The sequence below is a fragment of the Chenopodium quinoa genome, unplaced genomic scaffold, assembly GCF_001683475.1.
Source record: "Chenopodium quinoa cultivar QQ74 unplaced genomic scaffold, ASM168347v1, whole genome shotgun sequence".
Taxonomy (NCBI): domain Eukaryota; kingdom Viridiplantae; phylum Streptophyta; class Magnoliopsida; order Caryophyllales; family Amaranthaceae; genus Chenopodium; species Chenopodium quinoa.
Window position 1 is genome coordinate 583,669 of NW_018744878.1, and position 65,805 is coordinate 649,473.

At 33.5% G+C, this 65,805-nt stretch overlaps 5 protein-coding genes and 1 long non-coding RNA gene across 7 annotated transcripts; 4 read left to right on the forward strand and 2 right to left on the reverse strand.

Annotated features, from left to right (window-relative positions):
• Positions 1-6,624: 6,624 nt before the first annotated feature.
• LOC110705286 (probable S-adenosylmethionine-dependent methyltransferase At5g38100) lies at positions 6,625-10,222 on the reverse strand. The gene is made up of 3 exons (XM_021883124.1): positions 9,971-10,222; positions 7,291-7,944; positions 6,625-7,000 (listed from the first exon to the last, which is right to left on the reverse strand). Exons 1-3 carry the CDS (start codon positions 10,043-10,045, stop codon positions 6,638-6,640), a joined length of 1,092 nt encoding a protein of 363 aa, XP_021738816.1. The 5' UTR covers positions 10,046-10,222; the 3' UTR covers positions 6,625-6,637.
• A 706-nt stretch (positions 10,223-10,928) lies between these two features.
• On the forward strand, positions 10,929-11,946 carry LOC110705287. Its single transcript, XR_002508058.1, has 2 exons — positions 10,929-11,208; positions 11,742-11,946. It is a non-coding gene; the product is annotated as an uncharacterized LOC110705287 (long non-coding RNA).
• Positions 11,947-17,161: 5,215 nt separating this feature from the next.
• Positions 17,162-21,249, forward strand: LOC110705288 (cytochrome P450 CYP72A219-like). The gene is made up of 5 exons (XM_021883125.1): positions 17,162-17,546; positions 18,688-18,908; positions 19,235-19,479; positions 19,618-19,993; positions 20,680-21,249. Exons 1-5 carry the CDS (start codon positions 17,273-17,275, stop codon positions 21,109-21,111), a joined length of 1,548 nt encoding a protein of 515 aa, XP_021738817.1. The 5' UTR covers positions 17,162-17,272; the 3' UTR covers positions 21,112-21,249.
• A 3,825-nt stretch (positions 21,250-25,074) lies between these two features.
• LOC110705379 (probable S-adenosylmethionine-dependent methyltransferase At5g38780) lies at positions 25,075-28,151 on the reverse strand. The gene is made up of 3 exons (XM_021883228.1): positions 27,933-28,151; positions 26,555-27,238; positions 25,075-26,078 (listed from the first exon to the last, which is right to left on the reverse strand). Exons 1-3 carry the CDS (start codon positions 28,005-28,007, stop codon positions 25,716-25,718), a joined length of 1,122 nt encoding a protein of 373 aa, XP_021738920.1. The 5' UTR covers positions 28,008-28,151; the 3' UTR covers positions 25,075-25,715.
• A 5,735-nt stretch (positions 28,152-33,886) lies between these two features.
• On the forward strand, positions 33,887-41,152 carry LOC110705380 (cytochrome P450 CYP72A219-like). The gene is made up of 5 exons (XM_021883229.1): positions 33,887-34,228; positions 37,329-37,549; positions 37,819-38,063; positions 39,959-40,334; positions 40,547-41,152. The coding sequence occupies exons 1-5, from the start codon at positions 33,916-33,918 to the stop codon at positions 40,976-40,978; spliced, it is 1,587 nt and encodes a 528-aa protein (XP_021738921.1). The 5' UTR covers positions 33,887-33,915; the 3' UTR covers positions 40,979-41,152.
• Positions 41,153-43,665: 2,513 nt separating this feature from the next.
• Positions 43,666-57,163, forward strand: LOC110705381 (E3 ubiquitin ligase PQT3-like). 2 transcript variants are annotated; one of them, XM_021883230.1, is made up of 15 exons: positions 43,666-43,979; positions 44,107-44,188; positions 46,825-46,909; positions 47,686-47,810; positions 49,710-49,780; positions 49,859-49,931; positions 50,029-50,159; positions 52,088-52,258; positions 52,389-52,613; positions 52,729-52,818; positions 52,921-52,961; positions 53,989-54,079; positions 54,188-54,389; positions 55,749-55,877; positions 56,347-57,163. In XM_021883230.1, exons 1-15 carry the CDS (start codon positions 43,808-43,810, stop codon positions 56,978-56,980), a joined length of 2,322 nt encoding a protein of 773 aa, XP_021738922.1. In that variant the 5' UTR covers positions 43,666-43,807; the 3' UTR covers positions 56,981-57,163. The 2 variants fall into 2 exon arrangements, with proteins under 2 accessions (XP_021738922.1, XP_021738923.1); XM_021883231.1 differs by having other exon boundaries at positions 43,667-43,979; positions 52,774-52,818.
• Positions 57,164-65,805: the final 8,642 nt, after the last annotated feature.

A 65,805-nucleotide genomic window follows, 5' to 3' on the forward strand; every position in this document is an offset into this window, starting at 1 on the left:
TCATTTATGTTGAGACTTCAATGTATATGTACTTGCTGGCAGCATTTTACAAGTTTTAAGTTAAAACAGCCATTGCTCAGTGATGATACGATAAACGTAAATCTGAGAGCAATTTTGAAAAACAAAAATAAGTTCCTGCTGAGTCCCTTCTGCTTATATTATTCCTTGCTTCGGATAAGTTGCTGATCTGTTATTGCGTGTGCTGGTTCCTGCTTGTTGCTGCTATTTCCTCTGCTCTTGGGTGCTGGGCTGCTGCTTCAAGATTCTGCTTCAAGATTCTGCTCCCAAATCACTCACATTCTCACTCCTCCCTTCATCTTATCATGTATCATTTTTTGCAACCCTAAACTTGATGATGTTTCAGTTGATAAATCTGAAATCTAATCTGGGTAGTAGTGATAGTAGTTTCATTATGTATTGGTATATGTATTGTGAATTTTAATCAATGAAAATGGTGACTTTTTTTAATTGCTTGTTGATATTACTCTAATTTTAATGTTATTTATCTCCAATCTTATGTTATCTTATTGGATGATCATGAATATCAAGGAACAATGAAGATAATTTGGGTGGACTTTATTACTGGAATGAAAAGATACAAATGATATATCTTGTAATTAAAATAAATAAGTAATCTAAAACGATATTAATAATGTCGTTGGCCTAGATCTAGGTGATATAAACCTTTGTATAAACCTAAGCCGTTTGATTAGATCTACATTTATTAACATTAATTATTTAATTGTATTTACTATTTAGCCATTTAGGTTGTAAATAATTCAATTTGAATTAAGCAGTTTGTAATTGGATAAGTTTAAACAGGTTGCGATTCGAAAACAGTTCGATTTTAACGGTTTAACGGGTTATGGCAGTTCTGTTTAGTTGGTTAGCGGATTATAACGGTTCGGTTTATACGTGCGGTTTAAATGGTTTCGGTTCATAAACGGGTCGGTTTAAACGGTTAGCGGGTTACAAATGGTTCGGTTTAAACGGTTTTTTTTTCGGTTTAAACGGTTTCGGTTTATAAACGGTTCGGGTCATTAACGGGTTTATAAACCATTCGGTTCGGTTTCGTTTCGGTTCGGATTTGCGCAGTTTGGTTTGTTATCGGTTTACGGTCCGTAACGGGTTGACATTGAGCGGTTCAATTCGGTTTCGGTTTGATATTGAACGGTTCAGTTCGGTTTTCGGTTTACATTTATCGGTTTATAAACGGATCAGTCCGTGATGGTTCGGTTCGGTAACGGGCGGTTTCACGGTTCGGTTTGAAAAGTCCCACCCCTAGAACCACTACATGTCTACATACACATTTAAATAAAACTCTTCTTGATTAGTAAACTAAATAAGGTAGTAAGAGAAAAAAGATAATCGACAAGAATAAAATTCTAATTTGTAAATTAAAATAAAGAATTTATACTTAGGCTTTATTATCTCTTCACCTAATTTTATATATATATAAAAAAATATTATATGTTTATTCACAACTGCATTTGTTGTACAAATTAATCATTCTTCCTAATTATTAAGACAAAGTCTTATAGATTATTGATGATTATCTCAATGTTATTTTTTTTATTAGTTTTTGGGTTATACATTTTTTAAATTTGAAATAAATTAAAGAACATGGTTTTACATAAATCAAATGAAAAGTTCATCACCTTACAAATTTGTTCAATAATTACTACAACTTAACGTAGGTGATATTAGAATCAAGTTTGAGCTCATGTCAAAAAAAAAAAATAAAAAAAAATGAAGAATGAAGTGATTAAAACCAAGAAGTTATGCTAAATATATGTACACTTATTCAAGCACCACATGCATGAAATCCAAATTTCTAATTCCTACCTCAATAATTTCAATAATATTTCTATATTTAAAGCATTTTTAAAAATCACCAATTTTTTTTTTGGTGTTCATCACCATATTTATTTTGAGTATACCATCACAACCATCCACGCTATCTTTATAATCACAGTACGCGACTAAAATGATACCGCACTCATCTCCCGGCCCCCCTAGCCACCTACCTACTCGTGCTCGTAGCTCGATCGGAGGTCAAGAGTGTGGTCCGGCGGAAAAACAGGGAGCTAGAGGAAATGTGTCTCAGGTACATCAATTAGTAGGTATGAGTAATATGCCAACATAACAATGAGATTGAGTCGTTTACTTAATCCCAAAGATCAACAATGAGCTCTTGCCCCTTGCTTCCACTACTCAAATAGCTATCAATAATTTGCCCCCAAAAAATTGAAAAAAAATCTTCTTCAATAATATGCTTTAGCCACAAGTAATTCTTTTGATAACCTCCACATGTAAAATTCATACGTGAACGTACTAAATTTAGTGACACAAAGACGCGAAATATGCAAAAAAAGAAGTTGTAATAGTGTTACACTGCACAATTTGAGTGCTTTTCTTTGCTGGGTTTTTGCCTTCCCTCCTTGTTGGGCTTTTTTAGGCCAAAAAAATGTCCTACAAAATTAAATCACTTTGGACTAAAAAAGAAGTAGAAAGTGACCCAAAATTTAAAAGTACATAATGATATTTTTTCGAGGAAAAAGTAGTGAAAAACTGCACGAATTGAACGAATCATGATTATTTTTTTTTTTTGGGTAAATAAATTGAATCATGATATTATAACTTCATGTTACTTTCAAATATTTTATTTTACATACATTTAACTAAATTATACAGTAATAATTTGATCATTTGATGTAATAAAATTGAATATTTGTTTCATCAATCAAGCTATGTACGTAGGCATGTAGCAATGAACTAATCAAGTGAGCTTAAATATGTAGGATTAGTAGGAAATAATACAGAGTAATATAATCTTAAGGTTATATATATATATATATATATATATATATATATATAATAATAATAATAATAATAATAATAATATTTAAATGAACAATTTTGTAACATATACTGTATTATTTGTGAAAATTTAAATAATAATAATCATTTCACTCATTTGTATTTGAATTTTTTTTTTATATTATTAAATTATAATACTTTGACATTAATTCATGACTACATTTTTATTATATGTATCTTTGGTATGTGATTAATTATTCCATCTATTATCAATTTAAATTTTTATGTAGTTAAAACCCTCTTTACATACGGCCTTGTGCTTAGTCCGATGAAAACTTATCATTCATAGACGTTTAATTAATTTTCTTTTTCTAAACATGTTATAGATTTAAGAAATGTAGACTTCTTTTTTAAAGCCTTTGATGGGAATTTTCATGGAATGCAACTTATTAATTGGGTGTTGTAATTTTTATTTTTATTATTTATATAATTGTGATAGTGATACTACTGAATGCTAATAATTCATAATTAATCTTCTCCTTATAAGTCAACTATTACTTTTTTTTTTTAATCTAAATTACTTAGAAAATGGTCTAGTCCCCCTATATCAATTACTCAAACCTATTCGAATAAAAATTAAAAGTCAAAATCAATATTGTATTTTAATTAAATCATGATTATTGATCAAATTATCTTTTGTTTACTTTTTTTAAGCTAAATTATCCATAATTTATATACTTAATTGCTTTTACTTTACTTCCGGGATTGCGGATTCATTCTCTTAATCTTAGGGTAAAGGTATAATTTTCTTTTTTAAAAATTTGATGACTCCAAAAGCTCACTCAACATAGCACATAAAATAATGCTTAGTACAATTGTAAACTAATAAACCATGATCAAGTTCATGTACTAATGACTTTTTTCAATTAATTAAACAAAAATAATCCATGATTATTTTAAACTTATTATTTATGTTAAACATAATTAAGCTTATAAGTGAGAAGCGGTCATTTTTTTGTTTTTCAAGCGTCGCAGGCCTTCTGAGATTTGCACTCCACTCTTTTGTTTCCCTAGGAATTATTTTCATATGTCAAATAGTTGACTTCCTATATGGTTGACATTTCAAATAATAAACTTAAAATAGTATTGCATGAAATAAACAATAATTATTCTTTTAGAAGGATATAAAAATAAATTGTCAAAGCTGATCAGTTGATTTAAAAGAATTTCTTATGAAGTCAATTTCATTTATTAACAAATTTATTTATTATCTTGGAATTTTATTTAATCAGGAAAAAAAAAATTCAATGTTGACATATGGGCTCTCTTGTAATTAGAAATTTTGTTTTAATTAATTTATTTATTTTTATGAAATTTTTTTTTTCAACAGTGTTTCCATATAAAAGATAGATTAGCTTAGGGGGCCGGGATCATGCGGTGATGTAGCCGGAGGCTACTCGATTAGTCATGGGTTACTTGGTGAGGTTTTTTATGCGGTTAGGGGTTACTTAGTCGGTCAGAGATTTTCGATTACTGGTTTTTATTGTGTGTCATCTTGTCGTATACATATATTGTGGCGGGCAAAAAAAGCACTTTAAAACAAATATAAATGTGTTACAAAAACAAAAAAATTGGACGTCAAAAAATAAATTAAAGTACGTTAGAGTAAACGGCCGGATGTACTATTGGTATAAGTCACTACTCACTAGATTAAAAAATTTATTTTTGTGAATCTATTTTATCATCTCCATTATTTAGTCTTCGTATCAAATCAGGGTTTCCATTATTACATGTTAGTCACTAATGAAGTTTATAATACTACTTTGCTAGTCTCAACTTCCAAGTCCCAACTGAGGCAGAAGGGACATTTATTTTACTCATTCAAACTTAACATGAGATTATTATTCAGTAGTTGTCTATTTATTATATATAGTCAATTAGTCATGCTGCTCATTACATTTTCCATCCCGCATTTTATATGGAGTATTTAATTATATTTTCTATATAATTGAGTTTTACACTGAATTATATATTGTATCAGTTTTTGCAACAAAGGAATATTTTATGTCTCACCAATAATACTGTTTTATTGCAATAAAAAAGAAACGGAGGTGACATTTCATATCACAACTAATACAAACAGCATGACTTTGAAGTGGATAACCATGCCGACTAATCAAACAAATTTAAAAGGGAAGATTTTTTTTTTTAACCATATAAGACAAAACTACACCTCCAATTGATACTAGACATTTTAATTTTTTTTTTCTTTTAAATAAAACAACTAATTTTTTATTTATTCAAACTATACTAAGGGTCTTTTCTAATTGACTGAACTGAAATAAATTGAACTAAATTGAACTGAATATTTTATAAGAGAAGGAAATTAGGAGCTGAATTTAACTGAACTGAAAATAATCGTATCAGAACAGGTCCTAATCATGCTTATCTACAAAGTATTTTGTTTAGAACATAATGTTAGTTTACTTTAACTATGATTTCATTGTAAATGGAAGTTATACCATCAAATAGGGAGATTGGTTTTGACAAATCTAATACTAATTTTGGCACACCTTCTTGAAAGAAGACTAGTTTAGAATTAAAATTGGAGGATCAAACTATAATTTTAATCAGTGAAACACGGTGATTGGCAAATGGAAGGTAAAACATTATTCTTTGATTTGTAATGTTTTTATTTCCATGGTTGTCATTTGTTAACAATTAATTCGTTTGTTGTTGTTGTGGTTATTTTTTTCCCCTCCCAAAATCATTCAACAGATGGACTTTCTTGAAGATGAACAAAGCCCAAAGGGCCCAAAATAAAAATGTTTAAACACTAAGACAATTACTACAACTAGCTTAATCAATTCCTATCTCTTTTGGTATTCCGGCCCAATAATATAGCCCATTATAACAAGAGACAGACTTCTAAATTCTTGAAATTTGTGGCCCAAAAAAAATGTTTAAACTTCAATTTCTGAAAAACAATAGAAGGAAATGATTATAAAAGGAGCTTAATTCTTTTTGACAAGGACAATGAACAACTGAGTTCCTTGCTTAAGGCTTGACTTGAACTTATCTGAAAACTCAATGGTCTTCTCAGAAAACCTTTCAATCAGTTCATCCATTTTCTCAATGTCAAAATGTTTGGACAAAATTCCTTCCATTCCCGTTCTTCTTTACTAAGGATTCCATCTCCATTGGTGAAACGCTGTGAATTGGCAAGTTGAAGGAGTCTACTCGCTCTTGGCCTATTACTCCCTAAAATCATCCGGGAAGAGAAAAAAAAAAGTTTACTTAGAAAAATCTTGAACTAGTTTTGTTAGTATTATCACAAACACATTGGAAACTTCTACTTGAGGATGTCCCAGCTTCTCATGGTGAGAACCATTTTGAGAAACAAATGTTTCTCACATGGCATTTTCGTAAATAAACCAACAACTTTATTCAACTGTGGAGCCCGCAATAATGAAAAAGTTGTTGATTTATTCACGAAAATGCCCCCATGAGAAACAGGGAATTTTTCCTTCTACTTTTGAATGTAAATTAGAAGCAAAATGTAATCAACAACACATTGTAATATTCCATTTCACATGAAAGCAAATAAGTTATGCCGAGGTCTTATTAGCCATCAAATAATCTAATCAATTAAATCAAGCATGGCTCGGGCATCACCTAATAAAAAGTCAAACAACCAAAAAAAAAGTCAATACAAATAGCCAGTCAAATCATTCGACAGCCAACAGCCAGCAGCCAATTGCCAAACAAGGCCTATAATTTCTGAAAAACAATGGAACGAAATGATTATAAAAGGAGCTTAATTCTTTTTGACAAGGACAATGAACAACTGAGTTCCTTGCTTAAGGCTTGACTTGAACTTATCAGAAAACTCAATGGTCTTCTTAGAGAACCTTTCAAACAGTTCATCCGTTTTCTCAACGCCAAAATGTTTAGACAAAATTCCTTCCATTCCAGCTCTCAAGTGATTCGCTATTGCGTTGCCATCACCCGAAGTCTTAGAACCACCCTCATTATTCTTTCTTCCTGAAGTTGGATCAGTTAACTCCATTTTCTCAATGCTAAATCGCCCATTCTTCTTTACTAAGGATTCCATCTCCATTGGTGAAACGCTGTAGATTGGCAAGTTGAAGGAGTCTACTTGCTCTTGGCTTATGACTCCCTAAAATCATTAGGGAAGAGAAAGAAAGACAAAAAAAAACAAGTTTACTTAGAAAAATCTTGAACCAGTTTTGTTAGTACTATCACAAACACATTGGAAACTAATACTTTTGAATGTAAACTAGAAGCAAAATTTAATCATGAACACATTGTAATATTTCATTTCACCTGAAAGCAAATAAGTTATGCCGAGGTCTTATTAGCCATCAAACAATCTAATCAATTAAATCAAGCATAGCTCGGGCATTACCTAGTTGATTCATTAAAACAAAAAGAAAGAAAGGTACTTACAGCTTGAGCCATATCCACTAGGGAAGCACCTAAGAGGTCAAACATGATCCCAGCAGGAACCTGAGAATGAGCCACAGTTTCATCTGGAATACAAGGCATAATGAGCACCATCATCCCACCAACAACGAGCTCTTTCGCTCTTTCACCCAAGAACAACTCCATGTCTTCAGAAAACTGCCTAGCATAAGCATCCACAACACCTCGCGGAGCACTAGTGTAATGGATCCTCCCACCATTCCACGCTTCAGATTCCTTGTTAACCAACTCCTTAGGCTCCTTAGACAACCATTGTAGAGAATACGACGAGTGGATGAAGTGGAGCGATGAGTCAGGGAAGAGACGGCCATAGAAGGAACCGGGCACACCAGCTGAGAAGTAGGCACGATCAGAGGGAATGGAGGTAAAGAGGGTGTTGAAATCATTTCCTACATGATCATTGAAGAAGACTTGATATTGCGGGTTTTGGCAAGACAAGGATTTGGCTTTGGTGTTGATTGTGTCTATCACATTTTGCATTGCAGTGAACGTATTTGGTCCTACTGAGCAGCCAAGGTCAGCTAAACGGATCGTCGTCGGGGTTGCTGATGGTTTGACATCAAATTTCTCAGTGATTGCTGAGGATATTAGCCCTTGTACTACACTTGAAGCAGATTTCTGTGTTGGTTTCAAAATCATTAGTACTTGACTACTTATATTACTACTAGAGAAGTGAACACTAATATTATGCAATTTCTTGCATCATTAATAAATCATGAATTCATGATGGATTGTAATAAGATAAGCAACATTTTACACAATTAACAACTCGTCAAATTAAACCACTCAAATTCTTCTCATGTACATTGTGGAGAATAAAGTTTTAACTTTATTTTTTTAAAATCAAGCAGTATATATATGCATATAGATCTACTACAAACTACAGGGTACTTGATTGTACTTCATATCCCTAATTTTTTTACCCCATTTGACTTTTTATGCTCTTCAACACATGTTTTAAAACACATATGACTTCATTTTTGCATGCGTAAAAATTATAAAAACTTGAAATTAAAAAAAAGGAAATTTTGACAATTACCGCCTACTATTATGTCTATTTTAGCAATTATCCCCCCCCCTTTTTTTTTGAAAATTACCCCCTTTTATTTCCAAAAACATCAAAAGTTACCACCTTCTTGCCTCTCAACTACCACATGACGTTATTTTGGGCCCATTCTTTCCCTTCCCTCCCTATTTCCCTCAAATTTCTCATTCCTAACTCGATTCTCATCCCCCCTTTCACTTTTGATGTTTTTGAAAATAGAAGGTGGTAATTTTTTTTTTTTTTTTAAAATAAAGAGGTGGTAATTGCTAAAATGGACATAATAAAAGGTGGTAATTGTCAAAATTTCCTTAATAAAATATACAATGACTATATTATCACTTATTGATAATTTATGATCATATTTCTTGAAGATTGACCCATTCATTTTCCATGGGGCAAAAGAGGGACAGGAGGAGTAGTAAAATTCATTTAAATTCAAGATACTCCCTCCGTCCCTAAATATAAAGACTCATTTCTTATTTGGGTAAATCAAATTACAATGTCTCTTTCTATTTAAATGTTGTATTTTTTGACACTATTAACCTCTTCTTATGAATTTATTCCTTTACTTTTTTTTATTTTTAATATTATTTCCCAACACTTTCTCTTTCTATCTTTTTAATTATTCTTAACTACTTTTTCTTTCTCTCTATCTCTCTCTAACCCCACATGCACATTTATACTTTTAATCATTAGTTTTAAAGAATTTACAACTTTTTTAATTTCCGCACAAAAACCAAAAGAGGTCTTGAAGGGACAGAGAGATTAATTATTAACATTAACGTCACCGTGACTTAGCATGTGCAATTGTGCATAATATGTTAGTCAAACAAACTAATCTGTACCTAGAGATAGAGTGGTTGTCGTAGATAATGCTAGAATCAAAACTTATTTCTTACAGGAGATTTAAATAATGAAACGCTAATAATATTAGTGGCTCATTATTTAAAATCTCTAATGGTATTAGCAGGTTAGTATATGAGACCATTAGACTAAATTTTCCAACGACCTACCATTCAAAAAAGGATCACTTTTTTGACACAATTCTTAGTTTCTTACTAACATGCACCAATCCTAATCCGACTTGCCAATATACTCCATATATAACAAGACTAGAAATATATTGAATCTCAATACACAAAGTATAGAAGACTTATGTTACTTAAGGTCTGTTCTCATTAACTAAAATGAGCAGAGCTGAACTGAACTTATTAGAACTGAATTGAATATTTATAAGAGAAGGAAATTAAGAGATGAAATGAACTGAATTTAACTTATTAGAGCTGAACAGAACTGAACTTAGAGCTGAACTGAACTGAAAATAATCGTATGAGAACATGCCCTTACTATACTATAACCCCGAAAAAAAAGGTACGAGCTGAGTTAACTTGGCTATTTAGTTATAATGTTCAAACAAATTATCAAGTTTTTTTTTTTCTTTCTCTCGAAACCAATAAACAAGTTCTCGTATGTATTTTCTCATAAAAATCGATAAATAATTACAGTAAAAAGGAATCAAAACAAAAAGGAATGAAGGGACTTTAATTTAAAAGAGTGATAATGTGATATAACTAGTTGATGATTAAATATGTATTGTACCTGAAAGCTGGAGTTCTTGACGTAGCTGAAGGTGCCATCTCCTCCCTTCATCGGATATGATTCTACTGCTGCCATCTCTACTTTTAGTGAAGGTATTTCTCTATCTAGAAGATTAAATTAGTGTTGATGTTTTTTTCCCTTTTACTTGAGTTGCCAAGCTCTTCAATTTTAATAATAAAACTACTTCTATAAAAAGTAAATTATATCTCCATTCTCAATTAATGCAATACTCCTTGTCATGTTATGCACGACTAATACAGTCTTTTTTTTAAGAAAAATTTAACAACAATAAATAAATCTTTGCCTCATTCTCCCAAAATGGACTAACCTTTAAATTTTCCCAAAATAGACAAAAGTTTGCATTTTTTCTTCCAAAATGAACCCAATAACTAACAACCTGTACAACCGGTCATTTTTTTTTAATTAAAAACCTTTAATTATTTTTTAAATTCAACAAAATAATTATATATATATAATAAAAATATCAGACATCTCTTCCCTTACCCCAGTGCTAAGACGACCAACCACCCCATCCTCCACCTTTCTGGCCACCACATCCCCTCCCCCTTCACGGCTTCACCTCCCATTTTCGACCATCCCCTTTCCAACCACCACTCCCCCTCCCCTTTCCACTGCATTTTCCGACCATACCTTGCTCCCCATTAAACCCCCAAACCGACAATCCTTAAATCGAAAAACAGTGAGAAATTAACACTAGTAGAAAAATACAAAAAGGCAACCCCCAATTGGCACCGGTTCAGGCCAAACCGGTGCCAAAAACCAGCCTACAGTTGGGCGGGGATTTAGACCAAGAACAATGGCACCGGTTCAGCTCAAACCGGTACCAAAAATAAAAAGGCCACCGGTTTGAACCGGTGCCACTGAACCGTTGCTCCAAAAAAAAAACCGGCCTTTCCTTTATATATATATACCCTAATATAACCTAACCTACCTCCTTCTCTCTCCTCATTCTCTATCCTCGGCGCTTCTCCTTCTCTCTCCTCTAATCTCGATCCGCTTCACCTTCTTTCTCCTCTGATCTAGATCGCGCAGCGCCGACGTTCCTCTCCTCCCCTCCTTCTCTCTCCGACCTCTCTTCTTTGTCCTCTCTCCCTTCTCTGTCCTCTCTGTCCTCTTATGTCTCGATCTCCGACCTCTCTTCTGTCTTCTGCCCACCACCACCGACGCCACTAACCACCGCCGCCACCAAGTCCACTTATTTTCTGGTCAAATTTGAGGTTAGTGCATGTTTCTGGGTTTAATTGGTAAGGGTTTCTGGGTTTAATTATTTATGTTATATGCCTTAAATTTTTGGGTTTGATTGTTGTAATATTGTTCAAAATTGATTGGTGTAATTATAATTCATTGCCTTAATTTTTTTGGGTTTGATTGTTGTAAATTTGCACTTAATTGATTTTTTGAAATTTCTGGGATTAATTGATTTTCGAAAGTTTTGGGGTTAATTGTTTTTCTTGGTTAATTGATTTTCGAAAGTTTCTGGATTAATTGATTTTCGAAAGTTTTGGGGTTAATTGATGTTCGAAAGTTTTGGCCTGAACATTGAAAATCTGGGTTAATTGATTTTCGAAAGTTTTGGGGTTAATTGATTTTCGAAAACCCAGATTTTCGAAATTATTAATTCAATATTTGTGCGGTTTTCTGGGTTTTCTATATTGATTTTCTCTTTCTCTTGCATGCATGAGTTTTCTGGGTTATTGTTTCTCGTTTTTTTTTTTGAGTTTTAATAATTTCTGGGTTATTATTGATGCAGGTGTTAATTCATGCAACAATTCAAGGATTCAAGACTTTTTTTTTTGGAATATTGTTTTGATGTTGTAATTTTTTTTTTTTTTTATTGTTTTACAATTTCAATTTCTGAGTTGAATTTCATTATAATTCATTGTAACTTTTTAATTTTTTTTTGTATTGTACAATAACAATTTACTTGAATATAATGTGATTTACAATTGTTTTGATGTTGAATATAACAATTTCGATCAAAGACTCCGTATTTTACCATTTTGTTTGGTTCGTATTTCTGATGTTTGTTAACTTTTTTGTATATTATTTTTATTATTATTGCAAGAAAAAAGTAAAAAAAAAAAAAAGAAAAAAAAATATATTTCGCGGAACTATTTAAGGCACCGGTTAACCGGTGCCAAAACCGGTTTATGGCACCGGTTTTGAACCGGTGCCAAAAAGGGGGGTATTTGGCACCCCCCACATAGGCACGGGTTCAAACTGGTGCCTTAGGCCGGGTTTGAACCGGTGCCAAATGCGTTTTTTCACGTAGTGTAATGTAAAAAGAAAGAAGAATCGAAAGATTGAAAAATTAAGGGTTACGGTAGGTGGGTTTCGGATCTTGGTGGTGGTGATAGGATGGTTATGGAAGGTTTTGGGTAGTGGGTTTTCGGATCTTGGTATTAGTGGGGTGGGTTGGTATGGTGGTTGGTATGGTGGTTTCAGTGTTTTGGTGGGTTGGTATGGTGGTTTTGGTATTTTTGATGGGTTGGTAGGTGATTTCGGTGTTTTCGGATGGGTTGGTATGGTAATTTCGTTGGTTGGTATGGTGATTTCGGTAGTTTGGTGGTTGGTATGTTGGTTTCTATGGTGGTTGTTGCTGGTAGTGTACATAGGTAGTGGTGTAGTGGGTGGAAGTGATGGTGGTGAAGGTTGAGAGGGTGGCTGGAAATGGTGGGAAAGGTTTTTTTTTTTTTTTTTCCATTTTTTTTTAAAAAAATTATCAAAATAAAATATTAAAAATTAAAAAAACCTTTGACCAATGATTTAATGACAAGTGGTTTTTTACCTACTTAACAGGTAGGGTGACCTGGCCTGCTTGGTCCATTTTGGGAGAAAAATGCAAACTTCTGTCTATTTTGGGAAGATTTAAAGGTTGGTCCATTTTGGGAGAATGAGACAAAGGTTGGTTTGTTGTTGTTAAATTTTCCTTTTTTTTAACAAAACCTTATATGTACATGTACATGGAGGTAGATGCAACCAAACTTGGTCTAGTGACAAAGTTTATATCTCACAATCTTTAGTAGTAGGATAAAAATCTACTAGTGACACTTTGAGGTGGGGATTTTCTTACCCCCTCCCCCCTACACATACATTTTAAAGTGCCTACGCCGTTTATCTATGCCGTAAGGATTTGTGAGAAGTTCAGACTTAGTAGGACTTTTCTCCTTACCAACCAAAAATAGATATTGGTGGATCCAAATATGTTTTTTTTAATTAATTTGACTTAATTAATTGACTTAGGGCATGTTCTCTCATTGACTGAACTCAGCTGAACTGAACTGAGCTGAGTTGAAATGAATTTTTTTATAAGAGAAGGAAATTAGAAGCTGAACTGAACTGAACTGAATTAAACTGAGCTGAACTGAACTGAACTGAGTTTTAACGTATGAGAACAGACCCTTAATAAAGACTACTTTTCTATAATGAACATGATAGTCATTAAGCATATTAGCCTTGATAGTTTGACTTAATTAACTAGCGGAACATGATAATCCTATGTTGAACATGATTATATATATAATAACAACCAACTAAGGGTCTGTTCTCATTGACTGAACTGAATTGAGCTGAACTGAACTGAAATGAATTGAGCTGAACTGAACTGAACTGAGCTGAACTGAACTGAACTGAAATGAACTGAATATTTTATAAGAGAAGGAAATTTGAAACCGAACTGAACTGAACTGAATTTCAATGTAAGAGAACAAGCCCTAAGAGTAATGGAGGTAGTGTATAATGTTTTTAAAAGACCTTTATATGAAAAATGTTTTAAAAGTAAATAATGATATTTATTAAAACTTTACATAGTAATTTACGTAGGATAGGGGTAGATACAAGAAAATTGGATAGAAACAAAAAATTGGGGGATATGTTGGGTGGTTTATCTGAGAAAGGTAAATATATTGAATAATACAATTGTTTGTTATTAAAGCCACATATTATGATATAATCCTACAGTTGTTAGCTTTCTACACCGTACTATTTAACCTTGAGATTAAGAGTTTGTATTGTGTACTTTGTATAAATCATATACACCATATCTATTTTTTGAAATGTATAATGATATTGAGTAATAACTAATAAAGATGATCGGAAAAAATCCACGTAAAATATTGACTTGACTTAAAACGTCTTTTAATGTATAGTATAAATAATACTCCAAAGTAAAAGCAAACGTCTTTGTACAATTTTCTATTTCTTTTCCAAAGTAAAAGCAAACGTTGGGGGGTTTACTTTTCCCTAATTCCTTCTTATTCTTCTTAGGGGCCGTTTGGTTGGGGTATTTATAAAAGGAAAAGGGAATCAACCACCCTGATTCCCTCTGTTGCTGTTTGTTAATCGTTTTTTCCTATTCCCTTTACCCCCTCCATTCCCCCAAATCCTTCTAAGTTCATTCCCCACCCCCTAGGTATTTTCATTTTCATTCCCTATCCACCCCAACACCACCATACCACCATCCTACTACCCACACAAACCACCGCAAAACCTAGCTACCGCACCGTCGCTCGTCCCCCGCCCTTCGCCGCACCTCCTCCGGCCCTCGCCGCCGCTCCTTGCGCTTGCCCCGATCTCCCCTCCCCCGAAAAAACCACCCCTAGTTCCGCAAACCCTAGAAAACGATCCCCCTCTCCCCCAAAAACCGCCGCCTGACCTCCCACCACCCTCGAAACCCTAGCGTATATTAAAAATTATTACAATAAAATATACGAGTAGTCCATATATATTTTCTTTTACAAGTATCATAAAATATCTTTGCAAATTAATTTTCAATGTACACGCTATACGCCTATACAGTATACACGAGGATGGCTTACTACCGTATTAAATTCATGGTAGAGTCGGTGACGGTGAGTCAGTGATTTAATCCTATGCAGTCTGCATGAGTGCATGACTGCAAATTGTTCATTTTTAGACATTTTGATCACAATTCATAATCATTTGCAGTCTGCATGAGTTCATGACGGTGAGTGGCATTTTGATCACAATTCATAAGTGACATATTTTTCCAACCCCCTTAGTGTTTTCCAAAGTCTTGCAGTGTATATTTGATGCATAATTTTAGATAAATTAAGGGTATATTTACGTTTATTGAACTGAATTGAACTAATTGGAGCTTAAATGAATATTTTATTAGAAAAGGAAATTATGAGCTGAATGAGCTGAACTGAACTGAGCTGAATTGAACTGAATTGAAATTAAGCTGAAGTAAACAGGTCTTAACTAATTAAGATAAGAGCTGAATTGAAATTAAGCTGAAGTAAACAGGTCTTAACTAATTAAGATAAGAGCTAATACTACCTCCGTTACAGGTTATGTGCAACGATTATACATTTTCCCTCTTTGTTTTATGTCAAATCGTTGCACATATAACCTGTAACGGAGTTACTATTAAAAAATTTATAAAAGATAGATAGTTTGTTAATATTTAAAATTTTTTACATGTATATTTTTATTGATAAACAATATAGTCAGTTGTAGCAGTGTAGCACAATAGTTATGTTAATTTCTTCACCCCTTTCCCTTTTATTAATTTGTGTGCCAACGTTGATTACGGATTCATCAATTGAAAAATAAAGAACGTATATAAATTTCAAGCTTATAATCGGGAAAGTATAAAAACTTATCAATAATGCACGGGAAAAATGTTTTTAATTATTCAATTAGCTAACAAAACTTGTTTAGTAATAGAATTTTACTGTTAAATAAGCTGATAGATTAAATGTAGATGCAATATGAGTTCACTTAAAAGAAGGGATTAGATTTGAACCCGGATCCTCATCGATTTATATATCTTATCATTTATTATTATGTATTTTTTGTAATAGTGGCTTTGGTGAGGTTGAACTGTGATACCAAATCTCAACCTAAAAAATAATTAAATAATAATCACAAAGTTAACACTTAAAAAAAGCATACATATTAAAAAAAAATGGTACTTCGTGATTAAAAAAAAAAATACTTTGTATTAATTAGGAAAATTTTCGAGGAAGGTTCTTTTAAGTAAACCTTTTTGTAACAAAGGCCCTTTTATAAAAAAAGGAAAGGTGGCACAAAAGGTCCTTATATCATGTTTGAGTTGTGAGGAAGGTCCTTTGACAATTTTCCGGTAAAAAAAAGCTACGTGTAAAGCACGTGACTTATTAAGTTCCCTTTTTTTTTCTCTGTTTTCTCTCATTGTGGGGAGGATTAGCCTTGAATTACTTTGAATATCCTTCAATTTTAATTTATGGGATTACAATTGAAGTTTTAATTTGGTGTTAATTGCTTTAAGAAATTAGGGTTTGATAGGGAAAAAAAGGGGGAAAACGAGGTAAAAGAGGATCGGATGGAGAAAAAAGGGAACTTAGAGGTGACTTTTTTTTGTCAGGAAATAAAAAAAGTCAACGCCGGAAAATGGTCATAGGACCCTTCTCACAACCTAAATATGATATAAAGACCTTAATTTTGTGCCACTTTTTTTTATAAAAGGACCCTTATCACAAAAAGGTCTACTTAAAAGGACCTTCCTCACAAATTTTCCTATTAATTAATAAGTAATTAGAGTTGGACAAGCACATAAATAGACATCAATCAGGTTTAATAACACTAAAATAGTGAGTAATGGAGAAAATAAAAGAGAGATCGAACACTAACAACAATTTTACAATGGTTGAAATTATTGGTATACCCTCTTGTTGAGGCCGTTTAATGAAGAAATAATATGCATGGTAAGATTCAACTTATTGTTTGTTTGTGGAATATACAATATATATATTGTAGCATATTTACTTCCTCCGTGGAATCGTCCATTGCCAGGGGGACATTGACATAACTTTGCTGTTTGCACTACTAATGGTAAGCTCAGGGATCGGAAGAACCATGCATGGTGCATGCGGTACACGAGGTGATCAAGCTAGGGTTGTCGAACTGGTCGTGTCATATCGGGTTCGTGTTCGTGTTGATGTTAAACGAGTTAAAAGACTTGACCCAAACCTAAACCGTGTTGATGTTAAACTTGTTGGGAACTACATATATTATGGGGCTACAAGAGTAATTAAGGGCATCAACTGATTTACTGAACTAAACTGATGAATATTTTATGAGAGAAGGAAATTAGAAACTGAACAGATTTGAACTGATTGGAGCCGAACTGAACTTAAAATAAGCTTAAGAAAGCAGGCCCTAAGTAGAGTTGGACAAAAACTTGCATATATAAATAGACAACCTACTACTGTGGCTTTAAACACAAAAATAGTAATCGAGAAAATAGAAGGGAACACTAACAACAATTGTACAATAATGGTTGTTGTAATGGGCATGGGAGTAATTTTAGGATTGTTTGTAGTAGCTTTTATAGTGCAAATGGTAAATGCTTTAGTATTGAAGCCAAAATGGCAAGAAAAATGGTTAAGGAAGCAAGGAATTGATGGAACTACTTACCAATTATGGGGTGGTGAACAAGATAAGCTAAAGCAATTGAAGATTAAAGGCATTACTTCCATGCCTAAAACTCCAACTCATGATATTATATCATGTTCCAATCCTATTGAGTCCCATTTAATGAAGATTTATGGTAAGTTTTATTGTATTAAACAAATGTTGCATATTTCCTTGGCATTGTCTCATAATTAATTAACCACTATTAGCCAAATTCCCGCATCATTGTGTCATTGTGGCAACTTCGCTTAAAAAATTATTAACCCTCGAAGCTAAGCTTAAGAAGTGCTTTATTATAATAATCATATAAATAGTTTTCATATATAACAATCTTATTGTGCATTTGATTAAAGCTAAGCTTAAGAAGTGCTTTATTATAATAATCATATAAATAGTTTTCATATATAACAATCTTATTGTGCATTTGATTAAAGCTAAGCTTAAGAAGTGCTTTATTATAATAATCATATAAATAGTTTTCATATATAACAATCTTATTGTGCATTTGATTAAACTCGTGGAACTATGCATATAATGCATTAATACAATAATTTATCACTCGTTGTTATCAATACTATATATTAAAAAGCGTTACTAAATAAGTTTAGGTGACACGTGACACTCTCCTCATTTAATCGAGTTTTTCATTCCATATGTTAAAAATATGGATCTTACAAGATTTGAACACAAAGTCTTTGCTTAAATTCTATTATGTTACCACTAAGCTATTACCATATTACTTCCCATTTCATCAAAATTAAATATTAATAAGGATTTTTTATCATGAAAATAATACAGTGACTCGGGCATCACCTGAAGTTCTTAATTATGTCACAAGCTTTGTTAGAGGAAAGGAGAGAGAGAGGAAGCAGGCAAGAAGGCAAGAAACTAAGGCCACCTGAATTTAGGCATTAAGACATGAAGTAATTAAATGTGGCGTTTTAGAACCACTATGTTTTGTGAAAAAGGTATAGTAGTCGTGTGGGATAGGGCTGGCAAACCCTGACCCGACACGAAAACCCGACCCGAACCCGACCCGAAGTTACTGAGAGAGACTTGAACCCGACCTGAACCGAACCCGAACAACCCGAATTCAACCCGATTTGACCCAAATTTCATATTTCGTAATAATATTAAGTTTTACACTATTTTTAATAGTTTCTAAGCATAACCCGAAATCGACCCGACATCTGACCCGAACCCGACCTGCTGACCCGAATTGCCACCCCTAGTGTGGGATCTTGTTATTATTGTTTTAATATATGTACGTGAAATAGGTAAAATGTTCTTTTATTGGACGGGGACAGTGCCAAGAATAGTGCTGATGGAACCAAAATTGATCAGAGAAATGTTAACGAATAAGTCCGGAGAATTTCGTAAACCAGAAATCAATGGCTTCACCAGACTCTTTGTTGCTGGTGTATCATCTTTGAATGGAGATAAATGGGTCATGCATAGAAAGTTGCTCAGTCCAGCCTTCCATATGACAAAGTTACAGGTTTTTACGCTATGCTCTTTCGTTTTGTCTTTGTGATTTACTGTAGAGTAGGAAATTTGAATAACAATAGTTATACAAATTGTCAATTATAGAGACAATATAAATTCTTGATTAAGGCGGACTTTACTCTATTTGAACGTGATTATTATAAAATTACCACTTGTGTAAAATTATAAAATAATTATCGTGATTATTTGTCCCACTGCACACTATTGATTTAGGGGTGTTTATTTGCAACTAAATTTTATATTACTCTAGCTATACGGTATGAATTATATATGTACATTTTCATGTATGTAATAACTTGTCTCGCAATTTTCTGCCAGGGAATGGTGCCATCGATACAAAAATGCACACTAGGAATGATTTCGATATGGGAGGGAGTTCTAGGAGCAAATAATTCATGTGAAATTAATGTTTTCTCAGAATTTAAAAAATTAACAGCAGATGTCATATCAAATGTGGCATTTGGCAGCAATTATGAAGAAGGAAGTAGTGTATTTCAACTCATGAATGAGCAATCAAAGTTACTTGCAAAAATGTACTATATGGCGACATTTCCATTCTTAAGGTAACCACTTTTAATTACCTTTAATTTAGAGGGAAAGTCAATAGGTCAATTGAACCCACTTATTATAATAGATGTATTCTTTGTTACGTGGAGTCGAGCAATATTATTTTACTAACGTACAAATGAACCTCAATGTAGGCATTTGCCTACGAAAACAAATGCAAGGATGAAACAAATCCAAAAAGAAGTGACAATTGCATTGAAAGGAATCATTCAAAAGCGCACGAGAGTCATGGAAAAGGATGGAATTGTGAAGGATGATTTGTTAGGATTGATGCTACAATCAAATCTTAACAGCCAGCTAGAGGGTAAAGGATTGACATTACAAGAGCTTATCGAAGAATGTAAGCTATTCTACTTTGCTGGGCACGAGACGACTGCGAATTCGCTCACTTGGGCTATTGTAGCTTTAAGCATGCATCAAGATTGGCAAGAAAAGACAAGAGAAGAAGTACTTAAACTTCTTGGCCGTGAACAAGCACCTTCCTTTGATGACTTAAGTCGTCTCAAAACGGTAAGTTATTATTATTAATTTTCTTTTTTACAAGTATTATTGTTATAATTAATATTATTGCTTCTAATTTTTTAAATGTATACATACTCTGATACACAAATCAAAATTAAAATGATGGTATGAATAAGCTAAATAATGAAAGGTACATGCATGTAAGAAACAATTAAACTTGTAAATGATCTGTTTATAAAGATAGAAACTCAATAATTATTGGACATTTTGTGAAAAACTACCTTATAAAGCACTTTTTTGCGAGAAATTACTTAATAAAAAAAATATTGTCAGAAATTACTTAATAAAAGGATAAATGTTGTAAGAGACTACCTTGGGTCGAATAGTCATTGTTGACTTTTATTTTTCGGGGTTGATCATGTCACGTGCCAATTAAGAAAAAAAGGAGGGGAAGGGTGAATCAAAATCACGTGATGTGGTTAACGCCGAAAAATGAAAGTCAACGGTGACTTTCCAACTAATGGTAGACATTTGCTATATTATAAGGTACTTTGTTACAACATTTTTTTATTAGGTAGTTTCTCGCAAAAAAAAAAAGTGTTTTATATGGTAGTTTTTCACAAAATGTCCATAATTATTTTAGGCCCAATAATTGTTTTTTTGTATTTTGTACAAATAGGCTGGTGATGACCTTGATAGTTTGTAAAATTGTAATTGTTGTGTGTTGTATGTAGGTAACCATGGTTTTGCAAGAAACATTAAGGCTATATCCGCCATCGAGCATAATCCGAACCACGGGTCAGAAAGGGGCAAAATTGGGAGATAAACAACTCCCTGGTGGTGCCCATGTTTTCATCCCAACACCATGCCTTCATCGAGATGAACAAGTGTGGGGAAAAGACGTACTTGAGTTCAACCCTAGTAGATTCTCCGAGGGGGTTTCAAAGGCATCCGATAAAGATCCGGCTCCATATTTCCCTTTCGGGTGGGGCCCAAGGGTTTGCATTGGGCAAAACCTATCCATGCTTGAAGCTAAGATGGCTTTGTCTATGTTGCTTCAACGCTTTTCCTTCGAGCTTTCACCTTCTTATAATCATATGCCTTATTTTATGATGACCCTTCAACCTTTACGTGGTGCACAAGTCATTATTCGTAAGCTAGCTTAGTTCAATTGGTGATGGTCTTTCTAAGCAATGAGAACATAAAATATAGTATATCACTAGGCTGTCTTTAATTGTTTGCTCACAAAAATTGCAATATTCCTCAAATAATGTATGTAATGTATTGCTGTTAATTTTCCTTAATTCTCATCTTTCACCCGCCTCTTCAATTTTTCCTCGTCAAAGGTTTGTATATACACATAAAAGGGATGGAATATATCTAGCAATTATAATGTAAAATTTTCATTATTTGACTGAAAATTTCAAAAAAATATAAAGTCAAGTGGATTATCGTCGCACACACTTACTAGTAATAATGGTGTAGACATGAAAAATTTATATAAGTTCCACATCAGATTTGATATAGGTCAAAAGTCAAAATATTGACTTAGGCTTATTTGACTACTCTCTCTGTCCCAATTTATTTGCAACATTTTAAGCTCATGTTTGACCATTGATAACTTTTATTATATATTTATATAAGTTATAAAAAGTTTATATTAAAAAACTATATATTAAAATAGATCCAACAACATCTTACATAATACATTAACTTTCATATAATAGTTAAAAAACATAATCAAAGGGAGATATGTGAATTGTGCAAAAAGTCAAACCATTGTGAGTAAATTGGGACGGAGGAGTATTAATTAAATTTAATTATTTTGGATGATATATATTAAATTAGCCAATTTTAATTATATTTAATCCAGACTTATGTCTTTACATTTGGTAGAATGATTCTATTCTTTGAGCTGCAACTTAATCAACCATTGAATTGAAATTGGTACTCTGGTTTCAGTAATCACGCCTAATTTTGACTGTGGTGTTCTTTGACCAAGTATGATAGATGTGAATGCGAAGGAGGACAACACTTGATTGGTATTTTTCGAAGTGAAAGTATTCAGATATTTTGGTATTTTTCAGTATTTCACATGCACTAGTGTTTGCAGGGATTCTGATACTTCACCTGGAGTTAATTAATTAAGGATGGAAAATGTGTAGGTGTCATTGATCCCCCTTCTGTGGTATGTTGTTATTCATTATTGTGTTCTTTTACTTCATACCTGTTCTTATGCTGTTCAAGTTAGCTGTGGGACTTTATCAGACTGTTATTCATCATGAAACAGGTGTTAGGCAAATTTGATTCCATTGTAAAACAGTTAGATAAAATTAGCATAACTATATTATATCTTGTTAGTATGTATAACATTCTAATTTATAATTATTAGGGTTGTGGTTTCGATCTTAAGATGGCATGATTTTGTGGTCCAACATTTTTATATATGATATTTTTGTTTACAGAAGATGGGAAATTAGAGAGAGAAAAGTAAGGAGCGAGAAAGTAGAGAGAAAAATGAAATTGAAATTTTCATTATTTTAGGTTTATATTCATTTATATACTCTCACAATTTTTATACTCTTTTATTTTATAGATATGTTATTTCACTTAATATGTTGGAATACCATAAACAAATGGTACTCCAGGTCTCCAGTAATACCTAATACTAATTGGTTAATCATGTTGAACATCTATAGGAACTAGGAAGTGTAACTTCCTATCTTATTTTCAATGGATTCCTAAGGTGAAAAACATGTGCTATGGCCCACAGTTAATTTTATAATCTTGAAAGTGTGATTTTAAAATGTTGTTAGTGGATTTGTGGCTCAAAATAAAAAAATATTTAAACTACGGGTCTATTTGATAAATGGCTTTTCATTGGGTTTCTGATTGGTTTTTGTCTTTTGGTTTTTTCATTGGGTCAAACATCTAAAATTTGTGTTTGATTAATGATTTTTTCAATCAGTTAAAAAGCTGGCTTTTAAGTCAAAATGAAAAAGCTAATTGGAGTAGCTTTTGGCTACCTATGTTACTAATAACATCCAACAACCAATTTTACCAAACATGTTTTTAGACTAATAAAACGACAAACAGCCAACAAAAAAGTCAATACAAATAGCCGATCAAACCAGCCAATCAAACCAGTCGACAACCAATAGCCAGCAGCCAATTGCCAAACAAGGCCTACAAATTCTGAAAAAACAATGGAAGGAAATGATTATAAAAGGAGCTTAATTATTTTTGACAAGGACAATGAACAAATGAGTTCCTTGCTTAAGGCTTGACTTGAACTTATCAGAAAACTCAACGGTTTTCTTAGAGAACCTTTCAAACAGTTCATCCATTTTCTCAACGCCAAAATGTTTAGACAAAATTCCTTCCATTCCAGCTCTCAAGTGATTCGCTATTGCGTTGCCATCACCCGAAGTCTTAGAACCACCCTCATTATTCTTTCTTCCTGAAGTTGGATCAGTTAACTCCATTTTTTCAATGCTAAATCGCCCGTTCTTCTTTACTAAGGATTCCATCTCCATTGGTGAAACGTTGTAGATTGGCAAGTTGAACTACTTGCTCTTGGTTTATGACTCCCTAAAATCATTAGGGAAGAAAAAGAAAGACAAAAAAAACCAGTTTACTTAGAAAAATCTTGAACTAGTTTTGTTAAAGAGACTAAACAATAATACAATTCAATATGATGAAAGAAGAGGGATGACATATTGGTCTATTGGATGACATATAGTGCATATGTGGCATATGAGTGACACATGTCGTTAGCTTGTTGTCCCCATGAGTTTTAATAATAACATAGATGGAAGTTATACCATCAAATAGGGAGATTGATTTTGACGTATCAAATACTAATTTTGGCACACCTTGTAAAAAGACTAGTGTAGAATTGAAATTGGAGGACCCAACTATAATTTAGTAATTTACTGTATAGGGCTTTGGTGTTGGTTTTAATTTGGCCTTTTAGGAGATCAAAACCATCCTCATCAGTGAAACACGATGATTGGCAAATGGAAGGTATAGCATTATTCTTTGATTTGTAATGTTTTTATTTCCATGGTTGTTATTTGTCAACAAGTAATTTTAACAACCAATATTTACATTTATCAATAAGTAAAAATTATAAGAAAAAAGATGATATAATAAAAATTTAATAAATCTCATTTGAAAAAAGAAAACAAAAATGTGCATTATATGAAATTAATTTGTTTTTAAACAAGATTAAATTTAGTACAAGTCATTCCTTAATTTTGGATTTTTGGTAAAGCAAAACCTTTATTTGTTTGTTTGTTTGTCTTTTTTCTTTCCAAAATCATTCAACATATGGACTTTCATGAAGATGAACAAAGCCCAAAGGGCCCAAAATAAAAATGTTTAAACACTAAGACAATTATACAAATTTTTATATAGACCCTACTCCATCTAAAATAGCTAGACCCCTATTAAAATACAACCTTGTATAAATGAAACAAACTTCATTCTCTTCTTCTTCCCACCATCTTTACAAAATTTTGTTTCCTTTTTTTTTTACAGAAACTCACTCTCTCTCTCTTTTTTTAATCTAATATCTTTTTATTTCTTTATTGAATTACTTCATTCTTTTTTTTTTTTTTCAAATTCTTATTTTCTCTCTCCTCTGTTCTTTGTTTTTTTGTTTTTTTTTTTCCATTAAATTTCTACATTTAACGTGATGGAACAATTTTAAATTTTCAAATATATCAATCTAGGTTTTTTTATTATGAACTCATTGTGATCAATGTTAATTTATTTTTTGATTTTGAGGTGAACTTGTGGATGAAATAATTGTTTTAATATCAATTGGATTTGTGAAAGCTAATTTGATTGATTACAATTCGTATTAATTGATTGTTTTTACTGTTCTCATTAAGTTGTACGTATTTTTTTGATTTTGAGATGAAATTATAGATGAAATGATTGTTCTAATATCAATTGAATTTGTTGAAATTAATTCGATCGATCAATTCGTATCTGTTATATTATGATCGATTACCTGATACTTTTGAACATTTAGTAAACAAAATCTGAACAATTGTAAATTTTGAATATTTTTTTAAAATTAAAAAAAAAAATCTAAACATCAAAATTTTTGAACATTTAGTGAAAATATCTGAACAATCGTAATGTACCACACATATACTTTTGAACATTCTGTAAAAAGATCTGTACAATTGCAAATTTTGAACATTTAGTAAAAAATTCCGAACATCGTAAATTTGAACAATAAGTAAAAATATTTGAACAATCACAATGACCACGCCTACACTTTTGAACATTTAGTAAAAAAAAATCTGGACAATTGCAAAATTTGAACATTAAGTAAAAAAATCTGAACCTCGCAAATTTTGAACATTTAGTAAAAATATCTGAACAATCTCAATGTATGCCTATACTTTTAAACATTTCGTAAATAAATCTGAACAATTGCAAATTTTGAACATTTTGTAAAAAAAAATCCGAACACTGCACCACGTCCATACTTTTGAACATTTGGTAATAAAATCTGAACAATCGCCTGGGTCCAGCTATCCTAGGTGGACCAGGGTGCACAATAGACTTATTGAAGACAATTACCACAACTAGCTTAATCAATTCCTATCTTTTTCGGTATTTCGGCCCAATAATATGGAACATTATAACAAGTAAGAGACAGACTTCTAAATTCTTGAAATTTGTGGCCCAAAAAAAAAAATTAAACTGCAATTTATGAAAAACAATAGAAGGAAATGATTATAAAAGGAGCTTAATTCTTTTTGACAAGGACGATGAACAACTGAGTTCCTTGCTTAAGGCTTGACTTGAACTTATCAGAAAACTCAATGGTCTTCTTAGAGAACCTTTTAAACAGTTCATCCATTTTCTCAACACCAAAATGTTTGGACAAAATTCCTTCCATTCCAGCTCTCAGGTGATTCGCTATTGCGTTGCCATCGCCCGAAGTCTTAGAACCACCCTCATTATTCTTTCTTCCCGAAGTTGGATCAGTTAACTCCATTTTCTCAATGCTAAATCGCCCGTTCTTCTTTACTAAGGATTCCATCTCCATTGGTGAAACGCTGTAGATTGGCAAGTTGAAGGAGTCTACTCGCTCTTGGCTTATGACTCCCTAAAATCATCAGTTAAGAGAACAAAAAAAAAGACAAGTTTACTTAGAAAAACCTTGAACTAGTTTTGTTAGTATTATCACAAACACATTGGAAACTTCTACTTGAGGATGCCCCAGTTTCTCATGGTGAGAAACAAATGTTTCTCACATGGCATTTTTCTAAATAAACCAACAATTTTGTTCAACCGTGGAACCCACAATAATGAAAAAGTTGTTGATTTATTCACGAAAATACCCCTATGAGAAACAAATTTCGTTTCTGATCATGAGAAACATGAAAATTCCCCTTCTATTTTTGAATGTAAATTAGAAGCAAAATGTAGTCAACAATACATTGTAATATTCCATTTCACCTGAAAGCAAATAAGTTATGCCGAGGTCTTATTAGCCATCAAACAATTTAATCAATTGAATCAAGCATTGCTCTGGCATTACCTAGTTGATTCATTAAAACAAAAAGAACGAAAGGCACTTACAGCTTGAGCCATATCCACCAGGGAAGCACCCAAAAGGTCGAACATGATCCCAGTAGGAACCTGAGAATGAGCCACACTTTCATCTGGAATACAAGGCATGATGAGCACCATCATCCCACCAACAACGAGCTCTTTCGCTCTTTCACCCAAGAACAACCCCATGTCTTCAGAAAACTGCCTAGCATAAGCATCCACAACACCTCGCGGAGCACCAGTGTAATGGATCCTCCCACCATTCCACGCCTCAGATTCCTTGTTAAGCAACTCCTTAGGCTCCTTAGACAACCATTGTAGAGAATACGACGAGTGGATGAAATGGAGCGATGAGTCAGGGAAGAGACGGCCATAGAAGGAACCGGGCACACCAGCTGAGAAGTAGGCACGATCAGAGGGAATGGAGGTAAAGAGGGTGTTGAAATCATTTCCTACATGATCATTGAAGAAGACTTGATATTGCGGGTTTTGGCAAGACAAGGATTTGGCTTTGGTTGTGACTGTGTCTATCACATTTTGCATTGCAGTGAACGTATTTGGACCTACTGAGCACCCAAGGTCAGCTAAACGGATCGTCGTCGGGGTTGCTGATGGTGTTGTGGCGGTAATGGTCAAGAAGATGTTCATGGGATCAAATTTCTCAGTGATTGCTGAGCAAATTAGCCCTTGTACTACACTTGAAGCTAATTTCTGTTTTGGTTTCAAGAAATTCATCATTAGTACTTATCTAGTTACCACTAGAGACATGGATATGCAACCTCCTCCGCTTCGCATTACTCGAAACAAAGGGTATTATTTATGAGATATAAAGTATTCTTTTGTTGCAAGTAATGCGAAGCGGAGGGGAGGATGCCCCAGTTTCTCATGGTGAGAAACAAATTCTCACATATTTTCGTAAATAAGTCAACAATTTTATTCAACTTTATTCAACCGTGGAGCCCACAATAATGAAAAAGTTGTTAATTTATTCACGAAAATGCCACAATGAGAAATAAATTCCCATGAGAAAGTGGAATTTTCCCAGTGGAGGTAGTATATTACAAATATTATGCAATTTCTTACATCAATATATATAATCATAAATTCATTATGGATTATAAGATAAGCAACCTTCGGCACATTTAGCAACTCGTTAAATTAAACCATCCCACTCACAATTCTTCTTATGTAAATTGTGGAGATCAGAATAAAGTCCAACTATTGGAATTTGATAGGGTGATTTAACTAAGCTAGTTGGTAATTAATTATGTTCAAACAAATAATTTCACACATAAATCCATAGTAAAAGAGAATCAAAACAAGACAAACAAAAAGGAACGGAGGGAGTTTAATTTGAAAGAGTGTTATTAAATATAACTAGTCGATGATTAAATATGTAGTGTACCTGAAAGCTGGAGTTCTTGATGTAGCTGAAAGTGCCATCTCCTCCTTTCATCGGATATGCTTCTACTGCTGCCATCTCTCACTCTCTCTAGAGATAAAATTTACTTGTGTCGATGTTGCTTTTTCCTTTTACTTGGTTATTGCCAAACTCTTCACGTTTAAATAAACTAGGAGAGTTTCTTAATTAATTACTACGTGTCATATTATGCGTAACTATCATACTATATTATTTTCTTATGTATAAATCATATATATAAGTAAAAGTAAGTTGGTCAAGTAATTAATGCGAAAAGGCTAATGGAGCACTTGTTAAAATACTATGAGAGTATTATCTTTTCTAAAACTTTCTACCTAAGAGAGAATTAGAAGTTGGGAACACTTACTAAAATACAAAGGGAGTAGATATAGAGAGTAGTATTTATTTTACCCCTTTCATTTTTGATTTTTTCTACATTTTAAGCCTCTAACTTTTCGTTTTCTACGATGTGCCCCTTTTAAGAAATTTATATTGTAACCCAAAATACACTTAGTTTCTAAACGGTTACTTTATCGTTATCCTACCGTTAACAAATTTGGTTAGTGGAATACACTCTCCGCTTAATAATTATCATCGTGTGCCCTCATGATCTTTTACTTTTCTTTTTCCCTTTTTCTTTTGTTTTTTTTTTTTAAAAAAAAACCACGAGGGCACACGAGGTGAGCAAATTTCAGAACACTATCTTTTTAAATTCTTAAATTTGCCCTCATGATCTTTTACTTTTCTTTTTCCCTTTTTCTTTTGTTTTTTTTTTAAAAAAAACCACGAGGGCACACGACGTGAGCAAATTTCAGAACACTATCTTTTTAAATTCTGAAATTCATGCCTAACATTTATTAAGTACGTACACGTGGAACTTTTACTTTATAGTTCCAACTATATGGTAGTACTGTAGTAGGGTGGATAAGTCATTGAGTCAGTAATCTAATAATTTGCATCATTGCAAATAGTTCATTCTAAGACTGGTGGTATTTTATCACAACTGACATAATTTTCATTTAAATTAAAAATCTTATGACATTTTTTTACTACTTCTCTGTTTTTAAATAATTGACCAATTTGACTTTTTTTAAATAGTTATAAGCGAGTACTAATTTTGACCATCATTAAATACAATGTTATTGACTTAGTGTGAGGGGTATATTAAGGGCATTTAACGTAGACTAATGGACTATGACCTTGTTTGGTAAATAGGTTTTCAATAAACTTTTAGCTTATTGAACACTATTAGATGTTTAACAATATTATTAAGGAAAAATACACTTTAATAATCCCAACAATTGCCGATTTACTTCTAATAATTCCAACTAAGGTTTATTATTTGAAAATCCTAACTGTGCCCTGAGTTTGCCTCCAATAGCCCAAAAAACCGATTACCAAATGGAAGGGTATTTATTTATTTATTTATTTATTTGTTTTTTAAACGTCACATGTCAGCAAATGATTGCCTAATTTTATTCTTGTAAAAAAAAAAAAAAAAAAAAAGATTCAATCGTGAGAGCCAACCCACAACCAACCGGAAAATGGCCAGCCACCTTCCTAATCCCCGAAAATGGTTGGCTGGCCCTACCAACCCCCAACAAATTTCAGTCGACCTACCCAAGCCCTTAAACCACTCTCCTCCCTTCCCCCCCCCCCCTTCGCTAGAATTCTCCCACACCCTCGAAACCGCCCAGGGGGTCGAATTCGGGGGTTGGGAAGGGAGGAGGGTCGGTTTCATTTGTGTAGAGGTAGTTCTCGAGGGAGGTTTAGGTGGTTTGGCGAGAGGTTTAGGTGGTTATCTGGAATAAAGAGGTACGCCCTAATTTACCTCATGTATTTATTTTCTAATCTTGTGAAGAATAAATAAATTAAATAACCTCTAATTTGAAAGAAATATATAATGTTAACTATGTGAAATTTAAAACACTAATAAAAGTTTGTTGAGATGGTAAATGTATAACCGTTAGGTTATTTGTTGGAGGTTGCGGGTTTGAGTCTAGATCAAACCATAATTTATTTATTTTGTTAAGTGAAGTTGCAAACTTATGTATCCCATGTACTTTGAATAGTGATGTGGTATAGTGATATGGTGTCATATACGTTGAAGAGTGTCGCGTGACGCCGTTACTTTAAAATGAACGTCATTCAATATATAGGATCTTTTACCAAAACGGCTAATTTGACAAAATTATTTACCAAAACGACTAATTATAAATTTTAATTCCCAAACTAGCTAATTTATTAACTTGAAAGGAATTTATCTATTTCTTATTTCCTTTGATCCGGTTTAGTTCACTTTTTTTTGTTTTATTTTTATTTAGTTAAAGATTTTTTTAAGTTGGAAATTTAAGCAATATACAAAACTACGAAAAACGTAAACAATCGCAGACTCGTAGATCCTAATTTCGATAAAAAAAAACAATTAAAAGAACTAATTTTTCATCTTGATCATACAATCACAAAAATTTGGAATTTCAAGTAGTATTGTTCTATCAAGTCTACCGTAAATTTATACAACGATAAGAGATTTTAAGATATTGTTCATCTTTTTCATGTCTATTAATTGTATACTCTTTGTTAATGTCGGCTAGTAGGAATATTTTTTTTTTAATGTGTATGATAAATCAAACTTACATATATTTCTATTTTTATGTGTTTAAAAAAATAGTTTTTTTTTTTTTTTTTTTATTGGAAGTTGATCATTTTTCTGAGTGGTTGTTTATGTTGTGTAACTTTTTTAAAAATTGAGAATTGTTGCATATATATTATGTTGGTTGTTATTGTTCTGTGTTCAAGTTAATGGGATATTTTAAACTATGGCATTAGAATTTAAATAAACAAAATTTTTTTTAAAAAAATTCTTTTTAAATAAAACCAAAAAAAAAACATAAAGTGAACTGAACGGGTTCAAAGGAATATAAAAAAATAAATAATATCATTTCAAATCAATAAATTTAGCTAGTTTGGGAATTAAATTTTATAATTAGCCGTTTTGGTAAATACTTTTGTCAAATTAGCCATTTTGGTAAAAGATCCCAATATATACTACCTCCGTTAAATGTTATGTGCAACTTTGGAATATTTTTATATCTCACATATAATACTCTAAAGTTGCACATAATATTTAACGGAGATAGTAGTATAGATATAGATTGTACTTACTTATTCCTCCATTCAAGAATTTTCAATTGAAAAAAAAATATAATTTGTAGGCATTGTAGCCAAATTCAAACTTTTATTCTTCCATAACAATGGTAAGGAGTAATTAAATTTGATTTTCAATTATTCTTATCAAATGGCATACTAACCCATATAATTATTTTTTATTGCCCATCTTATTATTTTTTTTTATTATTTTTACAAAATATATGGGTTAACGTTCTTTCATCATTCTTCAATCATCTAATTCCTAATTGATACACAATCAAACAAAAATGAATTGAGACTTAGTAAATTACCCATTTGACTCATTTGAGTTATTCCTTATTTGCCTATCCTTTGTTTGATTGTACGTAATTTTTATTGTTTTTTTTCTAGTTTTGATTATGTCAATTAGTTTCTTTAATTGAAGCATATTATATATTTTCTTTAATTGAAGCATATATATATATATATATATATATATATGCGAAGGTTAAAATCTTCTAAAATTAGAGAGGCAAGTACGAGTATTAGAATAAGTCGATAAAATTGATTTAAGCTAATAAGCTGATATATATTAGTTTTGAATTGTATTTAGTTGCTATTATCAACTTGAATATAATATCCGAACTTGATTTTGTGTTATTAAATACTCCGTATTTGTTATAGGAACCCATTTTCTTTTTGTAACGTATAGGGTAATTGTGCATTACCTAAATAGTAGTTAGATAAAAAAAATGAATGGAGTGTAATTTTAAAATTATTAAGGACCCCTTTTTAAAATCTAGTACAGGGCCCCTAAAATCGCTCAACAGCCTTGCCATCAAGCTTGCCGGCTTGGTGTTATGGACTTATCGTGTGTTGTACGGCTGTACCTTTCAAACAAATAAATACTCCCTTCATTTTTAAATACTTGCTCTATTTCTCAATGCGCGGAGTTTTAGGAGATATTGGATAAACTAATAAAAATAGTGGGGTAGGTTTTTTTTTTTTGGTGTTTAGAGAGCCACAAGGGCGGGGAATGAGAATCGATCCCGCTAGATCTCTTAGAATCGGGAGGGGAGCTCTAACCACTTGAGCTATCCCTCACTCTCAGATAGTGGGGTAGGTGAAAGAATAAAAAATTGTAAAAAGCAAAAGTAGTGGAGAGAATATAAAATTAATAAAATATGATTTTTGTTGGGTCCATTAAGTTAAAGAAATGAATTAAATATTGTAAAATCTTTTCAAATAAGAAAATGAAGCAAGTAATTAAAAACGGTCGAAAAAGAAAAGTGAAGTAAGTTTTTTAAAACGGATGGGCCGACGGGGTACTCCGTAATGGAATAATGATTGGTAAACATATACGGGGCGTTTGGCAAGTGAGAATGAGAATTTGAGAATTAGAGGGTCGGGAATGGGATTGGGATTTATAGTTGGGAATTCAATAAAATATTGACAATCCCTTGTTAAGTGTGAAGGGAATTGATTGGGAATAAGTAGCTAGTAATTTTACAATAATACCTTTACTAATATTATATCCTTATGTTTTCATTAATGGCAAAATGATTTTTTTCTATGTATTTCCAATCCACATCTCTATTACTTGCCCCCCCCCACCCACCCCCCGCGTAATAAAATCATGGGAATAAACCAATTCTATTCCCATTCCCAATCCCATCTACAATTCCCCTTCCCACAAAACGAACAAAGCATTACATACTCCCAAACCCCAATTCCCATTCCCAAACCCCAATTCCCACTTACCAAACACCCCCATAAGGTAAGTTAAAACAAAAGAGAGAAAAATATTTTGTCCATGATTGAAAATAAGCTGGGGACACTGACTTTTAGCAGTTTGCACACATGGTAAGCTTAGGGATGACGCGCGAGGCAACACGAGGAGAGCTACATCAATCATTAATGCGCTTTTTCTTTTGTTCCTCCGTATTATTATTATTTTTTTATTTTATTTTGAAAATATAGACTTATTGCAAAAGAAAATAAAACTCTTTTAAATTAGAGCTGAATTGAACTGAATTGAATTGAATTGAGCTGAAATGAACTAAAATAAATATTTAACGAGAGAGGAAAATTAGAAGCTGAACTGAACTAAACTGATTGGAGCTGAGCTGGACTAAACTGAACTGAACTGGACTTGACTAAACAGAAATTAAGTAAATGTGAATAGGCCCTTAGACTCCATTGTTAATTTTAAAAGGGCCTTTTTATTGGATTTCACCGGTGAAAAGCCCCAATCATTGTTTCCCTTAAGTTTTTTTTTTCCTTAGGTTATAATAATGTCTCCCTCGAAAGAAATGGTTTATCTCCTTTGAAAGATAAGGTTTTTTCGACTACCTTTGAAAGACAAGATTTTTCGAACTCCTTCGAAAGACAAGGTATTATCTGCATTTAATTTGGTACGGTTTCTAGTTGTGCTGGGCTGCAATTGATTATTGCTCGGATTCGGGTTACAAAATCTGCACTAGAATTTTCTTTTTCACAAAGTTATGAAGCAGTGACGGATTCACTCAAAAAATTGTATGAGACAACGAATCGAGAATGCGCCGAATTGTTAAATTTATGAATTTGAATTTTTAACCCTGGTCTTTCCCGATCAATTCTTGTTTGATTTTGTTAGATCTATTTTCATTATAGTTGATTGTCAATTATATATGTCGTATGACTCTTTAATGATATATATTGTCCTTTAGGACTCCTTAAAAAAAATTGAAAAGAAATGAAAATTATACATTATAGGGGTGAAAGAGTAATTTAGTAGAGTTGGACAAAAACGTGCATATATAAATAGACAGCCACTCTGGCTTTAAACACAAAAATATTAATGGAGAAAATAGGAGGAAACACTAACAACAATAGCACAATGGTTGTTGTAATGGGCATAACAGTAGTTTTAGGACTGTTTGTGGTAGCTTTTATAGTGAAATTGATAAATGCTTTAGTGTTGAAGCCAAGATGGCAAGAACGATGGTTAAGGAAACAAGGAATTGATGGAACTACTTACCAATTATGGGGTGGTGAACGAGATAAGCTAGATCAATTGAAGATTAATGGCATTTCTTCCATGCCCAAAACTCCAACGCATGATATATTATCATTATCCAATCCTATTGAGTCCCATTTAATGAAGATTTATGGTAAGTTTTAAACAAATTTGTAGAATATTGATGCATAATTTACTTGGGATTGTCTTATACGAAGTATATAATTACTTAACCACAATTAGCCAAATTTTCAACATTATTACATAATTGTGGCAAGTTCGACATAAAAAATTATTAACCTTCGAAGATTATTTAAGTAGTGCTTTATTATAATAATCTTATAATGTAATTTTTATAATAATTAGGGTATTTTTGCGCGCGCGATGCGCGTCAAAGAGTTAGCTTTTGCATAGAAGTTGTATTAGCGCGTAATTACACCTTTGGTTTGGGTGGTAGATCTGGTAGTTTTAATACGTACTATTTGGTTTATGTGCCTATATAGTGGTTTTGTAGAAATATAAAAAAGCCACCAAAATCTTTAATAATAATTATTTTTTAAAACCCTTAAAGTTTGACAGTGTTATTTCAAAATTATTATTAAATAATATTTAATTGATTTGCATCCCTTCATATCTTAAGCTAGTTTAGAACACTTAATTGATTTGCATGATTCAATAATATTTAACGTATTTTTCTTCAAACGAATTTTTTGTGAGCTTTGTCATGCGGAGTAATAATATGTGAAATGTTCGTTGTACCTAAAAACTTAATAATGTAAGTTCAATGTTCTACGACCATCTAATATCTATATCTATATCTAATACTAAAGCAATAACCACTTAGGGCCTGTTCTCTTACGTTGAAATTCAGTTCAGTTCAGCTCCTAATTTCCTTCTCTTATAAAATATTCATTTCAGTTCAGTTCAGTTCAGTTAAGTTCAGTCAATGAGAACAAGCCCTTAGTTATATTTTTCCTCTTAAATTCTCTCCATATTTAATACATTTTTTTTTCTATCATCGATTTCCTTCGATTTTAGGATTTTAAAGTTATTTATACTTCTTGATAACATCTGCTCAAATATCATTGTTTAATATGAATGTCATTTAAATTCCACGTTGTTTATGTGCGTGCCATCAAATAATGTACAATTAAAAAGCTAATAAACCTTAACAATATTTGTAATAATTAAAGGACAACAAAATTGTAAATAAGAAGAGCAACCACGAAGGAGTAAAAATAAATCATCTCGTGGTAATAAACAAAGTCTTCCTAAATACAATTTTTTTCCTTTTTAAATAACAATAATAACATATAAAGTACAAACACTACTAGAAAACAGCTTAATTCCGACGGAACCGTTCCGACGGACAAGAAAATCCGTCGGAAAGTACGAAATTTCCGACAGAAATAAAATCCGTCGTAATATATGGGCTTTTCGTCGGATATTTCCGTAGAAAATTACTTTTTCCGACGGATTTTTAGTCCGTCGGAATGTTTTATTTAATTTTTTTTTTTTTTAAAAAAATCAACCCTAGAATAACACTCCTCTCTTTTCCGCCTCTTCTCCTCCTTATCTTTCCTCTTCTCTCTCCTCCCCTTCTCTTTCTCTGAATCTCACTCCCCTTCTCTTTCAATTCGTTCTCACTCCTCTCTCTGATTCTCTTTCAATTCGTTCTCTTTCAATTCGTTCTCCTTCTTTCGTTCTCTGAATCTCACTCGTTCTCCTTCTCTATCTCTCCTCTACTCTACTTTCCCCTCAAATTTCCCACCATAGCCGCCATCAACAACGAACAACGAACAACACCAACATCAATAACACCATCGCCGGCATCAACATCAACAATAATATTCATCTATTTCGCCCTTACTCTCTCTCTTTATGCTTAAAACAAAGGTTTTTGGGTCAAATTCGACCATGAAAACTCTAGATCTAGAGTTTTTATGGTCGAATTTGGCCTCTTAAACCCAATTTCGAGGTTATGTGTGGTCTAATTAAGGTATGTATTTCGTTTTTTTTCAATTTTGATTTTATTTTGTTGTTTTATTGGAATTTTTTTTTACAATTTATGGTGGTGGTGGGTGGTGGCTGTTGGATGGAGACTGTATTTGTGGGTTTTATTTTGTTGTTTTATTTCGTTTTTTTCAATTTTGATTTTAATTTTTTTTTATTTTTTTGTTAATTTCTGAATTGTGACGATTTTTGGTGGTGGTTGTGGTGATTTTTGGTGGTGGCTGTGGTGATTTTAGGTGGGTGGTGGGTGGTGGGTGGTGGGGTGGTAAATATGGTTAGGTGGCGGTGGTGGTTGTAGGTGGGTAGTGGGGTGGTGGATCTGGTGTAGGTGGCTGGTGGGTAGGGTTCTGGTGTGGGTGGTGATACGGTTGGTGGGGTTGGGTGTGGGTTAGGTGACTTGGTGAGTTGCTGGTTGTGTGAGGTGGGGGTAGGTGGTGAGGGGTGACGGCTTGCGGTGGCGGTGGCTTTTTTATTTGTTTTTTTAAAGCATTTTCCGACGGAAATTCCGTCGGGCATTTACGACGGAATTCAATTCCGTCGGAATTTTACGAGGGACTTTGCCGTGCTTGAAAATGTTCTCGGCGGACTGAAATCCGTCGGAAATTCCGTCGGAAAACCCATTTACAACGGAAATTACGTCGGAAAAGGGTGTTTTCCGACAACAACTTTTCCGACAACCGGTTACGACGGAATTCCGTCGCAAATGGGTTTTGCGACGGAAAACAAGGTGTTTCCGACGAAAAATTTCCGTCGCAATCAACCTGTTTTCTAGTAGTGAAAACATCATAATTTTTTTTATTTTAAAAAAAGGCATTACAAGTTTTTGTTAAAATTTTTTTTTTGTATTAATTGATGGTATGTTTAATGAAAAAAAAAACCCAATTAAATATATTAATGAGGATAAAAAAGTAAATATACATTTTTGTACACAATTTTGTACATATTTTTGAGAGGTGTAGTTGGTAGCACGCTATTCCTAAGAGTTATTTTATACTTTTTATAAGGTATGGATCTAATTTTGCATTTAATTAAACTCTTGGGACTATCTATTATTCTATAATATTTTATCACACGTTATTCTTAATTATGTCATGTGCATTGTTAGAGGGTAGGGGTGAGAGAAAGAAGGCAAGAAGCTAAAGCCATAAAATTCAGGCATTAGGATATAAAGTATATTATGATAAAATATAGTTATGTGAGTTCTCGTTAAATCATTTTAATAATAATTTTATGTGAAATAGGTAAAATGTTCTTTTATTGGACGGGGACAGTGCCTAGAATAGTGTTGTTGGAACCAAAATTGATTAGAGAATTGTTAACGAATAAGAAAGGAGAATTTCGACAACTAGAGGTCAATGGCTTCACCAGACTCTTTGTTACCGGTGTCTCCACTTTGAATGGAGATAAATGGGTCATGCACAGAAAGTTGCTCAGTCCCGCCTTCCATATGACCAAGTTACAGGTTTTACGCTATGCTCTTTCTTTATTGTTTTTGTAATTTACTACAAAGTAGGAAATTTGGATAACAATAGTTACAATTTATTGATTAACGCGGACTATACTCTATATGAATTAACATGATTATTACCACTTGTGTAAAATTACACTATTAACGCGATTATTAATTTGTCCCACTGCACTTTTGATTCAGGGGTGTTTGCAACTAAATTTCCACTTCTGGCCTACTTACGTTTTCATGTTTGTAATAATTTGTCTTGCAATATCTTCCAGGGAATGGTGCCATCGATACTAAAGTGTACACAAGGAATGATTTCGACTTGGATGGGAATTCTAGGAGCAAAGGATTCATGTGAAATTGATGTTTTCTCTGAGTTCCAAAAATTAACAGCAGATATCATATCAAATGTGGCATTTGGCAGCAATTATGAAGAAGGAAGTAATGTATTTCAACTCATGAATGAGCAATCAAAGTTACTTTCAAAAGTGTATTATATGGCGGCCTTTCCATTCTTAAGGTAACCACTTCCATATGCTAATCAACTTATAAGGATGTAGTCTCTCTGTAGTTACCTTTAGAAGTTCAAAGGGAAAGTTAATAGGGTCAATTGAACTCATTAGTTCTTGCGCATAGGGCTGTATACCGATCCAAAACCGGATCGGACCTGACCCGGACCTAAATGGACCGGGACCTGAATCCTTGATTTTTAAGGACCGGAGACAGGACCTGAATCAACAGGTCTGGTTCAGGTCCAGACCTGAAAAATCAGGTCAGGTCACTACAAAAATTTGGTCTTATAGCAACAGGTAAAATCTGTTGCTAATTGCTAAAAATCCGTCGCTGGACATAGCTAGCTACGGATATATCGACAGAATCACTCCGTTGGTAAAAACCTTGTCGCTAAATGAATTTAGAGACGGAAAAAATAAATCCGTTGCCGGATTTAGCAACGGATTAGAAAACTCCGTTGCTAGATTCAGCAACAGAAAAAAAATCCGTTGCTAGATTCAGCAATGGAAAAAAAAACATTTTAAATCTAAAAAGAGACCTCACTCGGGACAACCCGACTCGGCTTTCCATGTAAGGCTCCTTGAATCTCCAATCGCAAGAATTGCAATTGGTAGGAGTCGAACTCGTGACCTCAATGTCACATAGTAAAACTCTTACCAACTATACCAAATATTATTTATTTACTTTTACGCACATAATTGATAATAAATGAAAGAAATTTTAGAGACGAAATTTAAAATCCGTCTCTAGTTTAGAAACGGAATTTAAAATCCGTCTCTAATTTAGAAATGGACTTTCAAATCCGTCTCTAATTTAGAGACGGATTTGAAACTCCGTATCTAGTTTAAAGACGGATTTGAAAATCCGTTTCTAGTTAAGAGATGAATTTAACTTACATAATTCGTCTCTAATGTAATATTTTACATTATTAGTTTAAAAAATTATTTAAAGACGGAATCAAAAAGTCGTCGCTCATATTAGCTACAGAAAAAAAAATCCGTCTCTAACTTAGCAACGGAAAAATAAATCCGTCTCTAACTTAGCAACGGAAAAAAAAAATCCGTCTCTAAATTTAGCAACGGAAAATAAATCCGTTGCTAGATTCAGCAACGGAAAAAAATCCGTTGCTAATTTAGCAACGGAAAAAAAATCCGTTTCTAATTTAGAGACGGATTTTCAATTCCGTTGCTAATTTAGCAACGGAATTTTTAATTCCGTCTGTAATTTAGAAACGGATTTTTTAGTTCTGTCTCTAATTTAGAAACGGATAAAATTTCGTCGCTAGAATTCCGTTTCTATATGGACATTTTATTGTTGTGGGTCCGGTCCGGGTTTGAACCTGAATAGACCTGATTATTGATTTTTTTTCCTTTTTTTTAAATAATATAAAATTACTGACTTGTTTAGACCTGTTATGGACCTATTTATGGACCTGTTTACACTTATTAAATAAAAACAGTAGCTTTTACCGGTTTTAGGTCCGGACCTAAAACCCGGAATCCTTGAATTTCAAGGACCTGAATAGACCTGATTATTGATTTTTTTTCCTTTTTTAAAATAATATAAAATTGCTGACCTGTTTAGACCTGTTATGGACCTGTTTGGACCTGTTTAGACCTATTTATGGACCTGTTTAGACTTATTAAATAAAAAACAGTAGCTTTACCGGTTTCAGGTCCGGACTTGAAACCCGGAATCCTTGAATTTCAAGGACCGGGACCGGACCTGAATCTACAGGTCCGGTCCCAACAGGTCCGGTTCAGGTTGGTTTTCAGGTCCGGGCCAGTTTTTGTACACCCCTGCTTGCGCAAACATTAGTTTAGACGTGTTCTTTAATTTGTCACTTGAGAGGGTCGAGGGAGAAATTTTATTTTACTAACATACAAATGAACCTTAATGTAGGCATTTACCTACGAAAACAAATGCAAGGATGAAACATATCAATAAAGAAGTGACAATTGCATTGAAAGGTATAATTCAAAAGCGCCATAGAGTCATGAAAAAGGATGGAATTGTGAAGGATGATTTGTTAGGGTTGATGCTACAATCAAATCTTAACAGCCAGTTAGAGGGTAAAGGAATGACATTACAAGAGCTTATCGAAGAGTGCAAGCTATTCTACTTTGCTGGGCACGAGACAACCGCGAATTTGCTCACTTGGGCTATTGTAGCTCTAAGCATGCATCAAGACTGGCAAGAAAAGGCAAGAGAAGAAGTATTTAGACTTCTTGGTCGTGAACAAACACCTTCCTTTGACGACTTAAGTAATCTCAAAACTGTAAGTTATTATTGTTATTATTATTGCTTCTAATTTTTTAAATGAATACGTACGCATATCACAAATTAAAATAATGGTATGAATTAGCTAAATAATGAATGGTACATATAAAGGAACAATTACACTTGTACTGATCTATATATAATTGTTTTACTTCGTATTGTACAAATAGGTGACCTTGATCGTAACTATTATGTACGTGTTGTATGTAGGTAACCATGATTTTGCAAGAAACATTAAGGCTATATCCGCCATCGAACATATTCCGAACCACGGGTCAGAAAGGGGCAAAATTAGGAGATAAACAACTCCCAGGTGGTGCCCATGTTTTCGTCCCAACACCATGCCTTCATCGAGATGAACAAGTGTGGGGAAAAGACGTACTCGAGTTCAACCCTAGTAGATTCTACGAGGGGGTTTCGAAGACATCCGATAATGATCCGTCTCCATATTTCCCATTCGGGTGGGGCCCAAGGGTTTGCATTGGGCAAAAACTATCTATGATTGAAGCTAAGATGGCTTTGTCTATGTTGCTGCAACGCTTTTCTTTCGAGCTTTCACCTTCTTATAATCATATGCCTTGTGTTATGATGACCCTTCAACCTTTACGTGGGGCGCAAGTCATTATTCGTAAGCTAGCTTAGTTCGATTGGTGATGTTATGGTTAGTTTGTTGTTCTTTTGGTTGTGTTTGTTTTGCCAAGCAATGAGAGCATAATATATAGTTTGTCGCTAGGCTATCTTTAATGGTTTGTTCACAAAACCTCAAAGAATGTATGTAATGTGTTGCTGTTAATTTTCCATAATTTACTTCTTTCACTTGCTTTCCAATTTTGTTCATCATCAAAGGTTTGTATACACACACAAGGGATGTATAATAACAAACAATTATAATGAAATTTTAATTATTAGACATGAAATTTCAAAAAAATAATTAAAGTCTAGTGAATTATTGTCGGGGACACTAAAGTAATAGTGTATCACTGTATCTAATTGGTTAATTATGGGTAAGTTGTAAATATGTGATAAAATCTATACTAATATATTAAAGGCGTTTATAAAAAACGTCAATGTGCCACGTAGAGTTCTTCAAATTACGCCATGTCACTGATAAGAAGATTCGAACCGCGAACCACTTATAACAAAATTGACTTTTCAACCAGCTAAGCCAATTATATATACTACCTCCGTTGCATATTATTTGCAACGATTTGACATAAAGTAGAGAGGAAAAATGTCTAATCGTTGCAAATAATATGTAACGGAGGTAGTATATAATTTAAGGTGGGTACTAAATTACCTTGACAACTTGACTCTTTATACCCTATTACAAACAAAAAAAAAAAAAATTGCCTACACAAAGACAATTATTATATTGTAACATTATATTGTACAATTACAAAAGTAGCAACCCGAGACAATGCCTAGGCTACTCAATACTCACTAGTTCTTTACATCGAAAGTGTGTTACAAGTATTATATTATACTCTAACATTTTTTTTTTATAATAAATTCTCCCTTTTTATCTTAAAATAATTGACATGTTTTACCATGCGATGCATGATTTTTTTTTTTTTTTACCATAAATCTCATAAATTTTCTTAATTACATCCTATAATATTTTGATTAACTTGCTATTGCCCGTTAAAAAAGGAATTAGTTGTTTTTATGTAATTCAGAATGCAACAAAATGTGATAATTTTTAGTTTTATATTCAAAAATCTCGACCGTTTATCAAATGTGGTGGATAAAAATTTTCATGTGAGAATATTTTTTTTTGTTATTTTTTTTAAATAGTTTAAATCCTAAATCATATCCATTTTTTTTAATTTTTTTTTATTAGTTGACTCTCAAATATCATTCGTTAATTCTTATGTGGCTATATTTTTTTAATTCTAAAATAAAATGTAATTTTTTTTCATCGGTCTGCCTTTGTATATGTTATCTCATCCATTACATATTAGGATAAAAATTTTAAGGTTGTTTTTTAAATAATTTAAATCTAAAATCACTATAAGTAGTTTTTTTTATACGAAAATTAATTTCTCTAATCTCATTTGTTAGTTGTGCTTTTAAATTATAAAATAAAAAAACAATTTTTTACTATTCGTAATTATTTTATGTTTTTTTAATTCTAAAATAAATTAAATGTGAATCCCTTTTTTTCTTGGTTGATATAATATCTTTGTCCACAAATTCTTATATGTGGCTGGCCACACGGTGTGGCTATCCATTATGAAGATTACTTTGTTAGTGTTATAGGGTTACTCGTTTAGTTTTGCAAAGGTTATTTTGTCAGTATAATAGGGGTTACTTGGTCAGTATTACATGGGGTTACTGGGTCAGTGTTACAAGAGTTACTTTGTTTTTTAATAAGTGGCCACATGGTGTGGCCAGCCACACACAAGACGCACTGATCTTTGTCTATGTGTCCATGCCATGCGCTTTTATCAAAAATAAATATTTTTTTAATTATTAAATTAATAGTTTCTACATTTTATTTATCGGAGATTTAGATAAAGTCTCCATTCTAAATTATTAATGCAACATTCCATGTCATGTTGCACGACTACTTCAACTTTTTTTTTAACAACACCTTATCGATACATGTAAATAGGGGTAGGTGCCTCAACTTGGTCTAGTGACAAAGTTTGTATCTCACAAGTCACAACCTTTGCTTGAGGGATCAAACTTCAAACCCCACTAGTAACATTTTGAAGGGGGGATTCCCTTACCCTTCCTCTCCCCCTACCCCAATTTAAATTACCTAGCCCGTTAACACGAGTGACGAGTCAAGAAAATATGTAAGAGGTTATGGCTTGATAAGACCTTTCTTCTTACCAACATCTTGCAATGAGGTTATTTATTTTCTCTCTAAAAGGTTTTCAAAACACCGAAGTGGAAGAGAAAAATATCATCGTCATCAAGTTTGTCAACATAAGGATTTTTTTGAAGACTGGCGTGTCAATCATTATGGAAGGGACATAGTACTCCACAAAAAGAAAGACAAATTGACATGAATATCACCAACGTTTGGCAAGATGTGCCTAGCAACGCAACATCTAAGTGAAGCAATGCACAACACCATTTATGGAGGGTGGGTGTACAATTTGAGTCGGTAAATAGTATTCCATTCTAGAAAATATTATCGCTAAAATAAATGATCATTTATAAGAAAAGTGTTGCAATTATAACGTATTGCTGAGACACATAAATAATTGCACAGCGCAACTTGGGTTGCATCCAAGCCCATAATCAATCGAGATTTTTACATCAACTCATCAAGTAGATAATACTCCGTACCAACCCACGCAAACAGAACATATTTATACGAACACAAAGTACTGCAAATAATCACACTTGTCAGCAATTTCGCCCCCAATTTCTCTCTCTTTTCCTCTCTCACTCTCTCTCTCTCTCTTCCATAGCATTAGCATCATATGATAAACTTCGTCTTCGTTCTTCAAATCTGCAATGGCTAGTGTTCGATTCAAATTCAGAAGTTCTGCTACTTTCGATTCTGTTGATATTGGAGAACAATCCTCAATTTCAATTCGCGATCTCAAATCAAAAATCGTTTTGAAGAAACACCTTAATCTCTGTCAAGATTCCGACCTCGTTTTCTCTGATTTTCTCTCTGGCCAAGGTTTTTCAATTTTATGATTCAATTTGTTTATCAATTTTATTCAATTTTTATGATTCAATTTGTTCATCTAATTATTCAATTAATCATGCAATTTTGATTAATTTTGATTTGTTTGTGTTGAATTCAGAGTATAAGGATGAAAGCATTAGAATACCTAGTGGTTCGAGCGTAATTATTAAGCGAGTACCTGCGAAATCCTCTCTTCTCAGGTGAAATTTTGATTAATTTGCTTCAATTTTCCTTATATTTGGTCCTATTTTATGGCGGTTGAATGAATTGCTGTTCGAATTAGTTTATGTTATGTTACTGGTGAGATTGTACAGCCGGATTGTTCGAGTTACATTATCGTTTAGGTCTTTGAGCGTGGCTGCTTTATGGTGTATAAATGTAGCTGAAACATAATAGTTTAGGTTGAGTTTGTATGCCTCGATTGACTAAGGCTAAAACATGTTTAGGTTGAGTTTGTTCTTCTTGATTGATCTAGGCGAATACATGTTTACGTGCATGATTCCGATTTATAGATGTTACTATAACTACGTCTTTTGATGAAATAACATGATACTGTTTTGTAATTTTGTTTGAATGTTTCGTATTTGGAAGCTTATTTAAATAATTTACTGAATACCTTGTGTGGTTTACTACCAAAATTTGCATTGATTGATTTAGATGAATTCAATACTTTTCCGCGGATTTAGTATGTTAAGATGAAGATTGGTTTGAATTTGTATAGAGTGTTCATTTCTGTATTTAGATCACATCTTTTAACATTGGAAGGTTGTTTAGGAATTCATTAGATACTCCACATGTAGAATTGATTAGTGCAGCTTTCTGTATAAGACCATATGAAGATTTAATGTGCATGGATCCCTTAGCATTGATCAAGGTTCAATCAATCCACGTGTATTGTCGAGTTCTGCATTAATTAGCTAATGATGAACTTGGAAACTTATCATAGACTTGTGACTTTCGTAGTTGCGTGTACCTGGAGTGTATTGGAATTTGTATCAAGCCCTAATGAGTTAAGAGTTTAATCTTGGAAACTTACCTTGACCCTTTAATATTGGAGAGCTCTTTCAAAAGCTCACAAAAATTTCATGTGAACATATGTGGACCCTTTTATATTTGAAAGCTAATAAGTGCGTTACAGATTAATGTGTAATAATTTAGCTTGATGTGATAAACACTTTGCAAGTTTGGCATGGAAGGTGACAATTCATTGTAGAGTATCAGTGCTATCATGTTCCTTATTTGCTTTTTATATGGCTGGAAACCTTGTGCTTACATCAGTTTAGTTGTGTCCACTAGGCCTGTGTCAAACCTAGATGAACTAAAAAACTTTTCTCACAAGTAAAGTCATTTTAGTAGATATCGAGAGTGCTTACTTAAGAACTAAACTGTGTGCTAGGGCAAGGATGAAGCCTGGGAACTTGTAGCCTTGGTGCATTGAGAGTGGATTGTTTATGTTATTCCTAGTATTTTTTTTCCTTATTCTATCTCATTTATAAAAAGTAACAGCTCTTTTATGCCATGGTTCAACATTTCACCTTCGAATTCATTTGGTAAACAACTGATGCTCCGTACTGAGCTTTCATTCCAAGACTAGATTGTCTGTATTGCATAACTTGATATGCCAGGTGGAAATTTGATGAATGCTTAAATGATCTTCCGACAATCAGGATTAGTGCAGGCCATTATTAGTCAGCCATCTTTAAGTGCAGTATAGACTTAAGTTTTTGTTTACAAGAAGGTAGGATCCTGAATCTATGAAGAGTTAAACTGTGAGAAAATCGTTGGAGTATACGCTTGGCTTCTATCATGTCCTTATTTGTGTATGAAGACAAAATCAATTCGAACTTCTGATTGATTCTTTGGGAAGATTTTTCCATTTGGAGATTTATTTTGGAATTATTCGAAGAGGCTTTTGAACAGGGTCAGGCTTTATAATTTAGTCTATATACATAATACACGGATTACGTAAGATTTGTAATGATGCTCCTATGACAACATTAGTCCAGAAGCATTTTGTACAGACTTGGTTTTTGCCTTTAGAAAATAGATGTTGGTTATCTTACCCTTTGATAAAGTTAGGGTTCAGACTTCGTACATGATCTTACTTATAATTATGAACTCTCGTGGATCATTGAAGAACACAGACCTGAATTTTATAAAAATTTATATATAATCCAGACTTTAGTCCTTACGTTTGGTAGGATGATGCTATTCTTTGAGCCACAACTTAATTAACCATTGAATTGAAATGGGTACTCTGGTTTCAATTATCACGTCTAATTTGGACTGTGGTGTACTTTGACCAAGTATGAATGATATGAATGCAAAGGAGGACAACACTTGATTGGTATTACCTATGTTTTGTGAAATGGCAGAGGCTGACACAACGAGAATGATAACTTATATTCTCCCTTTGAAAGGAAAAAGGGTATTGCATACCTCTTGAAGTGAAAGTATTCAGATATTTTGCACATGCCATGTCATGAACCATGAGTCAATCTGGAGAAAAATAAAGTGTGTACTTTTTCTTTTCTGTGTTGTATGCAAATGTTAGATGAACATAAATATTTTTTTTGCTAAAAAAATTTTAATAACATTTTCTAGATGCCATCATGCTGTCATTACTCTCTTATTCCAAAAGTGTGAACATTTTGTTTGTGCTGCTGAAAGTTAGCCACCAGTTTAGGTAGAATAGGTAACTCCAGTGAATTGAATATCAATTTACATCGCTACTTTACTATGATTTTATGGAACTGATTACTAAGCATTTTGTTAAACTTGTTAATACATGTTAGTGTGTGTATTTTTAGTATTTCACATGCACAAGTGTTTGCAGGGATTCTGATACCTCACCAGGATGCTTTGGTGTTAAGGATGGCAAATGTGTAGGTGACCTAGGTGTCATTGATCCCCCTTCTGTGGTATGTTGTTATTGATTATTGTGTTCTTTTACTTCATACCTGTTCTTATGCTATTCAAATTTTAAGTTCAAGTTAGCTATGAGACTTCATCAGACTGTTATTCATCATGATAAAGGTGTTAGGCGAATTTGATTCCATTACAATACAGTTAGATAAAACTAGCATATCAATATAATTTTTTGTTAGTATGTATAACACTCTAGTTTATAATTATTAGGGTTTTATATATGATATTTTTGTTTATATTATAGAAGCATGGGAAACCACTGAATGATATCGTTATTCAGATATACAATCAATTGACAGCTTGTTAATCATGTTGAACATCCGTAGGAAGGGTACTTCCTATTCTTATTTTCATTGGATGTATAAGGTGGAAAACGTGTGCTATGGCCCACAGTTAATTGTCTACTAATATATATAATCTTGAACGCGTGTTTTTTTCATGGGGAAAAAAAGAAAAATGTTGTAAGTGGTGTGTTTCTGACTAGTCGAGAAAATAATTCTCACCAGGTCTGAAGAAGAAGCATATCTATTGGTCCACAATTTATTAACATGTGATCGTAAACTTGCTATATCACTAGGTGTATTTTTTGACTAATTGAGAAAATGCATTTCATCTGCTAAAATAATTTATTTCCTATAGATGATTTCTTCTCAATTCTTTGTTATTTCAGCTGTACATACATGGTATATGGAAAAGTTCCTGTTGATTTTCAAAAGGTTCAGTTAAGCATCTAATTTTTGTGTGCGAATTGTTTATTGGTATCTTGCAGGATGTTGGAGTAAATAACCTCAATGATTTTGGAATTGACTTGTGTCCACCTCCTTGCACAAACTTATCTGACACTGGAGAACTGCTATTGAACAACAATGGGAAGAAAGATTACGTGGCTACAAGGTATGTTCCTATACGATACCATACGCACCTCTGTGTAGAGAGAGAGAGAGAGAGAGAGAGAGAGAGGGGGGGGGAGTATTTAAATAGAATCCTTGGTTGCTGATATTAATGGTGTAATTATTGCTTATATGCGCATCTTAAAACATAATGATACTTTATCGAGATTATCATTAATGATTTTTACAAGAGGATGTTGGCGAATTGATACATAATAACTCAAGCTCTTAATTAATCTCATATTAGTTATTTGTGTACTGCATTTATTCTTTATTGGAATACTTGCAACCATGGAATGAAGTTTTATCCGTATCGTTGCGATGTGGCCGGGTTGTAACAAACTACTAAGCTACTGAAACAAATTATTTCATTTTGTGACAGTGTTTTCGTAAGTTATTAAATTCATCATATGTGCCAGCTATCAACTCGTTCAACCCAAAGAAAGAATTCAAATGCTAATCGAACTCTTTACTAGTAACTTAATTTGCTAGCTGAGTTAATAGCACAATGTCTAGCAAAACTATGATAATTATGCCCAGTCATTAGTTTGTACTGTCGTGCGGCTATAGTTCTAATTTCACAAATGATGAAGTTTCAATTTGGAAAATTCACAATGGTACTCTTAAGTTTTTTTATTCTTCTCAATGGTAACATCATAAAATCAAATTATCTTACTAATTCAGCCTAACCATAGTTAACTAAAGGCGAAATGACTAATATATTCTTGAAAATCAGATTTTCCTTTATTTTTTACAATTAGAAAAAAAAAACACCACCTCCCTGGTGCCCAAACACAATCCACCTCCCTGGTGCCCGCTCCCAGACCTCCCTTCCCCGGCGCCGATTCCTCCCCCCGTCGCGACACCTTCCTTTCCTCCCTCCCGGATCCCCAACAAAACCCATGAAATCACTTACCGAAACCCCAAGCAGCCCTGACTTCCAATGACAACCACCCCTGGCGCCACCCACCTACCGGAGCTATTGTTGGAAACCGTCGACCAACACCTCCAATCCCTCCAGTCACCTACGTCCTTCGATCTACACCTTTGGTGAACCGCGAATTTTGGTAACAACCTACAAATTTATCGCACATTTCTTTGATTAGAGATGGTGTTGGTGTTAGTGTAGCGGCGATCTTGGTTCAGTCCGGCGCAGGCGCCAGGGAGGGGATCTTGGTGGGGTGGGCTTGGCTGGCGCCAGCGGGAGCAGGGGAATTAGGCTGGGTGGGCAGGGGTGGCAGGGGGAAGAAGTGGGTGGTGGGTTTTTGTTAAAAAGGGGTATTTTAGTCTTTTCGCTTTTCCCTCCCTTTTTAAACATTAGCCATGGTTAATATTTCCTTAAAATGCTTAATTAATGATACCGTTGAATTAGTTTTACAAATTATAGAATATCATCGATAATTTGATATTTTAGTGTTTACCATTGAGAAAAAAAAAAAAGAAAAAAAAAACTTAGATGAGTACCATTGAGAATTTCCCTTTCAATTTTGCTCCAGCTCACCAAATCCAAAAGATATTGAATGCGTAATCTAAAACTAGTAGTTAACCTGTAATACACTGCACCCCTCATTATAGAATTAGTCAAATCCATTTTATTAACAAGATTAGCATAATAATTTATATCGGACTGTCTTGCTCCAACATCGCTATTAAATAAAACAAGTCTCAGCTTTGTTCGTTGAGGATGTTTGTCTATTGTGGTCCAGTGGGGTTTTTTTTCCCCCTGATAAATTAGGTGCCTTGCTGGCAATCTTGCATGATTGATGAGGTGGTAACTGTTTGTGCGATTGAACATCTTCCTTGTTTTGTTACATTTTGTGATGCTCATTTCCATTAGGCTGTCGTTGCATCAAGTTAAAGTTCATCTATTGAAGAACTATCTTTTTTTACGTGATCGATACAGATGCTCTCAGGAAGTATTAGTGAAATGCCAAAAGCTTGAGACAGCTCTCCCTGGTCAATTGACTCCAAAAGGTAAAAAGCTTACTGTTCTCTATTTGTCTGAAGAAGGTTGTTGTATCTGTAATTCATGAAACTTGTTCATCTTTTCAGGTTCTAGTGCAAATGAGGGAAGTACCCTAGTTGTGCCTAAGCCCAAAATTGAGGAACAAACAGAGTTGAAGAGGTAAATTTTTATAGAGGTGTTACCGGACTTGAATATTGTCGAGTTTATGATGAGCAATATCTGAATCTGGTATTTTATTTGACTTTGATTTGTGAAGAGCTCATCATGCAAAATATTTAGCCATGGAGAGCTGTGATATGCCATCAGAGTTGAAATGTTCGCTTTGCAGAACCTTTTTTAAAGAGGCTGTCATGATACCATGTTGTCAACATAGCTTCTGTGGAAAATGTAAGTATTTGTACCTGTTTATGATTAACTTAAACTCACGTTTTTATATTAAAAATATGTTTTGATGGCTTGTCACATCCGCAAATATGCGTGACTTGGTAGCTTTACCAGTAAACTTTAATGCACATGCTCTGCTATTATTGTCTATGCTTAATGAACTACTTTGTATATTACACCACCTGGTATATATTAGTACCAAAGTTTAGATAATATGTATTGCTTAAAAAACTGATGGTGAGATGTACAATTGTATAACTATGAATCTCCGGACATCTGAAATATGCTCAGATGAATGTGAGAAGTACAAATGATTGTCTTCAAAAAAAAAAAAAAAAGAAAAAATAAAAGAAAGAATAAAAAAAGAGAAAACGTGTAAATGATTGAATTCAAGTCTTGTCAAAATCTGAATTAGAATTCCTTTGCTGGGACACTACGAGTCTTTTGCTGTATATTTCCACGTTTCAACCATCTCCTCCCCTATGGATAGATTGGCATTAAATTGGAAACTTGCACCCTGCTGTTTATATTTCTTATGTGAACTATTCAATTCAAGGAATGGTTTATAGTGTTAGCTCAACAAATTCTGGGTTTAATGTAATTTGACATAGACAGCAGACATTGTAGTATGGAAATGTGCATTGTTTTAGCAAATGTGCTAATTTTGGAATAAATAATAAGTTGAAAATATCTGATTGAATTTTGCATTGTCTCCCCTAATCCTCCAACTACTGCTGTATGTGATTTCAATAGCCAAATTTTATGCAAGATGCCCAGAGTGGTATAGAATGATAAAAGTTGTGACCTTGGATAGCTGCAGAATACATGACTTGTATGAGTAATCTTTACATGAAGACATGCCCACTCAAGGTGTGGTGAGGGGATGTAAAGTATGCGGCCTTACCCCTGCGATAACAGAGAATTTATTCTTTTGACCCGTGATCCTGATAGCAACTACTGACAACGGGCCCATGGCTTTACAATTAATAAAAATCAATGGCATTAAGTGTTATTACTGATGTTAAAATGAATATTACTGATTGGGAAACTTATTTTTACTAATTAGAACTTATTTTTATTGACTTGCTATTGCTTGTTACTGCAATGATTACTAATACTTACTGATTAAAAATGAAATATACTGATTATAACTGAATTTTACCAATAGCGACTGTTTTTTTTACTTATTAGAGCACTAATTATTCGCCGATTAAAACTTATTAGTACTGATATCAATCAATCAATCAAAACTTATTAGTACTGAATCTGTTTTAATTGAGGTAAACTTTATAGGGCCTCTTTCAGTTTTAATCCAATGCCAAATATTAATAGTTAATTCAGTTTTACTTATTAGAATCAATTTGCCGATTAGAACTTATTTGTACTGAATCTGTTTTACTTAAGGTGAACTTTATAGGGCCTAATTCAGTTTTAATCCAAAACCAAATATTTCTGTTGTGTCCATCAATTCTTATCGTGTAACTTTTTTTTAAAAGCTGGGCCTTAATTCAGCACTTTGTTAATACATGCATTACATCATCTTTTCCTTCCCTAACAGTTTTTTATTTTCCCCAGTTTCGCTTCAATTTGATGCTGGAATTTTTTTTTTTTCTTCTTTATTTTTGTTTGGGTGCCTTTGTATTGAGGGGGGGGGTTATCCTAGCTATTCGTTATCTAAATGGGTTGTTGAGATTGTCATCTGGTTTTTATACCAATATAATTGTGTACTATTATTTATTACACACACAGTGACACAGCAAAGGAGGTGGGGTGGGAGGGAACAGGGAAGGGGATGAGGAAATATGTGTCTGTGTGTGTGTACCTGGAACTATGTATTTAAGCTTGAAAAGCAAGTGTTAGTTTTTTTAATGTTTGCTTGTCTCTTGATAATTTCTGTTCATCTCGTTACTTATCTGCTTTTTCATTAACAGGTATTCGTGCAGCGTTGTCTGAGAATGCAAAATGTCCCATGTGTTCTTCCACCAAGTGCAAACCTAATGATTTACTGCCAAATGTATCACTTACGCAAGCAATTGAGCGCTTTCTTGAATCTCAACTCTTATTGAATGGCTCAGAAGACGAGCTTCATAGATATGCACCTGGTATTCTATACATCAACATACTTCTAAAAAGATGTTGCTTAATAAATTTGGTTTCACAATGTAGTGTGGAGGAGCTTATTATATTTACAATGTGCCAGCTTTGGGTAATCATTTAACAATTACTGTGCAGATGGTGAATCTGGAATTCAAGTAAAGGAGATTTCTTATGCTGCAACTGTTCCACAAAAGCGTTTGCAAATGAACCAACCTGTTACTGGGAAATATGCAATCCAGAAAAAGTCAACTAAGCTACATGATTGTGCTCATCCTGCTGAAACTCCTGGTACATTAGAAGATTTCAGCGAATTCGAAGGGGAAAATGAGCCGCAAAATATAGCTAAAACTAATGAAGAAGGTGAGGTCGTTATGTACTTTCCTTCTCTGTATGGTATTTGTTCAAAATTGTGAAAAGTAAATATATTTTTGCAATATGCTCTGATGTTTTATGTTAAACTCTGGACAATATGAAGTTCGTAACATTGCTCTATCTGGAAAATATTGTTTGTTGCCTGTAGTTTCTTGCTCCAAGATAGGGGAGGGAGTGCATGCCATTACTGGAGGTATGATTTTTGTCGTCAACATATCTCCAATTTAGTACTCCATATTGAAGATCTAATTGATTAAAGCTTCTGATCTTTGTTGTAATGATGTCACACTTTCAGGTGGAGAAAGGAATTTCACAGATCCTGGACGACCAAACAAGGTAAGTGCTGGGTCTACTAAATTTTCTTAAGGCTCAGATTGTTTCCTCAACTGAAAACAGTTTTCTATGAGCAACATTTTCCTATTTTCCTTTGTTTGGTTGTTTGGAATACTCTCGACTACCATCATTTCAACGCCCTAAACTGATCAATGGAGATAGCATTGCTTTATTTAGGAATTACTGTAATAAAATAAAACAGCAATTCATTGAGCCTTCACGGTCATCCATTTCGAATGCATATCCCATTTTCGCACAGCAAGGTTATGAAAATTCATGAGAAGCGATTGGCTAGTTTGTAAGCAAGAAGCTGCCACTGTCTGGCTTCCCCTGCTTTATTTCTTGACAGAAATTGCAGCATCTCTTCTAATTTGGTGGGAAATGGTTTTTATTAGTGGAAAGTAAACTTTTTTTCCAACCTTACCTTTTTTTTTTTTTTTTTTTTTTCCCATCTGGTTCAAGCCAAAGAGAGGAAAGTTGGAAAAGGGTTTTCCTTGAAAACACTTTATTCCAAAACAAATAGAGCCTACATTACTCCTATTTAGAATTATTGCTACAATTGTCTTTTAAAGGTCAAACTTCACAAACTTTGACCATAAGTTTTCATTACTCCTATTTAGAATTATTGCTACAATTTTCTCACTGCATTAGGGGTTCAAGTGTTTTTAAACACAATGTTAGATGATTGAACTGGAGAAGCACAGATGAAAAATGTATTGATAGATGGGCCAATCTGTCTGATTCCTGTAGGAGGAAAGAATTATTTGGTGGGGCTACCATTGATAAAGAGACATTAGTTAAATAGCACATAAGATTAAAGCAGTAAACGGAGAGATGAAAGTTAGAAAATGATACCTTGTTTAATTCTTCCCGCAGATAGTTTATATATAATATAGGGGAGTTAACTGCAGTTATAGTATGTCGCTCCCTCTACACCTTATCTGACACCTTGTATGGCCTTATGAGCTGATCAATTATACCATTTCAACTTAGTGGAATTGTTTATCGTTGACATTTTGCTCTTTTTCAGGGTCCACGGACATGCTTTATGTGTGGGTCTCCTGATCATTTGATTAGAGACTGTCCGGGTGCTGTGGACCACAACACAAACCACTGGAATGGTAGGTTGATTTTTCTACTCTGTTGGTCATTTAGTAACTAGTTATATCTACTGTGTACATACTTATTCTTGGCCTTTTCTGTGGTTGGTTATTCATCTTGTGATCTAGGTGTTGGTTCACGTTCACTTCCTGGGGCTGTATCAGGCTATCCACCAACATATTGGCAAGGAAATCAACCTTATCCCGGGCCCTATATTAACATGTACGGAGGCCCTGGGATGATGTTCTATAATACCAACACAGCTCCCATTTCACCGCTTGCATTTCCTTCCTGCTCCCCATCAATGTATGGTGGCTATCCTGTTGTTAGGTATAGCTATGACTTCTGCTTTTCTTCATATTTTCAAAAGGTTTATTGCATAGTAACATGATTTGCATGCTTATGTCTGCATGCTAGATATTGTGTGCTTCACTGTTTTAGGAATAGAAGTGATTATGCCACATCTGAGGTGAAAAAAAAAAAAAAAAAAAAAAGGAAGAAGAAGAAGAAGAAGAGAAAGAGAGAGAGAGAAAAGAAAAGAAAAAGAGTTTCTTTTACAAATAATGAAGTCAAAATTGTCTATACAACCTTTTGCAAAAAGATGTGCCTCATGTAGGTTGGTCATGCCTTAGCCTCTCACCCTCACACCTTATTTGTTCCCTGGAGCAGTGGAACACCTTGCGCTTTTAAAAAGAAGATAATGGTTGAATTACCGTTGAAGGTCCATTGGAGATACACTTTCATTAATGATTTATTTTTATTTTTTTATTTTTTATAATTAGTTAATTTGTTATTTTCTTTCAGTAAATAAATTATCTTTGACAAGATTCCTAGAAATTGAACATGATCCTATTATTCAACTTTCAAAATCCTAATTTAGGTATGAGGCTTACTAAATTCAAAGATTTTGCCACATGCCATTTCTATTCCCTCTAAAATTCTAATTTGTGGTGCAACAGGCATGCAAAATGCCAGCAAATCATTGGTCTTGTTTATCTTGTAGTTCATTCGATGTCTTTGCTTGTTCAGCCTGATTTTGGATGAAGTATTTTAAAGGCATCATGTCGTAGCTTCCAATTTCTGAGAAGGCTCTCATATGGCCATGATTGTTCCTCAGACTTGACTTAACAACTTCTTTTCAGAAATTATCCTGGGCTTTCACCGTGTTCACTCTTTGATCAATATTGATAATTTATTTAATCAGCTTTGTGCACTTTCAGGCCCTTCAATCAGTAGTATAACTAAAGTTAGAATTCTGTGGGGGTATTTATTGTCATGGGTTATGTAGCCTGCTTTCATCCTCAGCAATAGTGGCACCTTATAACCTACGTCTTAAATTCATTTACATTAGTGCATGTTATTGGTGTGCCTAATGATCCATTTTCGCACTTGATCTGCTGTTTCTGAGTAATGATATTTCTGATCTTTAGTTTTATTTTGAAAGCTGTCATTTTAACATGAAGATATGAACCCAATAAACTGCAGTGACAGGGGAGAGGGTTGCCTTTATATCCTGAGACTAAATTAGAGGGGTTAATGGTTTATCTTGCCTGGGTTGATTTGGTGAAAATTTGTATTTGTAACAATCAGTTTATACTTTGTGTTTCAATTGTTTATCTTATTTCATTGCTTCCCTTTCCCTCCACTCTCCTCATATGTTTGGTGACTGACATATGGATAATGGCACAGTGGATATATGAATGTGGGAGGCATAACACCACAAGTTGGAAATTTTGGTCAGCAACCAAGACATGTAGATCATCTGGAGCATCAAGATAGTGCATATTTGCAGAGGAATTATGATGTAGATTTGGAAAGGTAACTCTTTTCACTGCTTGTAATGTATTGTACATAGCTATGTATGTTGAGGAGACATAGTTGACTAGAATTTTTTTTTTTTTTTTGGGGGGGGGGGGTGCTGTCAGTCTGCTTCACTATTGGTTATGTGCATGCTTGGTCTTTTATTTTATGGGTGAAAGGGAGTTTGATGCATATAAATGCTAGTTGGTTAATGGTTGGTTCTGATATTAACCCTGTTCGAATTTTTGTAAAATCGCAAAATTTCAGCATCATATTTGAAGCTAGCTAATCATCCCTTGCTGCCCCTCACATGCCCCCCCACCCCCTTCTCACCCTTAAATTGAAATTCTATGCTGGCTGAGCTCTCTTGTTCTTTAGTTTCCTTCGTATCATTTTTTTTTTTCTTGCGATTTCCTGGTTATTGCTAAATTCTATGCATGTTCTCATTGTATATAAATATTATATCAATTAAATTTCAACTTTGCAGAGAACGGATCTTTGATAGAGACCGCAATGTGAATACCCACCATAATTCAATGGAAAGGGGCCTGTATCACTCTGGCGATGAGTTTCCCAAGAGTTCAGAAGGAAAGCATAGAAATCGTGACAATTCAGATGGTGATAAAGCTTACTCATATCGTAATAGACAAGGGAAAACTGCTCGTAATGCGGAGGGTGTAAGAGATCTTAGGATAGCTCAATCAGATATGTCTTCTTCAGAAAAAGATGTTCCTGATAGCAGGATTCGGCCGAGGGAAGACAGGCAAGAAAAGCTCCATAAAACTTATAGAAGTAGTGATGAGTTTGGAAAGCAGCATGGCCGTGAATCTGCTCTGAAACATTATCAACCAAATGAAGAAAGCAGTAAAAGAAAAAGAGTGGAATATAATGAGAGAAAATCTGACCGACATTCTCACAGTCGCTCTAGGTCTAGCTTGGAACACAGTTATTCTGGTGATGGCGCAAGGCACCGGCGTGAAGAGTCCAGTCATAGATCTCGGCACTCGAATAGAGATGAAAAAGTCAATGGTAAGGAGATGCATAGTGACCGTGGGAAGATTAAATATTCAGATGATTACGGGGAGGATTGCCACAGGTATAAACGGAAAAAATTTCGTTAGGGCTGGCAACAAATGTCTTTTGAGGTAATAGTGTATACAAAAGGATCACATATTTCAACCTTGATCATCTTTTGATTAGGTAAATGTATCAACATGGTTTACCCTTTGGTTGTTTCTCATGTTTTACCTTACAGTTGAATTAACCGTGGACCACACAGATTTGAACATTCATCTTACTGTTCACTTCTAATTTTGGTTCTTTATTGGCTTTGTTGAAACAGATCTAGTAGAGTGCTCAGCTTTGGACTACTCATCATGATTAACCTTTATCTAATCATCTAACCTACTTCATTTTCTTAGCTTGAAGTTGGATGCAAGCTAATGAGTTATGTCAAGAAGCACTGCTTGCACAGTTTAGAAATGGATGGTCTTTAGTGAAGTGTCGTCATTTTCCACGTGAATCTCCAGGATGGTTGAGGTATGTGCTAAGACAGTATTGTAATTGTCCTTTCTCTTCCAAGGACACTCTTGTCCTGCTTAGTACTTTATGTTCAGGTATGTATTTGACCCTTGGTTCAGTTCAGCTCCCTCATATGTGGCATACCCAGCACAAAGTCTTGTGGGAAGGGAGAAGTGGGCATTAGTTATTCTGGAAGCAAAAAGAATGCTTTGGCTTTTCTTCCTCTGGCTGATAGTATTTTATTGATTCATTTGCTTGCAAGTGTCTTGTATACTTCCGTCGTTTCACAAATATTGCAACAATTACCATTTTAGGAAGTTTCACAAATATTGCAACATTTCCCTATTTGCACGTTTTCTCTCTCTTTCTCTTTCTCTCTCCTCATCACATGAGTCCCTATCTTTATTCCCTTCTATCTCTCGCTTCGTAAAATCTGTGTCCTATCCTCATGTTGCAATATTCGGGGAACGGAGGAAGTATAATGAAGAGTTAAAATAAAATTAAAAAAAAAAAAAAAACTTCTCTTAGGGGCAGCTGCAGAGATAGGTATACAAAAGTAAATGGATGGAGAGGGGTGAGGAGGTTTGTCTAGTTGTCTCACAGGCTAACGGTATTGGTCTTAGTCATTTTTTTTTCTCTCAAAAGTTATTAGCAGTGTTTGTTATTGAGCAATTTCTTGATATTGTTCTTGAATGTCATGAGAAGGCATTCGCAACAGCTAAAGAGGAGGTTTGAATTTGGTGAGTTAACATTATTTTGTATTGAGTATATGCTGAGCTGTATGGCCCGTATCCGGCCTATGTGATACAGAGTGAAGACGCTTGCGTAAGAGATAACTGTGGAAGAGTAGGGAAGACTGAAGAGGGAGAGAAAATGAATTGCCTTAAAGTTTTGCAGAGAGGGTGACTATTTGTTGCAGAGGGAGTGTTTTGATATTAAAAAATGCTGAGGTTCTGAAGGAACTAGAGACACCTTTATGTTGATTCTTCATTAATCTCACAGATAATGTCGAATGCTTCCCTTAAATCTTTTTAACTTCAGTGAGTACTTTGTACAAGAGCTGGAGTTTTCTTGAGTATTTCTCTATGCTCCTGGTCCTGGCTAAACAGCCTATATGTATCCTTTCATGAAAACCATGCTTATATTCAATTAATCCTGCTACGGTTGCTGTTAGTCAATCCACTCTGCCAGCCTACCACTCATGGATCCTCTGGTCCCTTCTAATTTCTAAGCCTGCTACATAATCTAGATGTCTTGAATTGATCATCCTTTATCTTCCCGTCTATGGAATCTGTCCATAAACTTGATGCACCTTTGGTTGCTCAGCTGTCCCTGCTATTAGCTGTTGCCTCTTGACGTGCCTGAATACTGCACTGCTATCATTATACAGATCCAGGCAAGAGTATTGTGTACATTTTTCTTTTTATCTTCATTCCAGAGTTCACGAAGCATTAAAATTAGTGACAGGTGGATCTTTAGTAAGAGTTATGATTGCATAATAATTGTTCCTTTCAAGCCAGCCTTCCCACTCAGAGCGGGGAATGGTTGTGCATGTGTGTGTGTGCGCGTGCGCGTGCAACTTTCATTGGCTTTAAAAACCATTTTGGGGCCGCTATTTTTTAACACAGAAAAGTTTCTCTCTTCTTCTATATCAGTTTTCCTTCATACTGTGTGTGCGTGTGCATTTGGGTGGGTGGCGTGTATGTGCGCGCGTGTTTGTACATGCCCGGGGGGGGGGGGTTCAATGACACAAGGGGTCTAGGAAGTTCTCTTTGTGTCTTTTGATTCACTAACTCAAGTGGTGGAGTTAAAAAAAAATACTAGTTTGATGCCTGTTCTTTTCATTCGTGACCCAAGCTCCACACCTAAGGTCAAACCCAAGTCTCACATGCACGGAATTTTTTGGTCTTTTTTGGCTATTGATGACAGAATAGAGAAGTGACGTTGAAGGATTAAATGAAGGTTTAAAGCTAGTTTCTTAAGGATACCATTGTAGTGTCACACATAATGTTTACATTTTCGTTCTTTAAAAGGGAAAGGAAGACAGTAGAGGGAGCAACATGTGTTTTCAGGGTTATGTGCATTTTAATACTTAGTATAGATATAGATCAATACTCAATAGATGCCATGCTCACTTACATGCTTCTTTACATCAAAATTCGCTCTGTTCTTGTTGTTTCTAATCATCAGCTTATATTATGTCAAAATGGATTTGGTTTCCCAGGCATTGGGTTTCATGTGATATTTGATTTGGTTCTTGTTGGCTATCGTTGTCAGAGTTTGAAAGCGTGATAGATTGTTCTTTTTTATATACTTGGAACATTCGTCCTCTGTGTGTGCCCAAAACTCTAGTATTTTGGTGGCTGCAATTTTCTTACTACCTCCGTTAAATGTTATGTGCAACTTTGGAATATTTTATATCTCATAAATAATACCCCAAAGTTACACTTAACATTTAACGGAGGTAGTATATGTTTTTTTTTACTTTGGATACCACTCAGCTTGTAGTATTGTTTGATATTTGTTTCACTTTGGGTAGCTAGAGGCTATCATCAAATTGACTTGGGGTTCATCAGGGGGATTTTGATTGGTTTGGGGTTTTTAAAAGGGTAACAGAATCAAGATGGTTCATTCCCTTTGTTAGGAAATGTTGTCAATTTCTTCATACCCCAATAGTTTGCAACCTTGATTCCTCACTTACCCGATGTGGATCAAAGGCATCATGGTTGGAATGTTAATTGTTTCCTTTTGATCCGCATCACCCTCAATTCCCCCCCCCCCCCCCAACCAACATTCGAAAGGGGGGAAAAAATACCTCCATAACACCAAGAAAAACCCACCCACTGCCACTTTTGCCGCAAAAAGGACTACCAACACTCCAACAAAAAGGGGGAGAGGGGGGGGTATGGCAGTTTCCCAATTACTACTACTACAAAATTAAGAAGTTAGTTACTACCCTTATTGTCCTTACAAGTGTTTATTTGCATGATTATTGCTGAAAAATAACATTAAGGTGTAAATCTAATTTACATTTAGGTGTAAATCTAATTAAAATTTAGGTGTAGAGAGAAACCATTGATAAATGATAATGCCGAAAATTGGCTGGAGATAGTAATCATACAAAATCACTTTTAAAGGTAGTAATTAACAATATTTAATAGTAATTAACAACTTTTATTTTTAGGGTTAGCAATGGACAAAGTATCCTCTTTTTAGGGGAATTTACTAATTTTCCTAAAACAATTAACAAGGGATGTGAAATTCCTTATAATATCATAATTTATGGGCTCATGGTCAAATTCAACCATGAAATCACGACTCATGGGGGTTGTATGGCTGAATTTGACCATTAAATCTAAGTGACTTATCAAATAAAACTCAACCGGTGGAGAGGGAAAGCATGGTGAGACCTTATCAAATCAAACTTTTTGTTAAGGGCGAAAAGTTGAGTTCAGCTCAGATTAGCCTCGGAATTAGGGAAAAAAATAATAATAATGTAAGTACTTCATTTTGCGTAACAAAAATATATTGATTTGTGAGTAATTATTTTTTGTTGTAAAAAAAAGCACTTATTCTGTGGGAAATAATTTGATTAATGTCATGATCGTAAATGCCACCCCTCTCTCTGATGTAATTATTTCTTACATCAAGTTAATGCATTATTTTAGGATTAGGATTTTTGAAAAAAAGGGTATCATAGATTCTAATTATATTGTCTGTTTATTTGGTGATTATTGCTCATTAAGTCATTAGGGAGCCTAGGTTTCTCTCAAAGAGAAAGTTGGATGCTTATCTTGATGGCAATTTGGTAAAAAATTTGACATCTCATGTTAGCCTCCTCCTTTCTCTCCTCTAGCTACTCCACCACTATCACCAGGCCGAGTCGTCGATAAACCACCTTTATCGCAGCGGTAAACTGGTCGTCCGAACAAAAGACAACATAGTAGTGAAGTATGTAAAGTAGGCCCACACAAACTGATTCCTTTGTTAATTGTCGGTCATGTAGTTGACAGAAATCTTAAAAGCGATAGTGATGGTTTTCATAAGAATAAATGACACAGTTAACTTTGCACATAGGTCAATGCATTAGTTTGACTTTATTTTTATACAATTAAATATTGATGAAAATTATTTTAATACTTATTATATATTTGAATAAGGGCCTGTTCCGATTAACTGAACCGAACCGAACCGAGCTGAACTGAACTGAACTGAACTTATTAATTAGTGATTTTTAACTACGGATTAGTGATCTTTGATTATTTATTGATATTTATTACTATACATATGTGTATATACAAATGTACATATTAAAATATTTACGAAAAATATACTATATGATTATAATTATAAAATGTATGGAAAATATATTATAAAATGTATGGAAAATATATTAAAAACTTGAAACCTCTAATTTTCTCAATGAGATTAACATTAGAAATATGTTTCAAAAAAATAGAACCATTTGAACAATGAATTGTATCAATATTATTATTGTTATTATTAATTATTGATAATTATTATTATTATTTATTGATTATTATTATTAGTATTATTATAGTATTATTATTATTATTATTATTGTTGTTATTATTATTATTATTTATTGATGATTATTATTATTTATTGATTATTATTGTTAGTATTATTATTATTATTATTATTATTATTTCAATTATTATTGTTATTATTATTATTATTGTTATTATTATTATTATTATTATTATTATTATTATTATATACTATTTATTATTATTATTTTTGATGTTGTTGTCGTTGTAATAAGATCTTAACAGAATGAAATTTGGCTTTATATCATTAGCAATATCATTAGACATAAATTAAGAGCCGAGCTGAGCTGGGCTGGCTGGGCCGGCCCTAAGTGTTACAATTACCAAAAGCGGTTGTGTTTGAATAAATGATAAACTTTTTTTTTGGACAAAAAATGTTACGTATTAATATTATATATCTAAGTCCACTACTATTTTTTATTATTTATATCCTCTTACATTCATTAAATTATTAACTTTATTATCTTTTATTTTCAATTTTTTAATTCTTCAACTACCTCACTTGCCTGTTATTTTATTTAATGTCAATTAAACTGCCTAAAAGTATGTGTCGGTCAAAGTGTAACACTTATTAAAACATGGATGGAGTAGAATTATTTGTCGGATAACGTCTTTTATAACACTTTTGTTGTAAAAAACCACCTTATAATTTATTTTCTTTGAACATACACAACACCTTACCCAGGTTTCTGGTCATTAACTTGGTTTACAGCGTTGACTTGTCACGTGAGATTCACGTGCTTCGATCAAAACCCCCTTTTTTTTTGTCCCTTTTCTTCCCTCCAATTGAACTTTCTCTCTCATTTCATTCAATGAAACCTTAATTTCTTTCCATTGGAAAAGCAAACTCCATTGTTTAGCTCTAACTAAGAAACTCATTTAACCTAATTTCAACGTAGGTAACTTGTTTTAGTTTATTTGGGTTTTAAAATTGTCATAAATTAGGGTTATTAATTGGAAATTAGGATTGCTATTTTGGGACTGATTTATGCCTACCAATATGTTTGGGCATAGTTAAATTTAGCAATAGTTTCAAGGGGCCAAAAGTGCTATTGTGGTATTTAATTCAAAATTATTTTTTAAATTTGTGTGTGCTTGCTTTATTGGGCTTTAAAGGAGGAAGGAGGGGAGGTGAGGTGGGTGGGGTGGGGTGAATTAACGAGGGTGGAATATTCATGGGAAAGGATTTATTAGGTGAGATGGTGTTGGTGAGGATGGTTGTGAGTGGGTGGCGGCGACGAGGTGGTATGGTAAGGGAAAAGGGAAAAAAATAATAAAGGAAGGTGGTTTTATGAGATTAGGTGTCCGACACGTGCCAATTTAATGCCAGCAAACCAAGTCAATGGCTTGAAAGGGGTAAGGTGTGTTCTCGCAAAATTAATCTTGTTTTAGGTGTGTTCTCGCAAAATTAATCTTGTTTTAGGTGTGTTTTTACAAAAAATAAATAAATAAATAATAATAATAATAATAATAATAATAATAATAATAAATAAATAAATAAAATAAATAATTATAAGGTGGTTTTTCACAACAAAAGTCTTATAAAAGGTGTTATTTGACAAATTTTCCAAAATTATATTTTGAAACTATATAGTAATACTTATCTAACAACGTATTTTATGATATAATATGTTTTTATTAGGATAGTAAAAATTTATGGTCATAGCTAATACATAAATAGTGAAAAAAGTCTAACATCCTAGTTATTCTGGACGGATGAAGTAGTTAGGTTTTAGCGATGCAGGTGGGGTTGCGTAATAAGGGCAGCAAGCGGTGCTAGTGGTTGTGTAGTGTGATGCAAGCGGGAGTGTGTAGTCGGAGCGGCGGGGGTACTTCTAGAGCGTCTAGAGATAATGCGGTGGGGAGGAAGTTGAGATGCAAATATATGGAAAGCCAAAAGTATCCCTACTGTTCATAATTTAAAACTATACCCCGAGATAATCATGATCTCTCTTATAAACTTGGATTTTCCCTTTAAATCATTGAATGAACAACACCAATCTTACAATGTTGTGCATCATACATAAACGAAGGTGTATATAATACAAGTAATTTTTAGCTGAGATTTCAGACTTATAGTAATCAGAAGTGGTAAGATTGATTAAAAAAAACGAAATAAGTCGCTTGTTCTTGTTCGAAATGTTTGATTGATAATACCTTATGAAAGAAAGGTGGAAAGATTTTATTAGAGGCCTGGACAAACAGATTTGTATAAGAGGAACCTTGACGAACGGAATGGACGGAGTATGGAGTTCCCTTTTTTACTTGATTAAAAGTACCACTTTACTTTCATTCTGTTTAAATGTTAAAATTGAGTAATAACATACGGAGTAATAAATATGTTTAGGTTTAGCTATAACGTTATGTTTCTTATGTTATGGAGTAATTACTAATCCTTTAAGTAAGTGCAAAAAATATCTCTTAAGAACAATGATATGAAGTTGACACTATAATGTCTATATTCTATAACAAACTTTTTAATGAACTAATGTTATTCTCCAATTCAAATGTTTAACCATTATTATTATTTTAATTAAAATTAATACGGAGTAAGAATTATACTTCGTAATAAGTTGACATTTTGAGATTACACCAAATTATCATTCAATTAGACTTGAGAACGTAGGAGGTCTTTTTACTATCATAACATACTACTATAACATGGTGTTATTTTTTCCCTCTAAAAACGATTTTTCAAAAATAAATATATTCTATTTTTGTAAAAAAATAATATACTATTTTTTTTTTAATATCTTTTGTATTGACAACTACTCCCTCTATTTTTAAATATTTGTTTTATTTTATCATGCGCGGAGTTTTAGGAAAAATTGGATAAAATAATAAAATATGAGGTAGCGGGGTTGGTGGAAAAATAAAAAATTGTAAAAACCCAAAAGTAGCGGCGAGAATTGAAGGAGAGAGAATATGGAATTAATATTGTTGCCTTGTTGGGTCTACTTGGTGAGTGAAATTAATAAAATATTGTAAAAGGTTTTCAAATAAGGAAATGAAGCAAGTATTTAAAAACGGCTAGAAAAGAAAAGTAGAGCAAGTATTTAAAAATGGAGAGAGTACAACTTATTTAAGATAATAAAATTATACTCCATAAGTATTACTTCCTCCGTTTTTAAATACTTGCTCCATTTCCTTTTTCGGCCGTTTTTTAATACTTGCTCTATTTCCTTATTTGGAAAGCTTTTACAATATTTAATTAATTTATATCACTAGTGGACCTAACATGAATAATATTTTATTAATTTCCTATTCTCTCCCCTTCAATTCTCTCCACCACTTTTGCTTTTTGCAATTTTATATTCTTCCACCTACCCTACTACCTCCATATTTTATTACTTTCTCTAATTTCTCCTAAAACTTCGCGCATGGTGTAAGTATTTAAAAACAGAGGGAGTATATTTCTATATTACTCCCTTTGTCCCCTAATACAAAGTTTCTTTTTGTTTTTGCGCGGAAAATAAGAAAGTTCTAAATTTTTTAAAACTAAGATTAAAAGTACATAAGAAGAGAGGAGAGGAGAAGAGAGGTGAGAGTTTTGATATGCTTTGACAATACAACAAGTTTACGGTGCGGCCAGCCACAGGGTGCCACGTCAGCAAACAAGTAACTTTTAGAAAAAGTAACCCCTGACTGACTTAGTCACCCCTGACCGAGTAGCCCCTAACCTAGTAACCTCTAATAACCCTTGACTGACCTAGTAACCCTAGTATATAGTGACTCCTGACTGACCTAGTAACCACCTCAAAGCCTTAAACTCCACCACACCACCACCTGTTGCACCTCACTCATCACACAAACCGCTACCCCACACCACTAGCCCCAGCCCCAAACACCACACC

What these genes read in the sequence shown, in the direction of transcription:
- LOC110705379 (XM_021883228.1), bottom strand. Translation starts at nt 28,007, where the DNA reads ATGGCAGCAGTAGAAGCATATCCGATGAAAGGAGGAGATGGCACTTTC. An exon ending in TCAAGAACTCCAGCTTTCAG is followed by an intron (nt 27,239 to 27,932) that starts GTACACTACATA and finishes AAACCAAAACAG; the next exon opens with AAATTAGCTTCAAGTGTAGT. An exon ending in TGGTGGATATGGCTCAAGCT is followed by an intron (nt 26,079 to 26,554) that starts GTAAGTGCCTTT and finishes TGATGATTTTAG; the next exon opens with GGAGTCATAAGCCAAGAGCG.
- LOC110705286 (XM_021883124.1), bottom strand. Translation starts at nt 10,045, where the DNA reads ATGGCAGCAGTAGAATCATATCCGATGAAGGGAGGAGATGGCACCTTC. An exon ending in TCAAGAACTCCAGCTTTCAG is followed by an intron (nt 7,945 to 9,970) that starts GTACAATACATA and finishes AAACCAACACAG; the next exon opens with AAATCTGCTTCAAGTGTAGT. An exon ending in TAGTGGATATGGCTCAAGCT is followed by an intron (nt 7,001 to 7,290) that starts GTAAGTACCTTT and finishes TAATGATTTTAG; the next exon opens with GGAGTCATAAGCCAAGAGCA.
- LOC110705381 (XM_021883230.1), top strand. Translation starts at nt 43,808, where the DNA reads ATGGCTAGTGTTCGATTCAAATTCAGAAGTTCTGCTACTTTCGATTCT. An exon ending in TCATTGATCCCCCTTCTGTG is followed by an intron (nt 46,910 to 47,685) that starts GTATGTTGTTAT and finishes GGTATCTTGCAG; the next exon opens with GATGTTGGAGTAAATAACCT. An exon ending in ACATAGCTTCTGTGGAAAAT is followed by an intron (nt 50,160 to 52,087) that starts GTAAGTATTTGT and finishes TTTCATTAACAG; the next exon opens with GTATTCGTGCAGCGTTGTCT.
- LOC110705288 (XM_021883125.1), top strand. Translation starts at nt 17,273, where the DNA reads ATGGTTGTTGTAATGGGCATGGGAGTAATTTTAGGATTGTTTGTAGTA. An exon ending in TCCATATGACAAAGTTACAG is followed by an intron (nt 18,909 to 19,234) that starts GTTTTTACGCTA and finishes ATTTTCTGCCAG; the next exon opens with GGAATGGTGCCATCGATACA. An exon ending in GCGACATTTCCATTCTTAAG is followed by an intron (nt 19,480 to 19,617) that starts GTAACCACTTTT and finishes ACCTCAATGTAG; the next exon opens with GCATTTGCCTACGAAAACAA.
- LOC110705380 (XM_021883229.1), top strand. Translation starts at nt 33,916, where the DNA reads ATGGAGAAAATAGGAGGAAACACTAACAACAATAGCACAATGGTTGTT. An exon ending in GCGGCCTTTCCATTCTTAAG is followed by an intron (nt 38,064 to 39,958) that starts GTAACCACTTCC and finishes ACCTTAATGTAG; the next exon opens with GCATTTACCTACGAAAACAA. An exon ending in ACTTAAGTAATCTCAAAACT is followed by an intron (nt 40,335 to 40,546) that starts GTAAGTTATTAT and finishes TGTTGTATGTAG; the next exon opens with GTAACCATGATTTTGCAAGA.